The sequence below is a fragment of the Cupressus sempervirens genome, chromosome 11 (genome assembly GCF_028749045.1).
Source record: "Cupressus sempervirens isolate cs-2001-9-10 chromosome 11, ASM2874904v1, whole genome shotgun sequence".
Lineage (NCBI taxonomy): Eukaryota > Viridiplantae > Streptophyta > Pinopsida > Cupressales > Cupressaceae > Cupressus > Cupressus sempervirens.
In genome coordinates this window covers 380,034,592-380,106,680 of record NC_143128.1, presented here as the reverse complement: position 1 = coordinate 380,106,680, position 72,089 = coordinate 380,034,592, and positions in this window count along the sequence as shown.

The following is a 72,089-nucleotide window of genomic DNA, read 5'->3' as shown; positions in this document are numbered from 1 at the left end:
ATAGTTTTCCAATAATATCCCATTCGAAGGAGTTTTTAAACTAGAGATTTTTTGGAAAAATTCCCCCTACATGATTCGGCATGAGCTTCTTGCAAAGCTACAGGGATTTCAGCTTTACTAAGGCATCTAAGGAGAAAAACACCATAAGATCTTTTGTAGAGAACATCAACAATAATGATATAGTGATCCACAAGCTTCTAGATTCTACTCCTAGAATTCCTAGTTGTTGACTTAGGGAATGATCCATCTAAATAAGAGACTGATAAATGTGAGAATACCACTCATCTAAATGTAAATTAAGATATGTTACATTTAATTAGGTATCATGTGAAATCATAGGTTCAGACAGAGTATGAATTATGAAATGAAAATATAACACACCTTCCTCTAGGGTAATAAGGGATATTGTACTAGCCATATCATTAGCATACCAATTATCCTTCCAAGGTAGGTTCAAAATAGAAAATGATACATTTTTTTCAAGCAAGTCAATAGTTGAATCTTGATACCTAGTTAGTTTATCATTCTTAGCTTGATAGGTATCATTAATCTATTGTATGACAAGTTATGAATTGCCAAATATTTAATATGCTTAATGTGTAAGGATAAAGCCACTTTTAAACCAGCGATGAGGGCTTCATACTAAAAAAAAATTGTTAGTACATGAGAAGGTGAGCTTGTAAGACAAAGGAATATATTTTCTAAATGGGGGCTATTGATATAATACCAACTCTGAATCTAGTTCAACATCTAGATCCATCAAAGTATAACTCCCATGTCTCATCTATATCAATAGGTAAGACAAATTTATCAAGTAACTAAATAGATTCCAATGTTGAAGTAGGAGAAGGAGCCTCATCGAAATGATTAGTCAAGGCTTACCCTTTAATAGATTTATGAGAAATAAACTTTAACTCAAACTTTATCAAGAGAATGACCCATTTAGCAAGTTGTCAAGATAAATATGTTTTTGAAAAGAGATTCTTCAAAGGATAAAACTTCATGCAAACATCAACTTCTCCATTAATGGGGGTAATGTTTGAGTTTTTGACAAGCAAAAACTAAAGCAAGACATCATTTCTCAATTATAGTATAGCGTATTTCATAATCAATCAATGTACAACTTATGTAATAAACATGACGTTCCTTACCATCTTTATTATGTTGAGCTAAGACAACACTCAACACTTTAGAAGAGGAAGAAGTGGAAAGAAAGAATAACTTATTAGGTTGAGTCAACCATAAAATAGGAGGATTAGTGGGATAATCCTTAAATTGTGCAAATAGTATCTTACAATCTTCATTCCAAGAGAAAGTAGAATGTTTCTTAAGAAAGGAAGTGAAAGGAATGGTACTATCTACTAGGTCAGAAATAAACCTTTAGATATCTTGTATCTTTCCTTGTAAGCTACAAAGATGCAAGATATTTTGAGGAGACATATTGACAATATAATCAATTTTCTCTCTATCTACCTCAATACCTATGTTATATATAATAAACCCTAGGAGCTTTCCATTATCAACCCTAAAGGCACATTTTCACAGATTCAAATGCATATTATAATTACTTATTTTCTTAAATATCTATCTAAGAGTAGGAATATGTTCATCATGTTTCATAGAATATGATAGAATGTCATCCACATAGTCTTCAAGAATCTAATGCATATAGTCATGAAAAATCAAAGTTATAGCACATTGATAAGTAGCACTCATATTTCTTAATCCAAAAGGCATCATTACCAAATAGAATGTTACCTAAGGAGTAATGAAAGAGATCTTATATTGATCATAAGGAGGAATAAAAATATGATTAGAACCAGAGAATCTATCCATAAAAGATATTAACACATGTCCAACACTTGATTCCACTATCATATCAATGTTAGGTAAAGGAAAGTTCTTTTTCAAAGAAGCCATATTTAAGTTACAAAAGTTAGTATACATCCTTATCTTATTTTCACCCCTAACAACCACAATATTAGAAGTTCAAGGGGAATAAACTATAGGACATATAAAGCTAGTGTCTAAGAGTTTCTCTATCTCATCCTTAACAAGAAGAGTGAGGCTAGGAATTATTTTATGAATTTTCTGCTTGACAATTTTACCAATAAGTGCCAAAACTATGTTGTGAGTGATAATTTTATGATCAATGCCAGACATATCAAAATATTTCTAGGAAAGATATTAGAAAATAATAAAAGAAGCTGGGTAAGATATTTTTGTTCTATTTCATCCAAATATTTTCCAATCTTAATAACCTTTTCAGAATAATCCTAATCAACAAGCACATCTATCATCTCAATGATCAAAAGATTTCTCTTCTGCGCTTCTTGCATTAGAGGAAGAGGATCAATATATAGTTCTAATTCATTTTCTTCTCCAAAATATCCATTAATATCTAAAAACTAAGGTTTTCTCTTATTAAGATGGAAAGGACATAAATCATCATATGCACCTAAAAAGTTAGTTAAAGCATCACTAGAGGAGAAAATATCCAAGGAAGGTGATTGATAAAAAGTAATAAGATGTGGGTTTGATAAATTAATAGACCACTACAAATATGATTCACATTTGGAAATAAGGAAGGGTTTCTTATAAGGATGAAATCCCAAACCTAGATATGCTCACAACCATTATTAGATAAAGGAACTTGTATTCCTTGATCAATTTTTCCACATCCTTGACCATAAAACCCATGCTTAGGAAGAAAATAGTATCTAGGACCATAATGATCAACTATGTCAGAAATAGTTTAGGGAGATTAATAAGAAACTACCTCTTGAAAATCTAGTTTAATAGTTTTAATGGTTTCCTTAGATGAAGCTGCGGTAAAGTTATTACTCAACTCTCTAGAAAGAGGAGTTCGAACTAATTTTTCATCCTTAGATTGTGTTGATCAAATAAATAAGATTGAAAAATGAGTGTCAACACACTTAACCATTTTCACTACACATTCTGAGTAGACCAGAAGATAGTATGTGCCGAGTAAGTTACAGTAGGTGACGGGCATATGAGACCAATATGTGCTGAGTGATTCAGGAATCAACAGGAGATGAGTAATGTAGAAAACTAACAGGTGTTGAGTAACACAATAATTCTATAGGAGCTGAGTAACACAAGAAACACAGTGGATGTCGAGCAATCCAGAATAGATGGTGCTGAGCATCAGTATTATTTCATGTGCCAAGTAATGCATAATCAACATGAAAGTTTGTGCAATTGTAAAAAAATATGTAAAATGATTATGCATGACTCATAGTAGGATAAGAAGATAAGATCAAATCATCTCATCCACCTATGCAATCCTCATGTAGCCAATCAGAAAATTGGAGATTGCATGTAGCCAATGGGTGAATTTCAAGGGTTTGAGTGGGAACATTTTATCCAAGGAGGCATAACGAACCACTAATATTTATAAGGGAGTCTTGATGCCATTGAATGAAGAAGTGAGAAGTGCGAAAAGAAGAAGGAAAAGTAGAGCCTGTTATTGTAGAACATTCGTGTCAAAGATTTAGTGGAAAGGATGAAATTTACACATCTAGTTGATCAGAACAGAGCATGGAACATAATTAGTAGATCAGATCTAGTATAGATTAGAGATAGAAGAGTAGATCAAGAGCCTAAGATCAACATTAGAGAGTGCATTAGATCAGCTTTATTATCTTAATACTCTCTCACAATTGTATTAGGAACTTGGAAATCCTATTGAGTTAGGTAGGTTTAATAGCCTTATGTAAATCCTTTAACAGGGTGACATTCTGAGTTGAATGTTCTTAAGTCCTCTAACAAGGCACACTCCTAATAGGGTGTAGAAATCCTTTAAAAGGGTCACATTTAACAGTGTTTTTTAGCCTTTAATAGGGCAAACCATCATAAATGGTTGAAATCAATTATTGCAGTAATTTTGTGGGTATCATCCCCACCCCAGTTTTACCTTCTTATTCCTGGAGGGTTTTCGGGTCACCAAAATCTCAAGTGTTATGTGGTGATGCATGTTTATTTCTTATGATTGTTTAATGTTTATATGCATACATGTTAATTTCAGTTATATTTTATTAAGGGTATAAAAGTGATTAAAAGGCCAGTACTTCTGATTCACCCTCCCTCAGAAGCACTCTTCCCATTAAGACATTCCAAAAATTGGTATCAGAGCTACGTTCTCTTAAGAAGAAGCCTAACAGCTTGAGGAAAAGATCTGAAGATGGAAGTCTTCAAACTTGGGAAGATCATTGAGAACCAGGTGATAGATGTGCATCTCGCTTTACACAAGGTAGAGGAAGCTAGAGAGGAATTAAGAAAATCCTTAAAAAGAAGGAATGAAATAGCTATAGTCGAAAATGATATTTACTACAAGGAGATTTACACTGCAAAATTATTTTCCAAAGGAGATTTAAAAGAATTTGATGTAGCAATAGCAGAACTGATGGAGAAAAACAGAGTTCAAGCAGAAGAGATAAGAACTCTTAAGATAGAGTATGAATCACAGGGCATGATGCTATGTGAAATCATTGAACAAAAGAAAAGAGAAGTTGAGGATAGAGTCATGATGGAAGATGAAAAAAGAAATCTTGCAAACAGACTTGAAGAAAAATGTACTAAATTAACAAGGATCTCAAACATGCAGATGGATACACTTGCCCAACTGATGAATCTTCATCATGAACTCAATATGAAAGATATTGAGATCTCTACTTTGAGGATGCAGAATGAATTAAAGAGAGAAAAAGAAGTAGTTAAGAATCTCAACAAGTCAAGTGAAGCTATCAAGTACTTTGAACAGTCACTGAAATCCCCAAGATCAGCCCATGATACATCAAGACTTGGATACATCAGCATTGAAGTTGGGGAATCATCAAAGAGTGCTGAGAAAAGAAGTGATAAAGGTAAGGATTCTAAACCCACTTATCATTACTATAATAAAAAGGGGCATACTGCTAATGTTTGTAGGAGTAGAAGGATCAATCAACCAAACACACCCAAAAGCAAGGGTTACTATCACAAGTGTAATAAGCAAGGACACATAACACAAGGCTGTAGGTCTAATGTCACAAGGACACAAAGATTTGATGGACATTGCCACAATTGCAAAAAGTATGGACATAGAGCCTTTGAATGTAGATCAAAGCATATGTGGACACCAAATCAACATGTAAGGAGGGACAACTATGTACACCACTACAATTGGGACTACAATATAAGGCAAAGCTATCACTATTGTCAAGAGTATGGACATATACCCTAGAACTACATAAGAACACACTTCAAGGGGAACTATAAAAGATGGTTGAACCAAACTACTTGCTTTAGTTGCTTGAAAACTGGACATGTTAGCAGGAAGTGTCCAACAAAGGCCAAGGCACCCAAGACTGAAGTAAATAAGGGCAAAGAAAAATTTGATGAGGAGGCACACATCATAACAGACATAAAGAAGACATGGTAGAAAAAGGATGGACCAAGTACATCCAATGGAAGGGTCACTTCATCCAAGAGGTCAAGTGATCATATCTCATCCAACTAATCACAAGATGAGCCTATGGGGCTGATATATATAAGGAAGTATCATAAATCAGCCCTAAACCATGATGAAGCATTGCAAAGTATAAATTTGCATGAGATAAGATGCTAAGACAAAACTTGAATGATGATGCTAAGTTATCTTTGGTTGCTAAGTAAAATTGCTTTGGAAGCCAAGTTAAGTAGTCAAGTGGAAGCTGAGTTATTAGCAAAGTTAGTAGATGCTGAGTGAGAATAGCTATTGAGTGGATGTCGAGTTGGAAAACCTTTGGAAGCTAAGTGACAGGTAAAGGTGCAAAAATGCATTTAATGCAAGGTTTTTAAGTCGCTTAAAGGAAAAAAATAATTCATTTTGAGCCATTCAAATAAAGAGCAATTACCAAGAGCATGACTGAGAAATTTCCAAGCATTCAACCAATGATTTGCAGTGATTCAGCATCTACCCAAGCAATCTAAGCATTTAACAAGGTATTTTCCTTTAGGTGCTGAGTTTTACAATTTTAGAAATTTATTTTAAATCCTAAAACCTTAGTTTAGTTAAAAATGGCATCTAGTTCAAAATTGACCCAAAGGAAAGAGTGCCATGAAATTCAACTTGTCAGCAACGAGGTTAAGCAACCTAAATTTAGGCCAATCCAAAAAGTTGCATATAAAAATGATCCCACTGGTGCCCTATCCGCCATTCCTGAAAAATTTGTTATGGTTCAGGATGTGCGTAAGTGTTATAACTGCAAAATAGGAGCCATAGGAGAGTTGGAAATCTTTAATTCCTTTGAAAAACTTTGTGACAATGGTATATTGAAGGATAAATTTTCAATAATAGAAAAGAAGGGTTTAACCAAAGCCCTAGTTTTTCCAATCATATTCAAAACTAAGTGGATACGCATAATACTTAGTAGAATCCATGATGGATCATTCTGGATAGAGCAAGTACCAATCAAGATTACTAAGAAAATGGTTCATAGGGTTAGAGGTTTTCCAACCCTAGATCAGCCAAAGACATTGAGAAGTGATAAAAAGGAAACAATTGAGAAGAACATAGGAGCAAAGTGGAATAATAGAGGCATGACCATAGATGCCATAACTAATCCCCTTCTAGACTTTTCTATAAGGATCATATCACATAAGTTTTATCAATCTAGTAGGTTGAGCATTGTACCTTGCATACTAGTGGATGTGGCATATAAGCTTGTAAAGAAAGACCACACCTATGACCTTGTAGAACTCATGTTGCAACAGATTAATGAAAATCTTGGAGCTATTAGAAAGTCCAAAGGAGCACAATGTAAATTTGGGTCAGTACTAGTTTTTATGTTCTTCTACGTGATGAAGGAATTTCCTTCATTATGCAAAGTCAATTGGAATCCAAACAAAACAATTGTTGATCAAATAAATGATTTCATTGCATAAATGGGAGATAGTTTTGATGGTCAAATGTCTATCTATTTTGATGATTTCAAGAATGCAATGAAGAAAAGAATGAGGATACCAGTTTCACTAGTAGAAAAGCATGTAAGTGACATATGCTTTCTTGTTGACATTGATTTTACTTATATTCAAGCAATCCTTCCAAGACCAAGATGGCTTAGACCATTGGGATATGAGCTTGATGTTGACCAAGCTTCAGTAGCAATCACAACACTACTTGCAAAAGAAATGGATAAGACTAGCCAGGCATTTTCAACTTATGAAACTGTCAAATCAAGATTTGTTATAGAACTCAAGACAACCACAATAGTAAAGAAGAAGGACAAGCTAGTGAAGAAGATAAAGAAGAAATTTGGTGTTGAAGAAACAAGTGCAGCAAGTGAAGCAAAGGAGATTACTGAAGGAGAAGAAGAAGGTGATGATGAGAAAGAGGAGGATGAGCAAGAACAAAAGCCACTTGAATTGTCACAAGGCCAAGTTGAAGACAAAGATGAGAATGCTGAGGAAGAAGAAGCCAAGGAAGCACCCATCAAAGGCAAAGTCATCAAAAGGAAGGCAAAAGGACCTCCTACTCCTCAGCCTAAACTAAAGAAAGCTACCATGCCAACATCTAAGAAGCCAACAACCAAAGCTACAACAAGGGCCTCCACATAGAAGGCCAAAGAGGAAGCCACAAAGAAGAAGAAAGCCAAGAAGGTACAGGAAGAGCCAAGGAAAAGGAAAAGATATGTGGCTCAACCTGATACTGATGAAGAAGATCAGACTAAAAAGGTAAGACATCCTCCTAAGTCTTCAGTTGATACATTATGTGAAAAGATTAGGAATGGAGACTTAAGTTAAATGAAAAAGATTGATTTCAATAAGTTCACTAAAGAGGAAAAAAACAAAATAGAAGAATCAATCTATGCATTAATGGGACAGTTCAAGTATACACCTCTTGAACTTGATGGACAATTGCCAAAGGAATTGTCTAAAATTGTAGAAGACAGATGGCATTTCTATTTGAAAATGGAGGAGATGAGAGAATCAACCTTAGCAAGCATACTACTTGATTTGACAAGGGAAAAAATAACTAAAGTAGTCAAAAGGCATAACACTAGGTTTACACCTAAGTATAGGGCATTCTCCATTCTCCAAAACAAAATTGAAGAAGTTGTACAGAAAACCACAAGATCATGGAAGAATTTGTATAAGAAAAATGAAGATGTCCTTGAAGAGTAATACAAAGAAGAAGCTACTGCTAAACCTAAAGAGAGAAGAAAGAGGAGAGAAGAGAAAATAGTAGAGAAAAATATTGAAGAGGAGGAAGGAAAAGATGAAGACAGGGGTATTGATAAGTAGCAAAGTGTGCAAGACACACAACTTCCACCTCCTGGCCCTCCTCACTCTACTATCACACTTGCAGAAATCATAAAGATTAAGGATGTTGTTGACACCTCATGTCAAAACATCAATCCACTAATTGCAGAGGATCTCACTAAGATCCTTGACCAAAAAACTCTTTAAGCACAGTTGTGTACAAGTCCCATATTGGTCAGTGTAGACGATCTCCAAAAGTCTGTAGATAAACTCAAAAAAGCCAAGGTGCCACCACAAGAAACACCTCAAATCACTCAAACTAATGGACTTCCATTTATACCACCTCCATCACCACAAAGAATTGCCATGCAAGCTCATCAAGAGTCAAGTGCAACAATAGGGGTAGATAAAAGTATAACAATATAGATAATGAGTATACCCTCGGCCATAATGATACAAGAAGAAGAAGATAAGAAAGAAGAAGAGGATAAAGAAGAAACACATGATAAGGAGTAGTCTGCAATACAAACTTTGGTTGAATTTTAAAAATAGGAACTCCTACCAAACCTATTCAGCAGTCAAGTACTAACAAGTTGACCTTAAAAGTTAGTACACCAAGCTCAATTTCTACTAAGGTAGCTAGGAAAATTCATTATGGCATTCTTGAGCTTGATGAAGAAATCCAAATACCCTATTATGATTCAAGAAATTTAATTGAAGAAAATATGAATGAAATACAGAGTGCATTGGATAAGAGAAGGAGGCAAGAGGCATTGAGGAAAGACTACAACTACAAGTAGGCAATGAATGAGATCAAAGATGTATTCATGGATGCATTCAACCTACAACCTCCACTTTCAAGCAGGCCAATCCTTCAGCAACTACTTGATATAGTTGATCAAGTGAATAATGAAGACCATGATACAAATGTAAAACTCATGGAATGGTCAGAAAAGAAGTTTGTAGGCAAGGTCAACCAAAAGATAGCCAATAACATAATTTTAGGATAGGTTGACCTACCTAAGAAATTGGATAGTGTAAAGATTGTGTTAGGGAACATCTTTTCCCTTTATAGCAAATTGTGTGATTTTTCCAGGTTCACACAATAAATAAATCCAAAATTTTTGAACCTTGAGAGCAAATTAAAGCTCTCCAGCATGCAACTACCCTCAAATCCTGCACACAGTGAGAAGCATTTTGCTCAAACGCTTCACACTCAGAGGGAATTAGCTACATTATTAGTAGAAGAGGCCACTATTAAAGAAAAGCTAATACAAATACAAGCCTCTATCACTCCCTATTTGGAGATATTACATAAGGAGGAAATGTATGCAGAAACAATTCTGAAGAAGGATCCAAATATTTCTACACATGAAGGACTTGTTGATCTAGTAGCAGAGCTTGCAATCCAACACAAGTCATTAGATATTACATTGAATAAGTGGGATGTAGCTCTCAAAATACTCTTTGAGGTAAATAAAACATTTTTGGCCAAGCATGGCATTACCATTTAGGACCCTTTGACATAAGTTTCAAAAAGGGGGAGATAATATTCTAAGGGCGAGATATATTAAAGATAGGAGAAGATATATTAAAGAAGGAGAAATGCATAGAGTAAAATAAGGAGATAATAGGATCAGAAGGCAAGAATAGGTCAGAAACAAGACAAAGAATAAATGGCACAAGACATCAAAATTTATGACATAATCAACTTAGGGGAAGTTGTAAGGTATACTGTTGTTCACAATATCTTTTTTGAAATTTTGCAAGAAAAGAATGTACATATAATGGTTGGATCATGAATAATCAGTTAAGTGTTTTTGACACTCATGTCAAAGGGGGAGATTGTTGATCAAATAAATAAGATTGACAAATGAGAGTCAACACACTTAACCATTTTCATTACACATACTGAGTTATAGATAGTGCCGAGTAGACCAGAAGATAGTATGTGTCGAGCAAGTTACAATAGGTGCCGAGTAGATGAGACCAATATGTGCCGAGTGATTTAGGAATCAGCAAGAGCTGAGAAATGTAGAAAACTAATAGGTGCCGAGTAACACAGTAATTCTATAGGAGCTAAGTAATGTAGGAAACACAATGGATGTTGAGCAATCTGGAATAGATGGTGCCGAGCATCAATATTACTTCATGTCTGAGCAATGCAGAATCAACATGAAAGTTTGTGCAATTGCAAAAAAAGATGTAAAATGGTTATGCATGAATCATAGTAGGATAAGAAGATAAGATCAAATCCTCTCATCCACCTATGTGATCCTCATGCAACCAATCAAAAAATTGGAGATTGCATGCAACCAATGGGTGAATTTCAAGGGTTTGAGCGGGAACATTTTATCCAAGGATGCATAACAAACCACTAATCTTTATAAGGGAGTCTTGACACCATTGAACGAAGAAGTGAGAAGTGCGAAAAGAAGAAGGAAAAGCAAAGCCTATTATTGTAGAACATTGGTGTCAAAGATTTAGTGAAAAGGATGACATTTACACATCTAGTTGATTAGAATAGAACATGGAACATAATCAGTAGATTAGATCTAGCAGAGATCAGAGATAGAAGAGTAGATCAAGAGCCTAAGATCAACATTAGAGAGTGCATTAGATCAGGTGTATTATCTTAATACTCTCTCACAATTGTATTAGGAACTTGGAAATCCTATTGAGTTAGGTAGGTTTAACAACTTTATGTAAATCCTTTAACACGGTGACATTCTGAGTTGAATGTTCTTAAGTCCTCTAACAAGGCACACTCCTAATAGGGTGTAGAAATCCTTTAATAGGGTCACATTTAATAGTGTGTTTTAGCCTTTAATAGGACAAACCATTAGAAGTGGTTGAAATCAATTGCTATAGTAATTTTGTGGGTATCATCCCCACCCTAGTTTTACCTTCTTATTCCTGGAGGGTTTCTAGGTCACCAAAATCTCAAGTGTTATGTGGTGATGCATGTTTATTTCTTATGATTTTTTAATGTTTATATGCATGCATGTTAATTTTAGTTATATTTTATTAAGGGTATAAAAGTGGTTAAAAGGCCAATACTTCTGATTCACCCCCCCTCTCAGAAGCACTCTTCCCATTAAGACATTCCAATAGATTGTTTAGATGTTTTCATCAAAGATAGATAAGAGAATTAGTATTCTCTAATGAATGTTGGATTAAAGTCTAAAGTACCATAGTTATCTTTAGATAAAGAAGAGGAAGGTTCTTCACTTGGTTAATTTTTTTCTTCAATATTTTCATTTACTTTTTATTCCTTAGATCCCAACACCTTCGAATATTCAACATTTTAGCAACTCTTAGGTCAATCATCTACACAAAGAGTATAAATCACATTGATATAGATAAAATTAATGTTATGACAAAGAGTAGAGGAAATATCATGAATTTTATGTAACCATGGTCTTCCCAAAAGAATGTTATAGTTGAGAAGTCTAGGCATTACATGAGTGAGAATATCTAATACTACAAGACCGACCTTAACATGAAGGGTTATAAATCCAAAAAAATTCTTAGAAAGGTTATCAAATCCAAAAATAGGGAGACTATCCATCTTTATAGTGTACCTATATACATTGATATATTTCAACATATCTAAACTACAAACATTCAATCCTGATCCATTATCAATTAAATTTTTCTGGATAAGATCTCTATTGATAAGATTTCAACCATAAGAGTATTCTATTGATACTGAACTTCATTAGGTAGAAAATCATCTTCAATGAACACAATTTGAAGAGGAGTAGGCATAACATGCATACACTCTAGAAGAAATAATTAATGCTATAATGATTAGGTGGAGGTTCATGAAGAGTAGACAAAAGTTTTTGTAAAGCTTCATGATAAGTAGGAGATGTTTGAAGAAGTTTCCATAAAGAGATCTTAGTGGGAGTAACACTTAACTACTCAAACAAATCATACTTCTTTCTAAAGGAATTAGGTAAATGAGATGCTTGAGGAATCACTGGTTGAAAAGGTGGTAAAGGTGTAGGATCCATCGAAATATTTGGCTGAGGATCATTTCATGTTTGATAAGTGTTAGCAATTGAAGTGTAATTAGGTTTCCCTTTAAGGACTATAAGAGACTTATCATCTTGAGGAATATCCTTAAGAGTTATAATGAGTTGTTGAGGTGGACATCCTTTAAGAGTGATAAGAGGTTGTAAAAATTTCATAAGTTCAATATTACACATAGTATCACACATAGGAAGCCATAATATAACACTATTGTAAAGCTTCATGGTAAAAGATGTAGATGAAGTTATAGGAGGAATGGATTCAATGAAGATCTCATTATTTTGATTGGAACCCTTACTATTAGACACCTTTAAAATTTTACCAATAGACACATCATCAAAATACTCATGAAAGAAATCATACATTTTGAAGCAAAGAAACATCACTTAAGAGCATAAAAATGTAAAATACAAAGCAATCCTAACAATGCAATATATTTTTGTATTTTTGAATTTATCAGTGCAATGCATAAAAGAAAGATCTAAATACCAAGATCAAACAAAAGGAGGGTTCACGTTGGGTTCACCAAAATGTTCAAGGGGAAAATGACACCAATAATAACAATGCAAATAAAACTAGGCAAGTTAAACACTTTCTCCTTGAGCCATTCAATAAAAGAGAAATAGGGGCTTCCAAGAATAACTATTGTTAAGTCCTACATTTGATTAGCAAAAACCCAAAGAGGATGAAGAGATTCCAATACAAAATATAGAAACTCATTAAGGAAATATGCTAGAAAGTTCTTGTTCATGCAATACAAACAAGGGATATTAAAAATATAGATCTGAAATACACACAAATAGACCAATAGAGATCTTAAAGTAAATATATGTTAAGAGAGAAAATAAGAGGTAAAGTACTCACCTTGAAATGTGTTGAGGGAGATGTATTTTTTCTCTAAAACTCATAGATTTGAAGTATTCCTAAACTTTCAATCATGGATCTCAGAATAAAATAATGAAAGGAACTTTTCGTGATTTTTCCTTCCTACCAAAATTGCCATATTTGAATTCAAATGTAGTAACCTTCACATGTTTGAAAATTCAAATAAATGGGGCACAAAAAATACTTTATATTAAAACCTTATGTTATATTGTTTTGCTGCACTTTTTATATCTTATGGGCCCATATTTTACCTGCTATTAGATCTTCCCAGATCAGTGATTGGCGCTTCCCCGCATTCTAAGAATTGTCAGAATATTGTACAATTTAGGAAAGCAACTTTTTGCCAATTGTGGTTTTTATTCCATCATGTGGGCTGAAATTTGACAAGGTGATGAGTTGGACTAAGTTGACTTATGGTGGGCATTTGATTGGTTGAGTCTTTGGCATGGTTAGTTAGTTAGGCAACATGTTCCTAGCTTCTACCTTCACTATTAGATCATAGAGGATCTACAACTGTCACTTTATAATTTTATGAAGTTGCAAGGTTTTTATGGAATGTGACAAAGTGACATTGTGAAATGTGGACTTTGTGATGTCATTCCCCTTGGTGGGATGCAAAAGAAAAACTTGTTAGAACAATGTGAATATATTAGAGTAACATGGTTGGTCGACATGCTTTTATTGGTCAAGAGTCTATGTGTTTGATGAGGTGGATGTTTAATGTCTAATGGGCCTAAAAACTTAAAAGAATAGTGCAGCAATAAGAAGGGTCTCTCACAGTCATCAATCATTTGGTGATCAACGATCACTACTTTCTAGAATTATGGACTTTCTCAATATTTAGACAATGTGAGAAAGTGACAAATGACCGCATGTCTTGGTGGGCCCAATTTGAAAGGTGGGAAGAGTTAAGTTGACATCACAGTTAAGGTTAACAGTATTGTAAGCTATCACAATTAAGTTGAAAGGGTGGCATGATTAGTTGGTTAAAGTAGTCAAACACGTGAAGACTCTATGAGTTGGTGAAATGAAATAACATGGTTGGTTCACATGGCTTTTTCCAATTGCATAACCAGGTTGACCTATTGACTCTATTGATTTATGGACCAAGAATGAAGAAAGATGGGGTTTTCTAGCATGATTTGATCTTCTGATTGATCCCAACTACCACAAATTTAATACTAGGTTATCAACGATGAAATGTCCCTTTCTCTGATTTTTTATGATATTTCCAACCTCTAATCAGATCTTTAAAATCAAATAGCTAATATCCCAAAGATCCACCAAATTCCTCAAGAAACCCCAAATCGGGTATGCTGAAAATAGTGATAAAAGCTTCACAACTTCACAAATTATTAATAAATCTGAAAATGGAAATTTTTACAGAACTTTCAGCAAAATAACAGCCTACAAATTGACATTTCCAGATCCATATAGCCTTTACACAACAGCTCGAAAATGTAGGACCAAAACTATGCTCATCGGGCTCCCGAAATAGCACAAAATATGCCCGGAAACACCACAAAAACACTAATAATCTATCTCAGAAGTTTAATCACGTCCCAATATATATATTATGCTCTATTTTAACATTTAAAAGTCTGATATACAGCAGCAACCCAAACTGATATGAAATGCTCAACTATAAACACCAAACTCATACAAAAACACACCCGGAAACTCACAAATCTGCACTGTTCAGCACAAAGGCAAACTCTGTATGAGCATGCACATGGAATGGATTCAAACTCCCATCCTTAGCCTTCTTGGAAAACTGAAAACTCCCATTCTTGGGTCTCCCTGGAAACCTGCAAACTCCCGTTCTTGGGTCTCCTTCTCCACAGGTTTGGCAGCCTCTGAAGAATAACAAAGAATGAGCCAAATCAAGTTCTGGAATGAGCCCAAAATGCCTCCAAACCCCTTAAAAGAGAGCATAACTGTAACTCACGTCCAAGAGAGGTTAATGAAACTTATTTTAATAATAATTTTCATTTATTAGTCCAACAGTTTCCAAAGATTAACCCCCTTTTTCTGAAACTTCACTTTCTTGGGCCTGCCTGCCTTAGCAAAGATTTTCTTTTTTAATTATTTGAAAAGGGGACATGACAAGTCCTCCCCTCCCAATCATTGCTTGTCCTCAAGCAATGGCTGAACAATAAACCAATCAATCCACCTGGATCCCAAATGTAGTCATGAACTATACTACTACCAATTAACACAGGCTCCTGCAATATCCTCTGCAATATGACTAAGAGGAATCCATAATCAAATTAACAATTATAGCTCAACAAAACTCTGAAATCACCACTACCACAATCAAAAAACCATGAGGCATAAACTCTTAGAACATCAGAACCCAAGTAAAGTGGACAAATCAAACTACCAACACAGTAAATACCATCAACGCATCCCACTGGCCTATATGGAATGTACAATCCAACTCTGCAACAATGGTGAACCCTCTCGAATGAAACTGTACCAAGTATGGAGAATCCACACACTGTACAACTCTTGTAGTCAACACAACTCTGCAAATCATCGGCCACTATCTCATAACCATAACTCCCATACATTGCTGATGGTGAAAAGACATCACAAGATAAAGAGTAAGAAATGGAATCCAAACCAAATTTGTCTGCCATCAACTCCTCAGCACAAGGATCAAATGCTAACTGATTTACATACCCTGCAATATAATGTTGATAAAAAAAACCAACCTCAGTCAACAACTCACCATGAAGAAGTGATACAACCCATTGTGACTGATCACCAGCTAAGTCAAGAGATGTCATAGCCAAAGGAGTAGAATCAATAACAACACCTGCTAAAGCATCACTCCAAAACTCCTTCTCTAAGTCATGTATTATCAACCTCACAGTGTAATGCTGATAGAATGCACCAATCTCAGTCAGTGGCTTAGATTGCAATCCAGATGTAACTAACTGCAATCGATCAATAACCAAGTTGGAACTGACTACTACCTCTGAAGACATTGCGAAGGGAGTAGTATTACTAGTAGGAACCATGCCAACTATCAGCTCACCAACATCACACATGGTCTTTGATACAACATCTCTAGTCTTTGTGCCATTAGTACTGGAGGTCACCACCATGTCAGGCACACCACAAAAATCTGCTACAGCACCCAACTCAATTGAACCTGACTCTAGTGGGATTGAACCTAATATGCCCATGTCAGTATCAAGGATGGATGCATCCCCATCTCCACTGTCTCTAACAATCTTGACCATGGACATCCTCGGATCACCAAACACCACAGCTTGTGACTGTATAGAATCAGGTAAAGACTGTAGTCGCTCTAACTCCATGGTCACCTTAGCCAAATGAAACTGTGACTCCTTGAGAGCCAACTGCGTACTCTCAAGAATCTCAGAAGTCACCTCAAGCTGCTCAGTAAGCTCACTCACCTCATCTTCCTTGGACAACAATGCATCATATGCTGTACTGCCCCACTCCATAAGATAATCTCTGTCGGCTACCAACTGCATATAATTTTGTCTCAAAATCCGAATAGCCTCCCATAAAGAGTGGATCTCTGTCAAGGAAAGATAACTTCCTCCCTGCTCATCACTAGTAGGAGAACCCCATCCATAAACTGCTAACAACTGACGAGCAGCATCGAAATGTTGGCAAGTGATAGCAATGTCTTGGTCACTAACTCTCAACTGATTAGACACATGATGGCACTGGCTTGACTGTCTCCTACAAACCTCCTCTGATGCACTGTCTGAAGGAGTGTCCTCAAAGTTACTAGTCTCTAGAGTATTACCATCCATATCCTGTGAATCAAATCTAAAGCTCATATCAACATACGGAGTATCAAAAACATTAGCATTGCTGTCCAACTCCTCTGTACCCAAGGAAACTAAGTCTTCAAAACTACCCACTGCATCCTCCTGGATGTCATCAATGCCAATATGATCCTGGGACTCATCTATACACATTGCCAAATATGAAATATCATCAACACATTCCAGCAAGTATGGTCGACTGGATATATGAACAAAGCCCAACATTGGTGTATAAAAACTAATACCAACATCAGACAAGATACTGGCACAAGAAAAGACAACACCGTGTAATCTGCTAATCAAATCCATGATAGCACCCAAACAAACACTGCTACCAAAAAGTGTTAAAGATCTCCAGTCAATTGAATCCCAAATGCCAATATAACAATCTCGAGTCCATATCCGTAAACTAGAATCAACTGGTAACTCAAGCAAACTCCTCACTTGAGTAATATGACCAATACCAACTAACTCCACATACCTGTCATGATGAGATAATGAAGTCACACTACTATCTTTGTTCACCTTCAGCTGGCTGGACAAATCATGTGAAGTACTACCAGCCTCAACCTCATGTGATGAAGCATCTAACTGTGTCTGGTACTCTTTCTCAGCAAAGTCATGAATGCTCAATGTCTGCTCATCTCTACCAGGTATCTCACCATCCTGCACAACAACATCCTCATAATCATCATCTGAACCCACTACACTGTAGTCACTGCCTGTTGTAACTATACCATCCTGAATACCTGTGGCATCACTCTTTGACGACCTGTAAACAATTGTCTCAATTTGAGTATCAAGTTGACTGTTACTATCAATCTGTGTAATATCCCTTCCCACCACCTCTTGTGGCAGAGTAGAATCTGAGACCTCTACCTGGCTATCAGCTAGTTTCTCAAACTCCTCATGCAAGTTCTTGGGAATTGTGTCATCTGTCTTGTGAGAAAATGTGCGAAATAGAAATCCAGTCAACTTATCCACCTTAGCTGGGTCAGATAACATGTCATTCATTATACGGTGGTGCTCAACCAACTGTTTAGACATGTCATGGCTTATTTTCATAAGTTTATCTTGAATGTCTAAATAACCATCCTTTCTACTATTTTGACTCTGGCTATCAATTGTCCAAGATTGTTCCCTCTGAGACTTTGTACTATACCTGTCCATTCTGGATAAAGTAGAGTGTAACCCCAATAGGATATAACTTCTTCAAACACCAAGAACTAACATGAAAATGATTAGAAGTAGCATGCAACCATAGATTTGGGTATGCAACTAATTAGAAGCAACATGCAACCACCAAATTATGACATGCAAGATCTGGGTAGTTGTCAAAACTGACATGCAAGATCTGGGTAGTTGTCAAAACCGACATGCAAACTTCTACAACCACCAAATTCACCAAGAACTAACATGCAAATGATTAGAAGTAGCATGAAACCATAGATTTGGACATGCAACTGATTAGAAGCATGCAACCACCAAATTATGACATGCAAGATCTGGGTAGTTGTCAAAACTGATATGCAAGATCTGGGTACTTGTCAAAACTGAAATGCAAACTTCTACAACCACCAAATTCACCAAGAACTAACATGAAAATTATTAGAATTAGCATGCAACCATAAATTTTGACATGCAGCTGATTAGAAGCAACATGCAATCATAAATTATGACATGCAAGATTTGGGTAGTTCTCAAAACTGAAATGCAAGATCTGGGTAGTTGTCAAAACTGACCTGCAAACTTCTACAAACCCTCAGGCTGGCAAGATCATGGCTCTGATACCACTGAAATGTCCCTTTCTCTGATTTTTTATGATATTTCCAACCTCTAATCAGATCTTTAAAATCAAATAGCTAATATCCCAAAGATCCACCAAATTCCTCAAGAAACCCCAAATCGGGTATGCTGAAAATAGTGATAAAAGCTTCACAACTTCACAAATTATTAATAAATCTGAAAATGGAAATTTTTACAGAACTTTCAGAAACATAACAGCCTACAAATTGACATTTCCAGATCCGTATAGCCTTTACACAATAGCTCGAAAATGTAAGACCAAAACTATGCTCATCGGGCTCCCGAAATAGCACAAAATATGCCCGGAAACACCACAAAAACACTAATAATCTATCTCAGAAGTTTAATCACGTCCCAATATATATATTACACTCTATTTTAACATTTAAAAGTCTGATATACAGCAGCAACCCAAACTGATATGAAATGCTCAACTGTAAACACCAAACTCATACAAAAACAGACCCGAAAACTCACAAATCTGCACTGTTCAGCACAAAGGCAAACTCTGTATGAGCATGCACATGGAATGGCTTCAAACTCCCATCCTTAGCCTTCCTGGAAACCTGCAAACTCCCGTTCTTGGGTCTCCCTGGAAACCTGCAAACTCCCGTTCTTGGGTCTCCTTCTCCACAGGTTTGGCAGCCTCTGAAGAATAACAAAGAATGAGCCAAATCAAGTTCTGGAATGAGCCCAAAATGCCTCCAAACCCCTTAAAAGAGGGCATAACTGTAACTCACGTCCAAGAGAGGTTAATGAAACTTATTTTAATAATAATTTTCATTTATTAGTCCAACAGTTTCCAAAGATTAACCCCCTTTTTCTGAAACTTCACTTTCTTGGGCCTGCCTGCCTTAGCAAAGATTTTCTTTTTTAATTATTTGAAAAGGGGACATGAAAAATGATGCAGAGACATCCCTTCCATCATCTGATCATCCATTTTGGGGAGTTTTGCATTGATTGGCATCTTTATATCATTTCCAAGGTCCTTCCAGCTAGGGTTTTAATGATTATGATGCATTTGGGATTGTTCCATGATCAAATTTCTTTCAGATTTGTAGTAATCTTTGAGTTGTAGTGGTTGAGTTTAGCTTCTAGGGAAAGATATATCAGTTATGCATGAGCTATAAAGGTATTTTTTGTAAATTTTTTTAAGGTTGGACCCCCTCTATTTCTTTGGCATTGCTCTAGCATGCTACTATAAATCTCCTTTGCCTTAGGATTGTATGACACCCCGTCTTATCATTTTCAGCCATTAATGTATTGTGCAAGACGTATTTACCTCTCATTGGTGTATTGTGGATATCTTCAATCTCACATGACTGTATCCCTTTGACCTATGAATGATATATAAGTGAATCTCATTTTCCTTATGTCATTTATTTTGTTTTTTTGATATGTATGTGATTGTTTGGTTAAAGAAAATCTAGATTTGTATATCTTTGGTGTCATGATGGTTCAGAAGTGCATGTATGGGAAAATATTGGTTTGAACACTCTATTTTGGTGCATCACCCCTTAGGTTAGAGTAGGTAGATTTTCTTTCATGCATTCCTTCTCCCTTTTCCTTCTCAAGAGTAGCTAAGTGCATCCTGATAGTAAAGGAAGCCAACCTTCTTTAGAGACTCAAGCTCATAGTTCAAGTACTACAACTTAGAGGTTGTTTCCATGTTTCACAAGGTTGTCCTTAATTAAAAAATTTGGACAAGGGTGAAATTTTTTATGACAATAGCTTTTGGCATGCTTGGTGGGACTAATCATTTCAGCTACATAAGTCTACTAGTTAGCCAATTGATCTTGATATATTGAAAATTTGGGCATTATGCTTAGTGAAATTAGCCTTTGGAGGCATTCAATCAAACAACATGACAATTCTAGTGCATATCTTCTGGTTTCATACAGACATGGTGCTAGTATGTAAAGATCATCTTTGATCTTTTATGTTTTTTCAAAGTTTTATATGAAATTATAGTTTTTATGAACCTTTATTCATGAGTCCCTTTCATAGAAACAATTATTATCCCACCATATCATGAAGAGATTATTCCTCCTTCCTCCCATTCCCTATGTCAATCACAACCTAGTTATGAAAAACCCACTCAATTGCCCACCAATCCTTATAACATTCCTGAGGCCATGATGGAGGAGCTCTACAACTACATAGAAAGCCTTTCCTTTTCCTATTCCAACTTGGGAAGAAATTTTGAAAAAGTCCTTCACCCTTATGAGGATTAATATGGTGGAAACCTTTCCTACTTCATGCTCCTCATAAAATCTTGGGATGATGCAATGCATAGAGACAGGGAGACATGGTTTCATGACTCTTATACCAGTGAGGTGGTAAGTGTGACTACAACAATTTTTAGAAGGGCTAGGGAAGCTCTCTCCCATTTTTAGTGGGAGGAGGAGCAAAGGTAGATAAGGATCATCAACAAAAGAGAAGAACAAATGAGGGAGTTGGAGAAGGTAAAGCTTAGGCTTTCCCAAGAACAAAAGGCTGAAGTGCAGGAGTCTCCAAGGAGGAAGTTTGCCAATTCCAGATAAAGTAGCCCTCCCCAACTCCCTATTTCAAGCTGCCCTAAACTTCAATTTGAAATTCAAATATCTCTATATGAAAAGGAGGTAGATGCCCCTCCTTCCCTGAAATATCTCATTCCAAGCTTCAAGAAGCCCCCTCCATTACAAGAGCCTACTATTGTAAACCCTCCACCCCCTATAAGAGGAAGTTGGGTTAGTCATGAACCCCTTGAACCTATCATTATTTCCCTATATCAAGGTGGACCAATTGTATGGACTCCTAATGGTCCAAATATAAAGTTTTGGGGGAATGATACAAAGCACACAGAACCACAAAGGGAGGAGTTGTAGTTCACTGAGGAGCACAAAGAGGTAGCTATTGAGAAGAAGGAAAGGGATCCAATCCTCTTATTTGAAAATCTCCCCTTCTTTATTGAGGAAGAAAAAGAAGAAAAGGTTGTTCCTTCTCTTAAAGAATAGATTGTGGCTTTTGAGCCCTTATCAAAAAATGAGGATCTGCTACAAGTTGAGTGAAATAAGAACCATTTTTTGCAATAGATAGTTTTCCATGATGTGGAAGATGGAAAAGAGAACCTCAAGGATAGTTTTGTCCTTGAGGAGGAGCATGTTGACATGTAGGAGGTTATCCCTCAACCTATGCATATTACTGCAATAGACAAAGAAGATTCTATTGAGACATTTTGGGATGAGATGGAGATGTTTTGTTCATCCTTGGACATGAAACAATCCACTGCATCACATGATCAAGAGTTATTGCAGCAATAGGAGGAGGTTCACGAATAATATGGAGACAAGGTGGAGATATTTTCTTCATAGGAAGAGGAGCCCCTCCCAATCTAGTTGGAGACTACCATTGTAGAGCACAATCAAGTGGTCAAGGATGATTCCTCTAGCCCTACACCACCAAGAGGATTCCGCATAAGGCATTCATCTCTGCAGCAAATTAGCAAGTTTCCCCAAATCATGCTCATTCTAGAGTATGAGGAGGAATTCTATAAGGAAGAGCAAGCATGTTTTAATCCAAAAGGTAATGCCCCAGTGATGGAATGCTTCATTGTTTTCAACATTGGGAGGAAGGTATTTTATACAATCGTGTGTTTATCACACTTACGATTACTTTCAATTGCCTTTATGTATGAAAAAAGAAATTAATTGGTGAGAAAAGGGAGCTACTTTAACAAGAAAATCAATGGCTTTGTTTAATTTTTGTATTGTGAATAAATGTACATAGTTAGATAGTTTTCTTTCTATTCTTGTTGTTTTCCAAGAAGTGTTGAGCGCGTGTTTTTTTGCAGAGTTGTAGAGAGTTTTGGTTCCTAGTTTTAGTTGTAGAGAGGCAATTTTGAGGTTGTTGGGCATGTTTTATATGATTTTAGGGTTTTTCTAGGTAGATCTTCACGATTTCTATAACTCTATTGCCTAATGGATGCATAGGATATTGGTCTGGGCATAGCTGGCTTGTATTCTCCCTGAATCACCAGATTTGTTGGTCATTTTTGCCTTCCTGAAAAAATTGCCATATTTGAATTCAAACATAGTAACATTCACATATTTGAAAATTCAAATAAATGGGGCACATAAATACTTTATATTAAAACCTTATGTTATATTTTTTAGCCGTGCTTTTTATATATTATAGGCCCATATTTTATACACTGTCAGATCTTCCTAGATCAACAACTGGTACTTCCCTACATTCTAAGAATTGTTAGAATATGTATGATGTAGGAAAGTGACTTTTTTCCATGTGGAAATTATGGGTCTCTTTCCCTCATGTGGGCCACAATGTGACAAGGTGATGAGTTAGACTGAGTTAGTGTACAATGGGTATTTCATTGGCTAAGTCTCTAACATGGTCAGTTGGGTGGGCCACATGTTCCTAGTTTTTGTGTTCACTGTTAGATCAAAGAGGATCTATGGTTGTTGGTTTGTCACTTTATGAAGTTGCAAGGTTTTTATGGAATGCGACAAAGAGACATCATAACATGTGGACTTTTTGACATCATTCCCCTTGGTGGGATGTAAAAGTAAAACTTATTAGAACAACATGGATATGTCAAAGTAGCATAGCCTATTGGTGGGCTTTGATTAGTCTGGAGTCTACGTGTTTGATGAGGTGGATGATGAAAGTCTAGTGGGTCCAAAAACTTAAAGGCAAAGTGTTAAAATAATAAGGTTCTCTCATAGTCATTGATCATTTGGTGATCAATGATCGTCACTTTCTTGCATTATGGACTTGCTCAATCTTTAGACAATGTGAGAAAGTGAAAAATGACTACATGTCCAAGTGGGACCAATTTGAAAGGTAGGCATAGATAAGTTGACATCATGATTAAGGTTGACAGTATTGTAAGCCATTGTAGTTAAGTTGAAAGGGTTACATGGTTAGTTGGTTAAAGTAGTCAAACACGTGAAGACTCTAAGAGTTGGCAAAATTAAATAACATGGTTGGTCCACATGGCATTTTCCAATTGTGTGATGGGGTTGACCTACTGACTTTGATGATTCATGAACCAAGAATAATGAAAGATGGGGTTTTCTTGCACGATCTTATCTTCTAATTGATCCCAACTACTATAGAGTTAATGCTGGTATAATTATGATGCAAACACATCCCTTCCACCATCTGATCATCCATTTTAAGGAGTTTTATATTGATTAAGATCATTTATGTCATTTCCAATGTCCTTCTACCTAGGGTTTTAATGATTATGCTACATCTGGGATTGTTCCATGATCATATTTCTTCTAGATCTATAGTAATTGCTGAGTTTGGCTTCTAGGGAAACATATCTCAATTATGCTTGAGCTATAAAGGTAGATTTTGTAAATTTTGTTAAGGTCAAACCCCCTCTATTTATTTGGCATTGCTCTGGCATGCTACTATAAATCCCATTTACCTTAGGACTGTATGACACTCTATCTTATCATTTTCAACCATTAATGTATTGTACATGACCTATTTTCCTTTCATTGGTGTATTGTGGGTATTTTAATCTCGCATGACTATATCCCTTTGACCTATAAATGATATATAAGTGAATCTCATTTTCCTTGTGTCATTTATTTTGTTTTTCTAATCTGCATGTGATTGTTTGGTTAAAAAAAGTTTGGATTTATATATCATTGGTGTCATGATGGTTCAAAAGTGCATGTATGGGTAGAGATTGGTTTGAACACTCTATTTTGGTGCATCACCCCCTTAGGTTAGAGTAGGTAGATTTTCTTTCATACATTCCTTCTCCCTTTTTTTTTTCAAGAGTAGCTAGGTGCATCCTGATAGTAAAGTAAGTCAGCCTTCTCTGGAGACTCAACCTCATAGTTCAAGTCCCATAGCTTGGAGGTTGTTTCCATGCTTCACAAGGTTGTCCTTAGGTAAAAACTTTTAACAAGGGTGCAAACTTTTGTGAAAATATGAACAAAACCTAGGAATTTCCAAAAAATGAGCACTGAAGGTCTAGACCAACTTCAAAAGGTGCCCTTCCACTATGTTGACATTGTCTGATGATCTAAACCAACTTCTCCAAAAATCTCTCAAAGAGTAGATTTCAAATCTATAAGCCTCCCACTAATATCTTGCAAATCTGTAGCATGTTTTGGGTGTATGGGTGCCTATATAGGGGTTTTCCTTAGTCAACCCCTAATTTTGATGATTTCTACCTCCACAAATAATTGTTAAGAGAAATGTAATGTGTATATGTGTATCCTAGATGTGTAGATATATAATGCAAATATGCTAAAATGCTAAGAATGTATTTTGTGAGTGAAACCCTAGTATGTAAGTGAGCATGTAAGTAAATATATGAAGGTGGAAAGAATTAGATCTGAAGTATGATGTAGAAATCATACGAAGGCCCTAATTCTATAGTAATCTAACCATATTTGAGATCCCTTTACAAATCCATGTTTGCTATATTTTCCTTTGAGTTCTTGATGAAGAATAATGACCTCATTTTGCAAAGAAGAATAAGAAATCAACCCTTTCTTTCACCTTGTAATTGTCCTAGGTTAGATTGGGGTGTTCATATGTGTTCAATCCTTTCTCTTCTTATGTACAAATGAGGGATTAAATGTATTTTTATAGTATATTTTTAGAATAGAGGCAAATTTATTTAGCAAGTGATGACTGCACATGCTATATTTTATCTGAGTTAAACATCACCAAGCTCATAATCGCCAGAAAAGATTTAGGACTAGGTCAACTTGGGTAAACCTAGTTTGGCCTAGGCTAACCTAGTCTAGAGGAGGTCAACCTTTGCCAACCTAGTCCATAAGGTCAACCTTCAAGGTCTTCTTGTTCTATATTCTAGATTAGCAAGGGTTAGAGGTGAAATAAAGGTCTCAAATTGCCAACTAGAGATCCAATCTATGATTTTGGGGTCCTAAGAAGAGAGGATTGTTGGAATTACAATAGTAAAGGTAAACTCTGAGAGGGGGGGGGGGTTGTGAATTACTGCTTTAAACTTTAACCCATAAAAACATTCACCTTACATCCATCTAATATATTCAATAACTAAACTAAATACCATGTAAAGCATATGCATCTAAAGTATGTAAACAAGTAAGCATTCACACATATATGACACAAGATATGATTACCTAGAAAATCCTTCAATGAGAAGGTAAGATTGGGGTGGGGTTGACACCCAAAGATCTTCACCACTATAGTAATAAAGTGTATCCAATGAAGGTTACAATGTTTGATCATGAAACATGATCTACCTTGTAAAAGGTTTTCCCTATTAAAAGCTTACAAAGACTATTAGGTCTTATCCTGTTAAAGGATTTCAACACCCTATTAGAAGTGTGCCTAGTTAAAGGACTTCAAATCACAATTAAGTAAGCATCTTTTTAGAGGATTTCAATACATCCTATTAGGACTACTCTATTAAGAGATTTAATTGACTCACCTATTAGAATGCCTCAACATTGATCTTTTGATTAGCACTTTGTTGCTTAATGTTAGATCACCTCTATACTAATGTGTACTCGATCCTTCATGATTAGATGTCTCTTTTTCTATTCACTGTTTCCTTCTTCTGTTCTCCTTTAACTAATTCTGTAATGTAATTTAGATCATAATACTTTAGTCACCATGAATGTCCTATTTGTGCATACAAACTCTCCTTTTCTCTCTCTGAACATCATGAAAAGTTTAGGGTTTATCCCCTTTAAGAAGACTTACGTGACTTAGGCTTAGGTATGAATTAATGACTGTGATTCATCCATATTTCCACCTAAACCTTCCCTTTTCCTAATTGGATGCATGTAATACATAGGGATTCCCACTTAGGATTCATCCTTATCAACAAAATATTGTAATTCAATCATTAAGTCAGCCAAAAAATGGTTTAAATAGTAGTTTGTGCCAATACAAACAACTATGACAAAATTGTGTTACTTGGCATCTGAAGTCCCTGGTGCTCAACACTAACTAAGACTTCAATGCTGTCACTCAGAAATTGAATGACTTATCATGCACTGCTTGCTCAACTCCTAAATCACTTGACTCATACTAACTTCTTGAAACTTGATTGACTCGGCACATGAGTGACTCAACACTCACTATTTACTCGGCATGCTTTTACTTATATGTTGTGCTCAACATATGTTACTTTGTTTAACATGAACTAATTAAATGACTTAAGTGTATATACACTCACTTGTCAAAACCAATCTGTGATTAGCAATCTCCCCCTTTGACATAAGTATCAAAAAAACTTAGTCATACATTAATACTCTTATTCTTATGAGCATAACATGGATGTCTATTTGGCTTCTATACAAAATGTCAAAATGTTAAAATTTTGAAATGCATGACTTATACCTTAAATTTCATAACCCCCCCTAAGTTGTTTGATCTATTTTGTACTATACTCTAAATCAAAATCTTTCTCCTACTGAGTAGATTTGCATCAACTAATACTCTTTCTCTATTCTTACTCCCTCTTGGATAGATATCTCTTTTCTTTTCTTGCTCCCCAATGACTCTCATTCCCATTGCTTTTACTCCCCCCTTTTGACACTGATGTCAATGGGTTATACACTAATAGTGCATTTATCCAAAAATGAATTATGGACCTCAAGTATAATTTTAAGAGTTGCATCCCAACTATAAAAAGCTACCTCCAAAGATTTAATTTGGATGACCAACTTGGCATTAAGGTGTCTCATATAGAAAGATTGGGGTCTTTCTTCATAAGTGTTTCTGCATAGCCTAGTTCCTTGTGTAGAATCTCCATATGAGGAGTCAATATCGCTTGGATGCTAATGAATTTAGCCCTTGTGTTGGCTTCATCTACTTGTAATTATGCTAACTAACTTTTGGATTGCAATAGGGTCCTAAAGTGTTTCTTAGTTTGACTTGGAGACTTGGGCAATGTTGCACCAGATGACTACATTAGGCTCTCCAAACTTATGATGTGATTCCATATTTCTTGTGTAAAGAGTGTAGGATTACATAGTTTGGTGTATAGAGAAAAATATTCTTTAGTACCTTCTTCACACCATCTATCTTAGTTGCCAAAGCAACCTATGTTAGTACAATATCACTAGCTATCATCTCATTCACCTTATTTTGAAACTTCTTTTCAGACCAGTCTAGTAGTTTGACATTAGTATCTAGGTCTGTGTCACTTTTTCTTTCCACTATATTGGTCAATTGTTCAATGATAGGCTTTGTTTCATTTGAACTAGGCAGACTAAATGCATCTAAGAAAATTTCTTTGATATCAATCAAATCTTGCTTCTGCCTATGCTCCCTTTTGAGTATTTCTTTATGTTTATTCCTTGCTAGGGTCTCTTGTAGTATACCCATCTACTCAATTTTTATTGATGCATAATCAAATTTTGGCAATACAATCTCTTGGTCTAGGCTAATATCTCCATAAGTAATTACCTCTTGTGCTGTAGATGAGCTAAGACTTAGCACTGAAAATTGTAATGGTGTAGCATCTATGTTTAGTTTCTAAAGAGTTTGAATGGAAGGAGTACCAAATTATGGTAATATCACCAATGCTTGGATTGCTACTAACTCCTTTAGCTTTGGTGTCAAACTTGTCTCTTCAAACTCATCCTTTTCTACCTCTATGATTTTAGTTGCATCTTGATCTTGTGATGGAGGTGCAAGTGTATCTACTTGAACTATTTGGCTTTGTGTCCCATCATTTACTGGTATTTCCACCTTGTCTTCTCATACTGTCTCAACCTTGTATTTTTTAGGTTCTTGTACATTTTTTGAGACCAAAGTGCCTTCAATGAGCACACTAACAATGCAAACTATTGTCTCCTTCCTTTGATATACAACAATGGGTTGTGAAGGTTGTACACTTGTGAATTTAGGAGAAATTATAGGTGTTTCTTATGTTTTCACTTTCTCCCCTATAGTTATAGTCTTTGACTTCTGAATTTCATCTACACTCACTAGTATAGGGTTGTCACATAATTTTTCCTAGAGAGTGCACTAGACAAGTATCTTTTTCAAATCTTCCTTTGTAAGGTGATTGATGTTCTAATTAATAGTATTAGGAACATCCTTTACTATGATAGTTTTAGTGTTTATACCTATTACCTATGGAGGGTTGGCACTCAAAGTTTGTGTATCTTGTACACTCTGTTCTATTTGTTGCTCTTGCTCAGCTGGTACCTAATCATCAATATTCATAGTGCCTCCCTTAACTATGCCTTGTTCATTATCATATTTTTCATCTTCTCTTACCTAAATAGGTGTATGGTCATCTTCTTTTGATGTTGTTAGTCCATATGTTAACTTCCATATTTGTTTGGACTTATTTACAATATCCTCTATATTGTTCTATAATATTCTAAATGTACTTAGGTACAAATCTTGCAACATATTTCTTTATGGCTTTAGACATTTCAGCCTTACTAAGGGATGTCTCCCTAATTTGTCTTTCAATGTTCAAACAATAATGCCATTTTTGATCAACTCTATCATATAAGCTTTTAGGTATCAAGTTGGCAAGTTCTAGAGGAGTCTTTTTAAATGTAGCCATCATGGCATATACTACCTCCTCTACTTGGTTCTTCTCAATGTTTTCAAGATTAACAAACTCAATGTGAGAGAAACTTCACAAATCAGCATTGTTTCTAACATATCCACATAAATTATCTAGGTTTGAGGAGGGACTGTGACTCACCACCTAGAATTGGCTGTTGTCATTAGATTCAGTCTTCTCCTCATTAGATTCAAGTTGAGCAACATACTTTCTTCTTGGTCTCTTCAGTGCTCCACCTTCCTTCTCTTTAGGCTTGGTTACCTCTTTATCCTTCTGTATAGTGACTCTTGTACTAGCCCTTATGGTAGGTGCTATTGGTTTAGGATGATTAGGTTTTGCAACTTTTTTTTTTCCTCACTACTTGAGTCTTTCTCTTTCTTTTCTTCTTTTTAGTAGTAATAGGTGCTTCACTTGCTTCTTCTTCCTCAAAACCTTCTGTAGTATCTACTTCCTTCTCTTTCTAATCCTCTACCTAACCTTGTGTTAGTGCCAATGGTGCTTAAGCCTATGTGTCCTCTTCTTCTTCATCATCTTCCTCTTCTTCTTCCTCAGTTACTTCACCCAATTTTTCTTTTAATTTCTTAAGCAATTTGTTCTTCTTTTTCATCATTGAAGTAGTCTTCAAATTTATAGTGATCTTTGATTTGGACAAGTCATAATTACAAAATGCTTTGGCTTCCTTGTCCACTTCTTGTGCAAGTAATGTTGTGATTATTGCAAAGGCCTCATCAACATTGATCTCATAACCTAATGGCCTTAGCCATCTCACCCTAGGAATTACTACTTGAACACATGTATGATCAGTATCAACTAGGAAGAAAACATCATCATAATGTTTCTCCACTAGTGAGATTGGTATCCTTAGTCTTATCTTCATGGTTTGCTTAAAATCATCAAAATAACTAGTCATCACTGACTCGAAGTTATCACCTAATTGCTCAATAAATTCTCCTATTTGAACTATGATTAATCTATACATCTTCCAAGAAACCTTGAAAAGTGTAGGAAATGTATTCCACACAGAAGAAAACACATACCATAATAGATCCAAATTTACACTCAATACTAATGGTTCTCCTTATGATCCCAAATTCTCAATCAATTGTTGCAACTGTAACTACAACTCGGCAAGATCATAGGTATGATCCTTCTTCACAATTTTGTAGCCCATATCTACTACAATGCAAGGTACACTGTTTAATCTACTGGATTGATAAAACTTGTGTGGTATTACCCTTATTGCAAAAGCTATCAGGGGATTTGTGATATTGTCAGTGGTGTTAGTGCAAATAATTATTATTTACACTTTACTTAAGTTTACTTAGGAAAATGCATTATTTTATTATTTATTAGGTTAGACACCTAGGAAATTGTGCACTCATATGATTTGTCATGTTGACAACATAGGAGTAAGCAATTCTATTTTAGCACATGGTGTCTACAACACAAGAGTTAGCATCTAATTCAATCACATGGTGTCTACAACATCTCTACACGAGATACATCTTGCCATACTTATCCTCTCATTTATGCACAATGGAGGATAATCCACTTCTGGTGGACATGTGCTTAGTTTTCATGCTCATCTCCTAGCTCATTCTAGAGTCATTCTAGATGTATCTTACAAGCCTTTATATATAGGCACCTCTAGTGCATAATCAATATCAATTGCATATCAATTGAATATCATATCATTCATTTATCATATCAATATTTTGGTCATACTCTATTGGTCTATTTTGAACATGTGGTTTGACTCAACCACCTTTTGTAATCACTTCTGAAGTGTGTTCTAATATAGTTCTCAGGAACATGTCCATACTCTTGAAAATAGTGACAACTATACGTTGTATTATAATGCCAATTATAAGAGTTGCCATTTTTTTAACCTTTTTTTTCGTGTTTGATGACCACTTGGGTTTGGATCTGCACTCAAAAGCTCTATGTGTATACTTCTAATAGTTATAATATTATTCTTCAAATCTTTAAGTGTGCATGGTATTGATTCTACATTCATGTTTTTGATGACCTTGCTTGTTGCACTTGTGGTAGTGATCCATGTTCTTCTACTTAAAATTTTGACTTATAGTCTTGCCCTTGTACACATTAGCAGTATGTCCTTTCTTACCACAATTACAAAAAGTAGATTTGGAGTTCTTACCTTTGTTACTTGTTTCTCCAACATTTTTGGATGATTCTCTTTCTTCAATACTAGTGTATCCAAGTCCATATATATCATTTTTAGATCTAGGGGATCTCAACAATTATTCAAAGTACTTGATGGCTTCACTAGGTTTATTGAAACTTTCAACAAACTCCTCTTCCCTTTTTAGATCATTGCTCAACTATTTATTCTATAACTTTAGTGTTGTGATTTCAATGTCCTTGACATTTAGTTCATGATTTTTAATCATCATTTAACCCAAAGTTTCTAATTGCATGTTAGCAATCCTATTTACCTTTGATGATCTCTCTTCTAGTTTGTTGGTCAAAATTCTTTTGTCATCTTTAATCATGAATTTTTCTTCTATAGATTTCTTTTTCTATTCAGTCACCTCATATAGTAATATGGCTTGTGGTTCTTGCTCTTTCTTAAGATTTTTGATCTCTTTAGTTAGGGTTCTATTCTTTTCCATTAGATCTGCAACTGCTTAGGTATGAATCAATGGATGTGATTCATCCATATTGCCACTTAAAGCTTCCCTTTTCCTAATTGGATGCATGTAATACATAGGATTGCCACTTAGGATTCATCCTTATCAACAAAATATCATAATTCAATCCTTAAGTTGGCCCAAAAATGGTTTACATAGTAGTTTGTGTTAATACAAATAACTATGAAAAATTGTGGTTACTCAACATCTGAAGTCCCCAATACTCGACACTAACTAAGACTTCAATGTTGTCACTGGGAAATTGAATGAATCAACATACCTTGCTTGCTCGACTCTTGAATCACTCATCACATATTGACTACTTGACACTTGAGTGAATCAACACATGAGTGACTTGACACTCACTATTTACATGGTATGCTCTTACTTATATGTTGTGCTCAACATATGTTACTTTGTTCGACATGAACTAAGTAAATGACTTAAGTGTATACATACTCATCAAAACCAATCTAAGATTAACAAGGATACTCATACATTAAGTCCTAATGTAGTGAATGTGTAAAGAAAAAGGGAAATTGAGGAGGATTAGTTAGGTTCTACCTTAATTTCACCTAGGAGAAAGAGGAGAAAAGAAGTAAGGTGTGTTCTTAAGGTGCAAATATGAAATGCAGACACACTAAAGAGGAGCTAAAGGGTCTAAAATAAAAGTGCATCCAATTAAGATGGTACAAAAGGTTACTATCTATGATGCAAGGTTGGATAATAACACCTTGTTGGATTGGATCCTTGAGATGGAAAAATTATTTGAGTTTGAGGGTACCCCTGATAATAGAAAGGTAAAGATAGCAGTCACCAAGTTGAAGGACTATGCTTCACTTTGGTGGGATCATTTGTAAAGTGATATATAGAGGAAAGAGAGAGAATATCATAACATGGTTAAAGGTGGTAAATAAATTAAAGAAGATGTCCCTCCCTATTGATTACTAAGTCAATTTGTTGAGGAAGATGCAAAATTTGAGGCAAAAGGGTATCCGTGTAAAGGATTATATTGAGGAATTTTATAGTCAGTATCACCCATCGTAGATCAAGTAACATCATAAAAAGATAATCAAAAAAGAAAAAAATAGTCACATGGTTGAAATTTTCTTCTAAACATGATAAAATTCTCAAAATATATCTGTGTGATACTTCTTATAACATCTAAGCAATATATTTTGTTGATATAGTATCATACGATACTTTTTATAATATGTGTGCGTTACTTCTTGTTGGGGTGATATTTCACACATTATCGTGTAAGATTTGGGTGCCTTCCATGCAATACACCCTATAAGGCTCATGTGATACTTTTTGGTCATCATAAGTATTTCATGATACTTCTCAAAGAAGGCGTGTGATACTTTTTAAGTATCACACAATATTTATCCCAAAAGACATAAAAAACACAAAAACATGCTAAAAGGAATTCAATGACCTAAAAATGTGATTTTTTTGAGAACTTATCAGGGCCTCATACTCATGTGGATGGTTGTGCAATTGGCTACACTCAAAATGGTGTATATGACTAGAATACCTACTAAAGCCATCTCTCTCTCTCTCTCTCTCTCTCTCAGATCACTCAAAATCTCTCAAATTCACAAAAGACAAAATGAGTTGAAAATGACCCTTGGGCCCTTTAAATAGTCCTTCAACCTAATTTTGACCAATTTTTCAAACTCCTCAGAATTCCACAAAAATTGCAACTTGGATAATTTTGACATCCAAGATCCATTTTTGGGATCAAAATCAATTTTTTTTTTCCTTTTGATAGCCAAAGTCGCATTTTAAAATTCTATCTTCTTTTATGCAGTTAGCTAACCTTTGAGGCCTAATCTTTGAATATTCATTAGGGCATCTTCATATCTTCATCATTTCTACACTTCTTACCCACCTCAGTTCACATATTTCACTTCTAAACCATCTTTCTACTTGATTTGACCTAAATTTTCATGTTTTATCCTTCTTGGTCAACTCTAGTCAAACTAGGGAATTCTATCACTTCCTTATGGCCATTCTTTGGTTTTAATCACTTATATATCATTATGGACCTTCTTATATCTTTATTTTATCATATCTTGCTCATTTATACATTCTTTTTACCTCATTTCAATTTCAATCTTGAGGGGGCATAAATATTCTATCATTACTTGTTATAGGTATCTATTTCTTAAGGAGCATATGCTTGACTTTTCCATTTTCTCTTGATCTATCTTCTTTTCTTGATATTGGTATTCATCTTGAATTATGATATCACCTCTCTCTCCTAGTGTTCAATACCATTTCTATCACATCATACATTGAAGACTTTCTATCTTAGTTTGCATTTTCATTCTTGAAAATAAGATCTCTCTACCTATTGCTGCCTACTTGGCTTCTTTAGTCTTTGATGTAATGTGTTCCTAGATTGACCACACATAAGTCAAAGAGGGAAAAATGAATTCACCTAAAAATGGTCATCTAGACTATTATCCCACTTCTCAACATTTTGTCTAATTTATTTACTCATTTACCTAGGCCGAATTTCTAAAAATCAATTTCTTTGAGTTTATCCTATAGTTTGACTATAATATCCTTAATCTATATTTAATTAAAAATAACATGTCTCCTTTTAATTAAATAAAAAACCCCATTCTTCTAAACCACTCAATGTGCACACATAAAATCTTTTTTCTATTTCAAAAATTAAAAGAAAATATTTTGTCCCACATGAGAAGTCAACTCTCTCATTGGTTGACATGATATTTCACATGGATCATGTCAAAATTCAACTCCCACCCTTCAACACTCATTTCTTGATCTTGATCTGAACTATCTGCACACCTTTAAAAGAGAGAGCTCTTTCCCTCTCTAAGGATTTCAATTTTGAGCTAATGTTATGATGTAGGTTTACTTATAAGTTCTTGGAGAATTTGTGGAGAACTTATTTATTCTTGTCTCATTCTTTTCATATTTATGCTATTATAGTTCATTTGCAAGTAGATTAGTTTCCTTTTTAATAACATAGATCACTTAGCTTAATTAGCATGGTTTGTAATACTTTCATATGCTTAGCTTAGTTGTATTCTTACATGCCATCCTAGAATTTTTCATCCTTGCATTACATACTCAAGAGTTTCTTTGACACTAGAACTCTTTATATTTTCTAAAGAAACCTCCCATTTCATGGTTTAATAGCATAGGTTGCATCTCTAAGGCTCAACTATGAGCTCTTTCTATGCTTATGCACACACCTTTGCACTCCATGACAAGGGAGCTCTAAGTTGTCATTCAAGCTTCAAAATCATGGAAAACCTTGGATAAAAGGGTTTAGGGAGGTGAAAAATTCTAGTGTAAAAGTGATTAACCTAAAATTTCTTAGTGTACATGTGATATTTTCAATAGTTCAAAGATTGTGATCTAAACATTGGTACATTGTAGTTGTTCAAGAAAACTATAACTAGTTGTATGAGATGAAGACACTATTTTTAAGTCTTATTTTTAGTATTTGGGTTATCCTTGATAATTTGGTGAAGGTTAAACTCCCTTAAGAGTAATCTTGGCTTATGAACTAGTTATAAAGTTTGTTGGTTCAGATTCTATATCTTTCTTCTTCACAATAATTATGTTGCAATAGTCAGTTTCAACCAATTCTATCATGTTGATCATTTTATCATTATTGGAGTACATGTAGTTTACTTTATCATTATTATTGGATTTAAACCCTTCCCCCTTTTCATACTTGGGAAATGATTTGAAAGATTTCTGATCAACATTTGCATTGCATTTGTCTACAGCAATGTTTCTAGAATTTATGAAATTTATTTTCTTATGACTTTTTTTCGAATGGAAATCATAATAGTTGCTATCATTCCACCACTTTGTCTTACTCCTTGTTCACATGTCTTTTAATTTTTCGGTAAGGTGATGATTTCATTTTGCAATAGAGTATTAAAAACTATTTTAAGGGGTTCTCCCAAGGGTATAAATTCACATTTAGGTCTTGGTACCCAAGGTTTGCCTTTGAATATGTTTCCAGTTGTTTTGGATGTGGATGCATTCTAATCAATAGTCTTAATTTATTGCATGTTACTTGCCAAATTAAAAATAGTTTTAGTTGTCTTAGAAGTCACATTGTCTACCACTCAATCATTTATAACATCATGGTTATTATTCCAATACTTGATCTTGTTTTTTTCTCAAATTAGATCCCTATTTAATATCTTTGTACAAGGATATCTCTCCTATCATGACATCCTCTATCCTAATAAAAATCTTGACCATGTCATTAAATAAAGATGGTCCTTGTAGTTGGAGATTATAATTCAATTTAGGAATGAGGTTGTTTATGAAGACATTGTTTTCAATTTGGCTAGGTAGATAGTATGGAGTTTTCATTTATGGAAACATATATTCAATATTAAGTGAGAAAAGTATGAAGATGAAGTTTTGGTAGAAAGAATTTGAAAATTATCTAAATACTATGGAGTTTATCTATTAGCACATTTATAGATTTTTCTTGAAAAGTTGATAGAGGACATTTGAGCATGTGTGCAGTTAAGGGAAGCTACTGCAGTGTGTTAGGATATTGTACCTAAGTGTGTGAGTCATTTGGGTTGGTACAAATAGAGTTATTATGGATTTACCAGTTGTAGTACTAAACATACAAGATATGATAATGTTAAGGAGTTGGATATTTTATGTTAAGGAACTATTCTATTAAGAAAAAAATTACTTGAATAGTTAAGGACAACATCCTAGATGTTAATACTAAGTGGAAAAAGTATAATTTTGCATTTTGGGACATGTGTGAAGACATAAAGGTTGGCAATATAGAATAATATTTAAAAATAATAGTTTTATAAATGCAAAGTATTGTAATACAGTGTGCAAATATTGTGAATGTGATGCTATTATTTTCTAATCCAAACTTTAATGTTGAAAGTAGTGAAAGACAATACATGTGAATGTTGTATAGTAGGCTATAAAGATCAAATCAAATATTGAAGATATCAACAATTGTAAGAGGATTATGTATCTATTCCTTTTTTATTAAGAATATCATTGTGTATTATATGTTTTGGTATTGGGCTCATCTTGCATATATTTTGTAATTATAATAATAACTCTTAACATGGTTGGTGCTTCTAACAAGGCCTAGCCCTCTAATAAGAACCAAGACACTATACAGATGTAATAGACTCCTAGTTAGGTCAATATATTTCACAAGATACTTTTGATTAGAGGATAATTTTGTGGGTACCATCCCCACTGGGGTTTTCTCTTGGCTAGGGTTTCCTTTGTTAACAAATAATGGTGGTATGTGTTGCATTAATTTATGGTTGTGTTTACCATTCGACTTCATTAGTTTAATTTCTTATGCAAGCTATAGGATTGTTAATGATATCCTAGTTGGGAATTATTTTTTGGAATACTTATTCACACCCCCTCTCAGTATTTCCTATTTCTAACAATTGGTATCAGAGCACAGTTACTCAGAAGAGTCCTAACAACTTGAGTAAGATCTCTATGGATATGGATTAGTTATAGAAGAACCTAGATGAAGCTCTTGAGCAATTTGATGTACTCACAAAAGAAAGAGATACTTTGAAGGACGAGTATGAAAATATGAAGGACTACATTAAGAACCTAAAAGATAAGATAGAATACATCAAATCTAAGAAGGAGACTAAAGATCAGAGAAATGTTAGTGATGAAGTCTCTAAGATTAAGAAAGAAAATGAGATAATGAAGCACAAGCTAGAGATTACAAATCTAAAATTGAGCTTGAAGGATGATGATAAGAGTATTGAATCAAATTTGAGATCGAAGAATGCAAGTCTAAAACCAAAACTTACAAAGGTAACATCTAAGATTGAATAAAAAAAGGCTCAATGGCAAGCGCAAGTGGAGGTTTTCAAAATTTGAATTCTAAAAAGGGCAGGATTCCTTTGGACTTTTAGAATCAGATCCTTGGTTTGGAGCATGGGCCACAGAAGGGGGATGATCAGGGGTCGTATATAGAGGATTAGTAAAAGAATATTGATGGGGACCCAGATGCTTCCCTCCAAGGAAGTGGTCAAGATTTCTTTGGTTCCTAATGGGGGTTAGGCTACCAAATGGTCTTCTCTTTTTGGTATTAAGCCCTCAGGTAAGTCTTCTTTCTCACTTGTTAAGATTCTTCCCAAGTTAGAGAAAGGTTCTTGTACCATTGCCATTCCAAACAAAATTGTGGATCATAGTATTTGATCCATGGCTTCTACCCTAATTGGAAAATTCTTGGGGCCTAGATCAAATATAAATGATGTGAGGTCTTTTATAAAGAAGAAATGGGCTCTTAAAGGTTAAGTTTTAGTCACAACCATGGCAAAGGGCTTTCTATCTTTTTACTTCACTTGCATGGAAGACCTTTCCTCCATTCTTAGTGAAGGTCAATGGGCTATTGGTCATTCCACTTTGGTCTTCTAGAAGTAGTCTTCCAAGCTAAATCTAAATTTTGGAATGAAGATGTTTTTTTGGGGCTAGCTAGGTCTTTTAGAGAACTTTTGTCTATTGATCCGATCACTACCTCTAAAAGATGACTCAACTATGCTTGCATTTTCATAGGGGTTAAAGAAGGCATAAACATGCCAGTTTCTATTGTTTTTCACTCAAAACTTGGAGTACATGTTCAAAAATTGATCTATGAAATAATGCCTTTTGCCTGTTTCCTTTGTTTGAAGGCTAGGCATAAGGAAAATCAATGCCCAAGGGCTATGAAGCATAAAAGTTAGAAAAGTTAGGCTCCCAAAAACTCGACCAAAGCAAAGAAGAAATCCAAGCCCACAAGAACCTCAGTTAAGGGAATGAAGAAACTGATCTAGAGATGCAAACCTACTAAGCAGCCCAAGCTCTAGGATGGTAAGTAGGCAAAGAATAATGCCACCAGGTAGGATGGAGTCCAAGGTGAAAAAAGTTGCAATGGTTCACCCCACTTTGACTCCAATATATAGGATGAAGCCCATAGCAGTGATCCAAAGGAGTATATGGTGGATGGCCCAACTATTGTGGCCATATCAATAGTATAAGGCAATGTAATGCTTGTAAAAGAGTAGAATGTAGGATGGCAAGAGACCCCTTGGGTAGAGATTTCAAGGGTCTCTGACTTAGACCTCCTGAATAATGGTGTTGATGATTCCTCGAGGGTGGTGGAGCACAATCCATGTGACAAAGATGCCGGTGATGGGTTTGGTGAGGTGGAAAGTCTTGCTTCTTTGATGAACTTGCCAGCATCCAAAGGTTTGGGGACCAAGCTCATAGAGCTTATTATTAACTCTTCTCCAGATTAGATCTCTCACTGGGAAGACTGGATTGATAGCTACTCTCAAGATAGTATTAATGGCTGGAGTTTGGTTAAAAAAAGAAGAAGAACTGTGACCACCCTCCTCTATCACCAGTGGCAACCAGAAGCAGGGTTAAGGCTGATGTCAGGGGTAAGCCCAAGACTCCAGGAAGGAAAAATATGAACTAGTTATTGTAGGAAGAGACCAGAAAGAACTTGGTAGATGAAAGCTAGAGAACCATTAAGGAATAATCTGGAAGTAAGAAATGAAGATCATATCTTGGAATATAAGGGGCCTAAATGGGGCTCACAAACATGAGTTAGTTAGGAATATGATAAGAGACCAAAGACCATATTTTTTATTGATTCAAGAAATCAAAATGAGAAAAGATGTGGTAGGCAAGCTCTCTTTCTACAAGAACATGAGTAGCGAGGCCATAAACTTAGAGGGAGTTGTAGGAGGGGTGTTGATTCTCCATAATAACAAGGTTTATTAGATATCTACTATCTATAATGTAGGTAATGCCCTCCTATGTAAGGTGTCCCATATTCATAGTGATGATTCCTGGTTTATTTTAAATTTTTATGCTCCCAATTTGAAAAGAGAGATACAGGTCTTTTGGGCTAAGTTGCTAGAGGTAATTAACCTCAAAAACATTAACAAAGGGATTATAATGGGGGATTTCAACTCCCCCCTCTCTGATGATGAAAAAAGTGGAGGGCTTTCCCTAGATCAGAAGAGTAAGCTAGACCTTTCAAACTTCATTAACAACTTGGATTTTGTGGATGTTGATCTCCTAGGGGCAGATTCACTTGGTCTAAGAAGAGAGTTGGGGGGATTGTATCCAAGTCCATCTTGACAGAGCCCTTATTTCCCCTATTTGGTTGCAAACCCACTCCTGCAAGCTTTCCCTTCTCCCTAGAATGGGATCAAACCACTCCCCCATATCTCTCTCTGTTTGTCCTCTTATGTTCAAAAGGTCTTTCCCTTTCCATTTTGAGAAAATGTGGATTTCCCACCCAGCTTTGGAAACCAAGATTTCTTTATGGTGGAACATTGAGGTGGAGGGTACTGCATATTCAAGGTGGCCCAAAAATTGAAGAATGTGAAAATAAATATTAAAATCTAGAACAAATTGAACTTTGGGCACATTTTCTAGGAAAAGGATGAGATGACTAATCAGCTTCACAAAATCCAGGAAGAGACTCAACAAGAAGGATATAATGATCAAAATTGGTTGGAGGAAAGGTCTATCCTCTTTGACCTCCATAACATCATTTCTAGGGAAGAACACTTTTGGAAACATAGATCAAGAGTTAACTGGCTTAAAGAAGGGGACCAAAACACCAAGTTCTTCCACTTATCTACCTTAAAACATCAGGCCAATAACAAGATTTCTAGTATCAAGAAAGGATAGACTTTTTTATCTAAAGATAATGAGATAGCGGATGAAGCAGCGCAATTTTTCTCTTTTCTTCTCACTAAGGATCATTCTCTCTTAGTGTATGATCAAGAGAATATTTTTTCTGCTATTCCTTCTCTACTACAAGCTCATCACAACTCTATGTTGAAAGCTATCCCAACCTGAGAGGAAATTTTTCAAGCTCTCAATTCCCTTCTAGGTGACAAGGCCCCTGGCCCAGATAGTTTCCCAACTTTATTTTTCTAGGTCTATTGGGAGGTGGTCAAAGGGGATGTTGTGAAGGCTATGCAAGAATTCTTTAGGGCCAAAAACCTTTTAAAAGAACTCAATGCTACCTTTCTAGTTCTCGTACCAAAAATCCCAGGGGTAGATTCAATGGATAAGTTTAGACCCATTAGTCTTTGCAACTCTTTCTTAAAAATCATATCCAAAGTCCTCACTACTAGGATCCTTAGAGTTCTTCATCTAATTATATCCCCTTAGCAAATAGCCTTTGTCCCTGGGAGGTAGATCCTAGACTCTATTATCATGGTGCATGAGGTGATTCACTCTCTTGAAGCTAGAAAAAGGGAAGGGTTCCTACTAAAGCTTGATATGTCTAAAGCTTGTGATAGGATGGATTGAAACTTCCTAATGGTGTTCCTCCAAGCTTTTGGCTTTGATTCCTAGGTGTGTAAACTAATCTTTCAGCTTTTCCCTTCCCCTTCTTTGTCTATTCTAGTAAATGGTTCCCCATAAAATTTCTTTTTCCCTTCAAGAGGGCTGAGATAGGGTGATCCCCTTTCCCTTGTTCTCTTCATCATTTTGGCTAATTTCTTGGGAAGACTAATTTCAAGAAAAAGATAGGAATAGAGTCTACAAGGTCTGAAGCCTTCATCTAGTCATCATTCTTTCACCCATCAACAATTTGTGGATGATATTATTCTGGGGGGAGAGGCTACAGTCTAGGAGGCTAGAGTGTTTAAGGGTTTGCTGAATACTTATACTAGGGGTTCTGGCCAGGCTATTAAATGGGATAAGAGTTTAGTCTACTTCATCAATACTCTTTTGGAGAGACAGAGGAAAATTGCTCATATCCTAGGAAGTGGCATTGGAACTCTTCTTGCTAGTTATCTTGGAATGCCTTTGGGGTCCAAAGCACCATAATATTTTTGGAACAACATCATTGACAGATTCAACAAGAAATTAGCCAGTTGGAAAGGTGCTACCCTCAACCAGGCTGGCAAATGCACTTTGGTGAAATCTATTTTCCAAAATCTCCCCTCTTATGCCTTAAGCCTCTTTGGGATCCTGTCTAAAAAAGCTGATAGAATGGAGAAGATTTAGAGGAACTTTCACTAGACAAGGGTTTAAGAGCACAAAAGATATCATCTTATTTATTGGGACCTTGTTTGCCTTCCTAAATGTAATGGGGGCCTTGGTATTCAAAAAGCCAGACATCTCAATAATGCCCTTTTAGCTAAAGAGATCTGGCACATTTTTCAGAGTACCAAAAAATGGAGGGAAATTATGATTGAGAAATACTTGAGAAGGCAGTCTCTCAATTTTTTGCTTCATGAGACTGAGATTCCTCAAGGATCTTACATATGGAATGGGATCCTAAAGGAAAAAGTCCTTGCTAAGTCCAAGGTTAAATGGAAAATTGGTAAAGGTGAGAATATCTTATTTTGGCAAGAGGATTGGATGAGTCAAGGACCCCTTATTGATCACCCAAATTATGGTAAATGGGTAGAGATCATGCATAAGAAGATATGGTCTGAATGCTAGTGATTAGAGAACAAGTAATGGATGGCATGACCTGTCTATGATATCCCTAGACCTTAAAACTTTGACAATTGGCTTGAATGCTATTTCCATAAATAATAAGAGGGATGAAGTCATCTGGGATAATAACTTGAATTGGCAATACTCTATTGTCTCTAGGTATTTTTCAATGTGGGATAGAATGGAGAAACTCATTTGGGTTAAGGCATGGACTCCTAGCCTTACCCTAAAAATCAACATCTTCTTCTAGCTTTTACTCCAAGACAAAATCCTTACTTTGGATAATTTAGTCAAGAGAGGTTAGATTATCCCCAATAAGTGCAGTCTATGTAAGCATGACTTGGAGATGGTCAATCACTTATTTATTCATTGCTCCTTTTCCTCCAAAGTTTGGAACCTCCTAACCAGGGACTTTGGGGTCAACTAGTGTCCCTCGACCAATATTCAAGAATTATTTAGCCAATGGAAGAGTTCACACTCAGGTTTGATCACTCAACTAATTTACTCTTGGTCCCTCCTGCACTTCTGCTAGGGTATTTGGAAAGAGTAGAATAATAAAAATTTTTAGAGACAAGGAATCCCTCGAGTTTGTTATTGTTGAAAAAATTGAAGGATTAATGAAGGAGAATTTTTCCACCACAAAGGAAGGAAATATTGAAGAAGGTTGGAACAAAAAACAAAGGAAAAAGGATAGGGATAGGAAAATACAGGAGGCCAGGTGGTTTTTTCCCCCTAAAAATGGGTACAAAGCTAATTTTGATAGGGCTGCTAAAGGGAACCCCAGCCCTGTGGGCAGTGGAGACATCATCAGAAACAACTATGGTGGAGGAATTATGGCCTTTTCTAACCCACTTGGACATCAGAAAACTCACTTCGTAGAAGATAGTGCTACTAGTCACATTGTTAAACTGGCCTTGGCTTCTAAGATTAAGAACCTTTGGCTGGAGGGGATTCATTAAATATCATAAATTGTCTCAATGGTAACTCTACACCTTCTTGGACCATTGTGAATGTAATTAAGGAGTTAAAGTATGACTTGGGTAAGTTCAACAAGACCTATATCAGCCACATGTATAGGGAGGCCAATTTAGCTACCAACTGGCTTGCCAACAAAGTGGTCACCAAAAATTTGGAGATGATGTGGCATGTTGGCGACAACTTTTTGGTGGTAGTGAATTATTTAATTCTGCAAGATCGCATCTAGGGAAGTACAAAAGAAATCCAAAATTAATGATGGGAAGATTTGTAAGATTGCACATTAGAGTGGGAGTTAATGAAAATCATGTGAAACTCTTTTGAAAACATGATAGTGTGTATGTACAAAACGCTTCAAGGGTTGTCTTGAATACAACCATTAAAACTGGTAAATTCAAAAATGTTTTTGAGTTTTGTAGCTTGAAGGAGGCTGAGGTCTATAAGAAAATTGAAAGTAGGTGGGGGCTTATTGAATAAGAGGAAACCATGGTAGGGGAGAGAAGTCAGAGGGAACCATCGAGGGAGGTAGAGAAATGGAAGGAGAAATTGAAGGTTTGGCATAAGTTGGAAAAGGGTGGAATCACTAGATTCCTAGAGAAGCTCCATGGATTCGATGTGGGGATCACCAAGATTATGGTGGATTCTTGGAAAAATGGGAGAGTCAAAATTGATGGGGTCACCCACCATGTCAATGCAGATCTGATAGCTTGGGTTGTAGAGATCCCTCTAGAAGAGAGTAACTTCTTCAGAGACAAGAAAATGTTGATAAACACTATCAAAGTTTTTGCGAAAGATGAAAAGGAGATGAATAAACTCATCAAGGTAAAGACATATTACGAGATGGAGTATATTAAAAAGCTATGGAGGTATGTCCTTACGATTATCATTGAATATATTTCCTTGGACCCTAGATTTGATAGGATCAGAATGCATCATTTTGTATTGCTTAACCACTTTAGGCATGGAATCAAAATATATTTTCCTTTTTATCTTTTCACCTCCATGAGCAAGGGTATTGAGGTTTTTAAGAGGAAACCTACTGCTAACCAAACCCTTCATGAAGGATTACTTCTCCTGGTCTATGAGTATCTGAAGAATCAAACTAGGGGAAAATCTCTTGGTGATACTAGGTGTGCATCTAAGGAAACTGGGAGTTTGGATTCTAAGGATGTGCATATCATAAAATTAGAATAAGAGGACAATTTTTCTTCTAAAGGTAAAGCCCCCAAGGAAGAAAAGAAATCCTTTTCTTGCATTCCCTACAGAAAGAGCCCCAGAGGTTTACCCCCCATTCCCCCAAGCCTGAGCCTCAGGAGGAGGAGGAGGATAATGATGATGATGAGGACACAGACTTAGAGGAAGAGAAAAAGGGGGAGGATGATGAGAAGGAGGAGGAGAAGGGAAGGGAAAGTGAAAAGGAGGAGGAGGATTCTGCTGACGTGTCGAGGAATCCCAAGAAAAGGAAAGCATATGAGGCTTTTGAAACCAATGCCCAAATCCCTGAGATTCTAGGCCTTGGCCCCACTACCTCTCCATCTATTGATATTTAGGGTAAAGAGAATGGGGAGGTGATAACAAAAGATAGGAGGAGGTCTTGGAGGAATTTTAATTTGAATACAGCTAAATTAGGGATTGTCAAGGAGCCATTGAATATCCAAATGATGGAGGACATTGATGGCAAAGCCCACTATGATGAACTCATTGACCCTGCTTTGGTCATTATCTCTAATAATGCAAGGAAAACTAGACCTAACCTTTTCAACAATACTAAGAACAACATGATAGATAATTTTTGGTCTATCAAATGGTTATTCCATGAAATTGAAGACCTTAAGGGGAAAAGAAGCTAGGAATGAAGCCAAAAAATTGGTAGTGACCATGGACACAATGAAGAGGAGAGAAGATAGGATGGAAGCCAATGACACTTCAATGTTGAGGAACACAAGGCTGACCAGGAGGAAAAAATCATCGAGGTTGAACAAAGAGTCCAAAGGATGGAGTTCTCCCATCAGAACTTGGCCAACTTAGTGATTGCCACTTTGAATGCCCTGAATGAGAACATTAACAGTCTGGGTGAATCATTGATTAGTGCTATATTTGGTAGGGAAAAGGTGGAGAATACCAAATTGGACATTGGGTAGGCTGAGGATGATCTGAAAGAAACTAGGGACCAAGTGGATGCTTAGAACTAGGACTAGGAGGATGTGAATGATAGGAAGACCAATGAAGCTGCAGAGACATTGTAGGTTCTTGATAGCAAGAACTAATAGTTAGTGCTAGTTTGTTGTCTCATTTTTTCCTTGAGTAGCTAGTTCTTTCTTGGTCTAGTGTAGCTGGTTTTTTGTTTCCTAGCCATGAGCATGTTGTTTATGGTTGGCTTTTGTTAAGCAGTTTCTCTGTAGCTGGAATTTTCTTATTATTTATATTTTAGATATGTTGTAAAAATTTTTGGCTTTTAGGATCCCTATAAAACATATTTTACTTAATCAAAAACATCTAAACTTGAATCTTCAAAGTTACAATATGTAGAAATTGAGAAGTGCAATGTGATTGTGAAAGGAGAGCTTATATAGTCTAAGTAACATCATGAGAAGTTGTATTCAAGTAGTGAAAAGCTTGATGAGAATTTTTTTAAATAGAGACCTTATGATAAGACTCATCTTGGGTACCTTGAAGGAGAATCATCCAAGATAGCTGAAGTTACAAAGGAACCAAATCTTGCAATCCAACAACTGGAAGAACAACATGACGACATAAACAAGATTGATTCTAATCAATATGAAGATGTATCTAAGCAATCTGAACAATCTAAAGAAGTAAGGATGGAATTTACTGGAAGATGTTATGCATGCAATGAAATTGGTCACATAAAAAAGGACTACAAAGCTAATATACTAACTCTATTTATACTTATTTTTATAATTGTTATGCTTTTGGACATAGAGCTAGTGAGTGCAAAAACCTAGATTTAATAATAATATGTAGGATGAATAATGTAAGAATTCCAAATAACATGAGGAACAACATGAGAACATTACAATTTATAAGGAATGTGAACAATGTTAGAACGAATTAAAAAAATTAGTAACAATAAAAATAAAAATGTGAAATAACATGTAGAGAATCTCAATGAGATATTTGTTAAGGCTAAGACTCCAACAAGCTCACAATATTGTATAGGAAAGAAATTAAGTGAAACACGTAAAAACAAGTTGAAGTCAGTAATTGTTTCTAACCAATCCTTATCTATTTGAGCAACCTATTTTAGCATCAATAAATTATTTGTACCCTTAGAGAAAGAATTAAGGTTTGAAAAAATAAAAGGAGCTAGATATAGATGTAAGGAAGCTATGGTAAGTGTGCATAATATTTTGAGTTCATATATGCGTGCACAAAGAGAAAGAAGTTCTTTGGTTAATAGAACCAATTTTTTGATGTTTGCATACTTGTGTAATCAACAAATAAGTTAATTTGAAAGCATTTAAAGGATGAAATTGAATTTATGTTTATCATTTGATTGTTTTAAAAGTTAAGGAACAACCAAAAGGAAAATTTGAGAGAAAATATAAGTGATTTAAAGAAAATTTGAAAGCAAATTTTTCAAGCTCTACTTCGATGATTCTAAACATATTTACTATCTTGTGAAGTTAATTTGTGAAGAAGTATTGAGTATTTTATCAATTAAGATGGAAGAATCAACAATTCACAATATTATACATATCCCTAGACCTAAGATTAAGTTAAACCCTATTCCACCATTAGAGGATGACCTTGCAACCATATTTTCACAAAACCCAAATGAGATATTGTATTTGGATGCTATTGGTAGTCAAACATGATGAAAATTTGAAAAAATAGGCGAAGGAAATATTTAAGATGAATTTGACAAAATTTACAAATAATCCATGTCATTTAAGGATTGTTATGAATGTCTAGGTCACAATGATGTTGCAAAGTATATATTTTACTATGAATTTGACAAAGAAGACTGGAAAAAGATAATCCTTAGTAGAATCCATGATGAGAAGTTTTGGATGAAAGACAATGTAGTTAAAATCAAAAAAACCTAATTCATGAAGTAACTATTTTGAGTAATGAAGGATATGTCCCACTAAATAAGAAAAGTTTCAAGAAACTTGTAATTGAGAATACACAATCAACATATAATGGAAAAGGCATAGTCATAAGAAAAATAAAACAAGATGATGTAGGATTTGTGAGTAAGATTATTGCATCCAAATTATGTTCAATTTCTAGAGAGAATGATATAGCCACTAGATTTGTACATGCTGCATACAAAATGTATGTTGAAAGAACCAAATTGAAACTATGGGAGATTCTAGGAATTTAATTGATTGGAAATCTTAAGAGGATAAAGAAAGAAAGGAATGGATGATTTAGTTTTCAATCTTTGATCACTTACATATTTTTCCACCTTTTGAGAAGATTTCCTTTCATACCCCTTTTTGATTGGAACTGTGACAAGTGTTCCATGGAAAAGATCACAAACTTATGTAGAAGACACCCAATTGAAAAAACTGAGAGCAATACAAAACTTATTGTGAAGACATTTTAAACTAAAATGAAATAGACATTTACAATTCCACCCACAGTTGTAAATAAGTATAAGGAAGAAATGTGTTTTATGGTTGATAGAAATTTGACATACATTGAGATAGTTGTACCTAGAATGCTATATGTTGACCTAGTTGGTTATGAGATAACTAAAGAATAAGTTGAAGGGTATGTGCAAGTAATTCTTAAATCAAAATCAATCATTGAATTTGATAGGTTTGGAAAATATGGGGAGAATATGTAGCTTGGTTATCAAGATAAGTGTTGAGTATCATAATTTGCACCTAGTATCAAACTGAAAAAGTTTAGCAATTTTGACCTAACAAGGAATCACTTCACTACATGGGACATGCAAATGAAGTGAGACCTATGAGTTCTAGGCTGGCTCCTATAAAATATTTAGTGAAATCTCCATGAAGTTAATTTAAAATTGCAAGGAAAAAGGAGAGAGATTATTGGAAATAAACCTAAAACCTTTAGTTAAACTAACAAATGGGTGATACACCAAAAGAGATATGAAAGTTTAAACACAACTGATAGAGAAGGATTATTCAACTATTTGAAGTACAAACAAAACACTTCTTTCTATAAAGACTTGCATAAGTAATTTGTAATAAGGTTTGAGGAATGAATTAGCAAAAGGAGGAATATAGATGCCTCTCTCTTACCAATTTCACCTTTTAAAAGCACATATTACAACATGCAAATAGACTTACTTTTCTACAACTAGGTGCTGAAATGAAACAAACTAATGAGGAACAAGAATAGTTCACAAATTATTTTATCAAAATCACTCTGTCACTACACATAGAATTGTAGAAAGAAAGAAGGTTCAAAAATTGACACAAATAACATAATCTTAATGGCTGTCACTTGTATTAAGCCTCCAAAATGAATGACAAACTCTGTAAAATAAGGTTAAGGACTCAGAAAGTAGTCACATAAACTTCTCTGCATAATCAAAACTCTCTTCAAATGAGTTAAAAAGCTCACTAAATACCATGCCTAGCTCTTTGGGTTGAATGCAGAAAGAAAGCATAGAAATGAGGGCTGAGAAACTTCTAAAAATAAAGTCTCATTACTCATTAGACTTTACTAACCCATAACTACCCTTATGACTCATTAGAAACCACCCCAAAACACTCCAACTGGTCATAAAGACATTTAAACTACCAAGATGAAGTCAAATTTGACCCCAAAATCCTATATTCTCTCCATATGTTTCCAACTAATTTCTCCCTTAAAGACCATGACACATGAATATAATTACTCACCTCTTTTTGCATTAAAAACAACAAAACATCAAATGATTTATAAGTATATCATTTAAATATTTTTCTTTTACAATGATATGCTTATACAAAAATAATTAAACAATTTACACATAGATCTTAAACAAGGAACCCCCCCCCCCCCCACACACACACAATACAAATATAAATATTTTAAAAAAGGGATTAAAATCCCAAGCATAATCTGTAGACTTCAAAATGAATTAAAAATGAAAAAGGTTGTGTGTTAGAAGTTGTAATCTTTCCTTGGTGTGTTTATAAACCAAGGTTAGACCTCCTTTCTTTATTGTTATAATATATTAGGATATAAGCCAAGGTATCCTAATATATTTCTTTTTAATCCTTTTTCCACTACATCTTATTTTGTCCTCTAGTGGAATATGTGAGGACAAATATTTATTGTAATTTGTAATTTAGATTATTCCTCCTTAAGAGGAATCCCACACTTTGCCTCACACACTTATGAATGGTGGCATTCATAGACATGGGAGTTACATTCTAAATCCTCCCTCTCATCTCTATTTAAGAGATGACCCTCCTCTCTCATTTCTCATGAGGTTTCTTCCTCTTCTCAATTATTATATGAGCGATTGCTCTCTCTCTCTCTAGGCTTTTCATGCCTCATTCATAATGTCACAAGGGGTTTTCTTTGCTTTCCCCTTTTCAAATATCTTGTCTCATGGTGTTGCATCTTGAAGCTTTCTCTCTCCTATCTTATGGTAATATCTTTTCATGCATTAACTCGCTTAATTTCTTTCCTGGTATTGCTTATTTACATATTTCTTTTTCTATTTCTAACATGGTATTAGAGAGGTTTAATCTTTTTTTTTGAGTGTTTGCATGAAGGTATGATTTGAACGAGACTCTTGAGAGAGATTTCACTAATTTCTTTTTTAATCTTCTTAAATTGAAAAAATTAATTTTTTTTGGGGTTTGGCTAGTTTACTACCAAACCCGATTAACTTTTGGTTTCATTTTGTACTTTTGGTTTCATTTTGTGTAGGTTTGAGACAGTTTATTGTTTTTTACTAATCTGGTTAAGAGGAAAATTTCAATTTTTTTTGTTTTGGCTACTTTACTACCAAACCTGATCTATCGATTGGATTCATTTTTTCTAGTTGTGCTCCGTTCTCTATCTATTTTTTTTGAAAAGTTGATATTCAAAGTTCATAGCCTTATTGCTGTTGACTATTTTGTTCCCTTGTGCTTCTTTGCCTATTGTTTGGATTAATGGTTTTTGGTTAACAATGTTTGATTAAAATAGAAGATCTTGAAAAATTTAGGAAATATACTTGTTCCCTCAAAGATTCAAGAAAGCTTGATTAAACTATAATTTAAAGGGAGAAAGATCAAACTCCCTGCCATTTTTTTTGTTTTTTGTTGTGAGATTAAACATTGCCTGAACTTCAAACAAAACCCTGTTATAGCTCTATATGTAACTTCTCCTCATTGCCTTAATATTTTTTTTATAATGCTTCCTGTTACTTCCCCTCCCTCTTCATTTTGTTTCATTTTATTCATATCACTGCATTCCTTTTAACATTTGTTTTTGGTTTGTTTAAACCAAAATATTTCTTAAAGTAGAAATCATTTTACTTAATAACATTTTTTGTATCAAATTCAATTTACATCAAATTCGTCCAGCATAATCATTTTCAACACCTCTTTTTTAATTCATCGACAGGTATACTGAAGAATTTGGTAATGGCATAAGGTTTTCATAACCGTTTAACCCCTTGCAGCAGAACATAATGTTATTATAAATTTATTTTCAGTACTAATGTTAATAGTTATACTAACGTTTCCTTTGATCATTGTAAATACTTTTTTTATCATTCTTAATCATTGCATAAACGTTATTATAAACTATTAAGTTACACGTTATTAATCCAAGGTTTGACTATTAGTAAATAGTTTCTTTTTATCAAGTTACTTTGTCTATTTATTAAGTTTCATATTAGTAAAAATATATATTCATAAAAGAAATGAAATTCATTTTATAAAATAGACAACTTTCAGATTAGTAGAAAATAGATTCATTTTTTGAAAAGTAATGTTTTTATTAATGCGATCAAGTTTCCACAATCCATCATAGATGGTAAAAATTGTCACACAATCTAATCCAGAAACTGATGCACAAAAGTAATGTTTTTGACATTAGTGCAGTGACTTCTTTCAAATTATTCTATTTGATGTGCTATTGGTAATTTTTCTTTCATTTGATGGTAGTGGTAGTGATTGTAAATTGGTATATTGACTTAGTTTAATTGAAGGCAATTGTTTTAGAAATTTCTGCTTTCATTGAACTTTTCTTGAAGACCTTTATTATGCTCTTTTTTATTATATTTCTAGTGATTTGGTGTAATTTGTTTGCTTATAGGTTTGAATTCCCAGTTCCTTTTGATTTCAAAGTATCTTTCTTGTTTCAACTTTTTTTTATAGTTAAATGTTCCTTTTCTTTCATTTGAAAGTTGTGGCCTTTCAATTTCACGTTGTAAAACTTATCAGTGTTTTCCTTCCCTTGACATGTTTTCTTGTTTTATCTTCTTTTAAATGGTTCTTAGAATACATCCACCTCCCTTTCTTCCTGTGACCATTTCCTTGGTCTCTTATCTTGCGGATTTGCTTGTGAGTTACCTTATCGAGTTTGTTCTTGCCTCAAATTCATGGCCTAAAGCTGCTATTCTTTTATCTCCTCTTCCATCTTCGTGTTTAGTTTTGCGTGGGTAGCTTGTTGTTTTCTCAGCCCTTTTCGTGTTGGTGTCTTTCGTTGGTCATACTTTGTTGGAGAATATCTACAGCGTATCAATAGATTAAATTTTGTTTTGGTTTGTATCTATTCTTTAAATGATGAATTAACATTTCTTTAAGTATCGGTTAAATATTTGTACCTAGTCTCTTCATTCATTTCTAATCATAATAGCGATGTTTGGTTACAGTCTCATTGTTCGTAGTGTTCCTTGTTTGCTTGCCTTTGTGGCTAGAAAAGAGTCTCGTATAACTAATTATAACTTGTTAATAGTTTTAGTCTTTGGTTCACTTTTGGTTCTATAGTTAGTTGTTTATTTGGTTAACCATTTTGTTTATAACATTATCAGTTCTTTTGGTCCTCGTTTAATACTTATCACTTCTATAATAGCATTTTTAGTTCTTTTAGTTTTAGTTTTATTTGTCACCTCTTAGTCCAAGGAAACTCATGTTTGACCGTGTATTAAAAATTTCATAATCTCTACCTTTTTAAGTTTTTTAGTGTACATTTTTCAATTTAGTTTTTAACTTTAGTTTAAAACTTAAAACTTTAATAGTTATTCTTAGTTTTATAAGTTAAGTTTTCTTAAAACAAATAAAAATAATTAACGTTTCTAAATTTTATTTAATTTTTTTATTTAGTTTGAAATTTTAATTCTTAAGTATTTAAATTTATTTTAATAAATTTATAAAAATTATAAATATAAATATATTATTATTATTATTATAAAAATTCTATCCTTATTTTGAAAACCTTTAATTATCATTAAGTTTTCAATAAATTTTTGGATTTCAAATTTAATATCTTGAATAGTTTTAATGGAAAGGCCTTTAGTTTATTTTTTTATATTACTTTTAAATATTTGTAATTATCATTAATTTAGAACTTTAATAGTTATTTTTTAAATTAAAATTAGAAGGGTGTTTTATTACAAAAAAATTATTTTTTGATAATTCTTTTAAACAAAGGGAGTATTTTTTTTGTTAATGACTGATCAAAAGAAATCAAAGTCATTGTTTTTACTAAATTATAATTGTTCAAACAAAATTGTCTTTATGAGTATTATGAAAAGTTTAGGTGACTCCTTGGTATAAGTTCAATATAGCTAGATCATAGCTTTGTCTTATAAATTTGCAAGTGTATTTCAATGTGGTTTAAACCACATATAAGTTATAAATGAATAGTGTTTATTGATTCAAAACTCAGTATGATTCCACATATATTTATCTTTGAACCACGTATCCTTGAACTATGCGGTTTCAAATCTTTTATAAGCTTCTTGCTTAATCATTGTTTAACATTCTATTAAACTAACTTGCTCGTTAAATTGATTTGCAATTTAAACTAACTTCACTATTTCTAATTGATTTCTCGATCCTTTCTTTGTTCATATCTCTCTAACCATTTTCTTCATTTATTCAATTTCTTTTCTAGATACTTGTTTTTGTTCTTTCATATATTTTCCTTGGTGGGCCCATCCTTTCTGTATCCACACTTATGTTCACCTTGCATGGAGATTTTAACTGATATCTAATAATTTATGCTTATTGCTCTTCCAAATACTTCTTATTTATCTCAAATTATTCAAGTTTATGAGTTATCTTACACTATTGGCTTCATTATTTAATGATTTGATTTAATTTTACTATGTTCTATTGATCTATTTGCACATGGTTGTAGTTTTATGCTTTTATAGCATCTCTTTATGCTCATGGTAGTAGTTTATGGTTTTATACCATTGGTTTATATGATTTTTATTTGATCTTGTGTAAGTTGCATCAGGAGCCAATTTTTTCAAGGTTAACTATGGTGCACCCAACAGTTTTAACTGACTCATAGTTGCCTTATCTGGCCCGTGGAGTATCCCTCCAACCTATAATTGGTGTGAACTTACTTCAATGGAGTTTCCCTCCATTTGTTCCACTATGTTCCTCAATGCGAGGATGATATTTTATGGGGATTTCCCATTCCAAACTCCTTGTCTCCTTGGTGTATGCTCCTAGTTGTGATTTATTCATGGTATGACTTCCTACACTTTGCTCATTTTTTAGTGTATAGGTGACAAGGCTACCATATCTTGGAGCACTCCAATATTGGAGACTCTATTTGAGAAAGTTGTTTTGACCCATGTTGATCTTTTTCCTCGTGGTAATGATGTTGCTTGTCCATGATGGATTTCTTATTTGAAGGCAATATGTTGTTACTCCTCATAGACCCTTCCTTTGGTCCACATCGGCAATCATTATTGGAAAAACTGTAACTTGAATTATTTGGTACTTGAGGCACATGTTCTACTTATTTATTATTGTCTCTCTTATATTTCTTTGATAAATATACAATGTGATAATGTTCTGTATACTTTATTGCCTAGGTGATGGAGTCATGACCCATTCACTTGTAGTGGGATGACTCATTAGTGGACTGTCTATATCCACATGATTGATGCAATGTTGATGCAAGTTTCATTAGTTGGCCTTGTCTGTGGTCATTTGTGCATTAGTATGTTCCTTTCATGAGAGATTTATTGCATCTATTATGATCATTTTGAGCTTATGACTTATTTTAGATATCATGTTAACTCCATTGCATGTTGGTGAACACATTCATTTATCCTCATCTCTCTTAGTTCCTCCTTGATTAAATTATTATAACTTCATTTTTCTACTAACTTGACCATTCAATGTAACTCTACTTGTGGATAGTTGTCTTGTTTTTTGTTCTCTGCCTTTTTTTTTTCCAGGTGATCCATCAAGGAACCTTCTCAATTTTTCACATATGAAGATGTGTCTATGCTTCCACTCGATCACATTCAAAGGAATCATGTACTTCTCTTGGATCTACAAATTCACCATATGGCTTAAAGATAGTAAAATTACTTCATATTGAAGATTAAGTTGGAGATTGTTGCAAATTATGGGTTTAATACCCCTTGATATAATTACCCTAAGTAAAGATTAAAGGGGGGTGTTAGAAGTTGTAATCTTTCCTTGGTGTGTTTATAAATCAAGGTTAGACCTCCTTTCTTTATTGTTATAATATATTAGGATATAAGCCAAGGTATCCTAATATATTTCTTTTTTGTCCTTTTTCCACTACATCTTATTTTGTCCTATAGTGGAATATGTGAGGACAAATATTTATTGTAATTTGTAATTTAGATTATTCCTCCTTAAGAGGAATCTCACACTTGGCCTCACACACTTATGAATGGTGGCATTCATAGACATGGGAGTTACATTCTAAATCCTCCCTCTCATCTCTATTTAAGAGATGACCCTCCTCTCTCATTTCTCATGAGGTTTCTTCCTCTTCTCAATTACTATATGAGCGATTGCACTCTCTCTCTCTCTCTCTCTCTCTCTCTCTTCTTAGGCTTTTCATGCCTCATTCATAATGTCACACGGGGTTTTCTTTGCTTTCCCCTTGTCAAATATCTTGTCTCATGATGTTGGATCTTGAAGCTTTCTCTCTCCTATCTTATGGTAATATCTTTTCATGCATTAACTCGCTTAGATTCTTTCCTAATATTACTTATTTACATATTTCTTTTTCCATTTCTAATAGTGTGACATATTGTTCAACCTTAAAATAGTCTTCATTTTTGGCATTTTGCATTTGGAAAGAATTGGAAAGGTAGGGAGGAAGAATGAGGGTTTTTTGGTTTGTAATGACTACCACTATGAATCTTGCTAGTTTTTACACCATTAGAATATGTTGGAGCTTCAAATTTCAAGGGTTTCTCTGATATTTTGGAGCTACCATGAATACTTCTTTAAGATATTTTGAAATATTTTTCATTTACTATTCCGAGTTTCTTGTTATTTGCCATTGCTAAAGGAATTTTTGCTGTTTTGGTTTTGTTCTGCCTTCGCACAAGTAAAAGCTACTGCTTTGGTTTTTGTTTTTTTAACTTCACTTGTGACATGTGAATCATTCAACAAGTTGTTCTTTTCTAATGCCTAAAAATGCATCAAATGAAGCTTATCTAACCATTCCTTTGGGTTAGAAACTTTAACATTATATATTTCTAGTATTATTTCTTCTAGAAACAAATATTCAACCAAAGATGATGTCAGTGGAATATTCACCACCACTGGATTTTTTCCATGCGTATACATTAGGTGCAAAAACATAGGAAGTAATGCCAATGTTAACCAACATACTACACAACACACAACATATGCTAAACTCCAAAACTATATATGCAGAGCAATCAAGATCTTGAAAAAATCTCTAGCCTATCATAGTTGATAGCAACAAAGGCTCCAGGAAACAAGATTTGCCAAAAATATGACAATGTACTCAACATGAACACCTTTACTGCTTACTTTTCAAGATTAGACCTTGCAATTGCAAGTGCATGACCAAACTCATGAAATCCAACAAATAGTACAATCCCAATGCACAAGTAGTCAATGTCTCCTACAAGAGCACTTAATCTAGGTACCATAGGAAGAGCTGCATATATGACTTCTTTAATTTCTCCATTAAGGAGTTTCCTTCTTCCTAAGAAACCCAAAATCACCTTGAATCCCATATAAGAATCAAAATAACCCCAAACTTTGCCAAAAAACTAACTCCAATGCCCATTGTGAACTAGAGTTGTAGAAACTTTGAGTGCTGGCACCCCATAGAATACAATCTTTCATTGAAAATTGTAGTCTTGAAATCACAGTACCTTATGTTTGGAAATGTAGTTTTAATTTAAGAATTCTATTTGTGATCTGATCCAAAAATCTTTAGAACTTCCTTCACTTGGGCATCCCAGAGTGCCACACAGATCACAAAGTATACTAGTGCCCAACATCCAATGTTTTGAATAAGCTATCTGGATGAACGCTTCAACATATTGCAGATACAAATGCTTGGGATCTAGAGTGCTCAAGATTCCCCTGCTACTATAAATAGCTTTGAAATTTCCATTATCATCTTAAGATTGAGTGGAATTATGTGCACAAAGAATGTATGGCTTGCATTTTTTTTTGTTTTATGCTGATAGAAAATTTCTGCAACAATCATAAATAGATCCATTTATTTGTGTATTTTTCCAGCCTTCATGTGCATGGACAAGTGCCATATTATCACTATTTGAAAGGAACTTTTCTTTTGTTGCATTTGAAAGCCAACTCTTTTGTTATAAAACTGAAAACTCATTGTTGATCTTTACTGTTCTTGCTCAAATAAGATCATGACTAAATAACATAAGTGCAGAGGTATGTTGTTATTGGAAATCAGCCATTGCTTAGATCATAAAGATCTAACTTGTTTCCTTTTCTTGATTTTGTGTAGGTCATGGAAATCTTGGAGGCACATTTGACATATGCAAGCAAAGAGGAAAAATATCTACACCAACCATTCAAGACTAGGCAATGGCTGGATTCCTTTCCCTTCGTACATATGCATTTCTATTATTACTTTCCTATTCTATTTTTGCATAGGAATAGTAAAGATCATTCTCACAGTCTTGTGCGGGAGAAAATTTACATTCAGCCTTTCATTTCATTAAAACTTTGTAAATACTAGTTTAATATCAAATATTTCAATGTGTAATACAAAGAACATTTATGCTTTTGTTCTGAATGAAATATATTTTTGGCAATAAACATGTGTTGAATATAAGTAATATGTTCCTTATTTCCACTTGTTCAATGTTTAGAACTGAATTTTTGACATGAGTAAAAAATTAGTAACAATAAGCTTGAGAAGTATTCTAAAAGGAAAGTGGAGAAGATGATAAAAAGGATTATGAAAGACATTGACATTACCCCAAAAAAGTTTACATTAGTAAAATAAACTAAATATGGAATTAAGAAAAATGGAGAAGAGAACATCTTGTTTATTCCACCACTGGTAGTAGCAACCCTACACCATTGGAATCAACACCATTAACTATGGGAGCCATAGCTACAGAACCATTAGCAAAAGCATCTTCTACACCCTATGTAGTAGTTGCATCTATACAACCACTGTTCATTCCACCTCCACAATTTATTCCAACCATGAAGAAGAAGAAGATTAAAATATAGTAGAAGTTAAAATCATCTACATTTGAAGGAACAAAGAAATCTTTAAGGTTAGTAAAAATGAAATAGGAAGCAATAGAGGCTCTTCAACGGAACTGACATTATTGTTGGTATACTTTAGAATAACTAAGAGGGGGATGAATCAGTTATCCAAGTTCCAAATGTACAAATAAATTTTTTTAGTACTGCAACTTATCCTTATTAATGCGTTGACCATTCAATGTATTAAACATATACATATTGTTGTCCTATGTCAAAATAACTTTGCAATAATATAAACATGCAAAACCATAAAATCAATCACACATTTTGACACAAGGATTTTATGTGGAAACCTAATTTGGGAAAAACCTCCAGTAACATTTTACCAATTTTCACTCTTCTGAAGTGAGCTCTATGAGGAACCAACCTATTAAAGGTTACAATAAACACTATTAAATGTGACCTAGTTAAAATATTTCAATCAACCTATTAGGAGTGAGCCCTTTTAGAGGACTTTAGAACATTCTATTAGAATGTCAAGCTGTTAAAGGATTTACAAATGACTGTTAGGTGAACCTTAATCCAAAGGATTTATCCAAAATGATACAATGATTAGAAAGTAGTAGTAGTAGGACTTAATTTGATAATAAAACACAACTCACTTGCATATTACAAATCTCTAGTTCAATCCTCCATTCATCTTGGAATTCATACCCTTCATCTCTGATTGCTTGTTCACTCTTCAAGCCTTCTACCTCTTAAGCCTTTTTGGTTTGCATGCTAATTGCAAACTCTTCTATTCGGCCACCATATGAAGCAACACCCTAGACTTCTTGTCTTCCTTATAGTATAGACCATAGTCTTCTATTCCTTTCAAGCATAAGCCATAGTTATTTTTCTTATAGTATAGACCATAGTCTTATGTTCCTTTCAAGTATCTCATGATCCTTTTAAAAACTATTAAATGATTCTCCTTAGAATTTGTAGAAAACCTTGCAACAACCCAAACAACTAATGCAATGTCAAGTCTGTTATAAATCATATATTACAATTTTCCAATCATAGACCTATAAAATGTTTGATTTAATTTAGTATAATCATTAGTTTTGGATAGTTTGTGTCCTATCACCGTAGGAGTACTAATAGATTTTGAATCCTCCATACCAAAAGTCTTTAATATTTCCTTCACATACTTGGACTAAGTGATGTAAATACCATATTTCATCTTATATACTTGCAATCCAACAAAGAATTTTATCTCTTTGAGCATAGACATCTCAAACTCTTTCTTCATTTCTTTTGCAAATGTCTTATACAATGCATTTTTTCCTCCAAATATGATATCATCAACAAATATTTCAGCTAGTAAAATCCCTTTACCTCCTTCTATCTTCAAGTATAGATTGTTTGTATCACTAGGCTTCTCAAAATCAATCTTTACAAGATAGTTGTGAAGCTTCTCATACCATACTCTTGGATCTTTCTTCAAACCATATAAATCTTTATACAATCTACATACCATGTTCTTATTGTTTGGATCAAAAAATCCTTCTGGTTGTTCTATGTAAACTATGATAGGTAACATACCTTTGTATGTTCCTTTGCCTCTATGAAACTTCCTAGCAAAAAATGCTTCTAGTTCTTCTAGCTCTTCATCATTTGTATGACTATCACTAGAAGAAAGTTTGGCCTTTAAAAATAAATAAATCTTTAGGCTCTTTTAGTGTCAAGTTATCTTTAAAGAAAAATTCAACATTTTCAAATTTGAAAATTTATCAAAAATTGAAAGTTCAAAAGAAACAAGTCTGCTGACTAGTCCTTCAAGGATCAGATTGCTACTAGGGGTACAACTCAGTTCTTGTATAGAAAAGACTCTAATAGAATAGATAGGAAACATGGTTCTCAATACTTTGCTAATCATAGTCTCATCTTCAATCTTTCCATAAGATCCTCAAATAACATTAACAATGTCTTTGATCCTTGCACAATACTTGATTATAGTCTCACCCTCCTGCATTCTCATTTCATCAAATTCTTCTCTAAGGATTTCAACTTTGGCTCTTAACACATTATTTTCTCCTCCATAGATCACCTATAGGGCATCCCACATCTTCTTAGCAATATCACATCCTTTGATCTCATCAAACTTTTAGTAGCTTAGGGCAGATGCAATCTCTAACATTGCTTGATTGTGTTATTTCTTCTATTTCAATTGATCAATAGTTTGGGCTCTAGCTAGAGGAACATGATCAGTGGTGATAGTTGACTGTGCATAATCTCCAAGACCTCTTAGATGCAACTTCATCAAGCTTTTCCATGCAGGAAAGTTTTCCTTGTTTAACTTGGGCACCTCCGTTCTATACATCTTGATCTTTAGCTTTAAGTGTTAGAGAAAAAGGTTAATTTAATTTAATTTATTAAATTACCTTTTCTCCCTTCTTAAGATTTCACGTTATGCATTTTTTCTTTCTCTATTTTATAACTAATTAGTAATTATTAAATAGATTTTACCTTTAGTTTACCCTTTGTAACTTTTAGGATACCTTTTTTGGGTTTTGATCTCCTTTTATAAGGATTGATCTCTATATATATTAATATCTCTTCTTCATATGAATATACAATTTGTGTGTTTTTAGTGCAAACCCTTACCTCTTATTATCTTTTTCTTCTTTGTGATAGGTTTTCTACATGCAAGTATTCGAGGGCTTCATGGATTTGATTTGCATATTTGCTCAAATCCTTCATGGTATTAGAGCCAGGTTTGCTGTAACTTGTTCAATATGTGGAGGGAAAGAAAGAACAAGGGTTTGATAGATTAGGTCTAGAGTTTTTTAGGTATTTTATGAGAAAATAGGGGGTCACTAGTTTTTAGAGCAGTTTGAGGCCAAACGAACTTCACGAATGGATTAAGAAGGCGTCAAAACACCTATTTCCATATAAAGTTTGTCTATTTTGGACAACATTGATTTGGGAGGCAATTCTTTTACCCAATAGGGCTGTATGACCTCTACACACACTTTGAGATAGTAATTTTTATAAAAATTGCAAAAAATTGAAGTTTTGTGGGTTTTTTACTCGTGGCAATTAACTAACTATAGTGGAGCCGTTGGCAGTTACCGCTTAGCGGCACCGCAGCAACTTTACCATAGCCCTGCTCCACGGTGGCCTACCACCCAACCCTCCACTTGGCCATCGCTCCACCAGCGGTGCACGGGTTATGTTTAAATTTTTTTCAAAAAAAAATTATTTAATTTTTTTTTAATGCATTTCTCGTTGCCTTCTCAATTTTTTCTCCGTAACCTTAGCATACAGACATATTTTTTCAATCCAAAAGATGCATCAGAAAGCTGGTTCCAAGATGGAGACATTGGTCTAGGATTTTTTTTGTTTTTGATGCAGTTTTTTTGCCTATTTTGGTAGTCAAAGTCAGATATTCTATTTTTCACTCCGGAGGGCATATCTTGAGTGTCTCATCTTCGTTTTTCAAAAATGTTATATTTTTGGAAAGATAGTTCTGTCTTCTTTTTAGAAATGCTATAATTTATTTTAGATTCTTCTCCATGCTATTTCTATCATGTTTCTTCTTTATTGCTCTATGGTGGATATCTTGGGTGTTTCAGGTCTGGGGATCACTTTCATGGCATGGGATCTCTTCTTTTGGGTTGTACTATCTATTGTATCAGCTCTTTGCCCTTTCTAATCATTGGTGATATCATTTGTAATCATTTTTATGGAAATGCACTGAGATAAAGTTCCATACTACATCTATATTTTCATTTTAGTTTTTTTCCTTGTTTTAGCTTCTATTTCGAGTAGTGTCATCTAAGGAAACTCGTACCAATTATTGTATTCTTGGGATTCACTATGTCTTTTGCCTTATTGTACATGCACTACTTTGATAAAGTGCCATGAGGGGTTGATGTTTTCTTTTTTTTTTCCATCTTCCTTTGTCCAGTGAGTGTCCCTTCCATGACATTAGCCTCATGATGTGTCTGAGATTGATCATCTCAGTACACACATATGTACTCTTTTGTGCATCTTGATCATGGTTTCTTTTTGGCCCACTTTTTCAATTTCCTATCACCTCACTCATGTCTACATTAGGGGGGGTTCCTTTTGTTCCTCATGCTTCCTTGGTTTGATTGATCAACTCTTTAGGCTTTGATGTTTCATGCCATCTATATTTTTGAGTTTAGTGATTAGCCTTTATTTGCCTCCTAATTCAATGTACATTATAGTCTTCTCTACCTATTCAAGTTCTATTTGAGTGGAGGTTCTTTAGATCAACAATTACTTTTGATAGAGTTTGTGACTTCTTCATGCTTTAGTGGTTTTCTTCATGATCACTCTTTATTCCTATTTTCTAGAACATTCCTCTAGTTGGAGGCTTCTCCAGTCCTTCACTAGATTTTCAATTATCTCTTTTTGGAGTAGAGTTTTTCCCACTGATTTTTCTCTATTTCTCCATTTCATATAGATTTTGTTGTGATTAGGTACCTCATCATGCCTTATTGTAAGGACCGAAGTTTTCTTTCAACATTGCATTGTAGTTTTCTTGCTCTTTCTACATTGTTTGTAACTACATTGTTGCTCATCTTAAGGGGGGGTTTTAGAGAAAAAGGTTAATTTAATTTCATTATTAAATTACCTTTCTCCCTTCCTAAGATTTTTCTTTATACATTTTTTTCTTTCTCTATTTAATAATTTATTAGTAATTATTAAATAGCTTTTACCTTTAAGTTACCCATTTCGGGTTTCAATCTCCTTTTATAAGGATTGATTTCTTTGTAATTTATTATTTCTTCTTCATTTGAATATACAATTTGGGTGTTTTTAGAGCAAACCCTTGCCTCTTCTTATCTTTTTCTTCTTTGTGATAGGTTTTCTACATGCAAGTATTTGAGGGCTTCATGGATTTGATTTGCATATTTTCTCAAATCCTTCATTAAGTACCTTCAAACTTTCTATTCACAAGAACTTGGTGCTCTAATACCAATTGTTTGAATACTTTATCATAGCTGGGGGGGTGAATTAGTTATCCAAGGTCCAAATGTACGAATAAAACTTTTGAGTACTGCAACTTATCCTTATGAATGCATTGACCATTCAATATATTAAACATATACATATTGTTGTCCTATGTCAAAATAACTTTGCAAAAATACAATCATGAAAAACCAAAAAATCAATCATACATTTTAACACATGGATTTCATGTTGAAACCCAATTTTGGAGAAACCACCAGTAACATGCTACCAATTTGCACTCTTCTAAAGTGAGCTCTATGAGGAGCTAATGCTTTTAAAGTTTACAATACATACTGTTAAATGTGACCTGGTTAAAGGATTTCAATCACCTTATTAGGAGTGAGCCTTGTTAGAGGACTTTAGAACATTCTATTAGAATGTCACATTGTTAAAGGACTTACAAATGACTAATAGGTCAACATTAATCCAAAGGATTTAAACAAACTGATACAATGATTAGAAAGTAGCAGTAGGACTTGATCTAATAATAAAACACAACTCACCTGTAGATTACAGATCTCTGGTTTAGTCCTCCATTTTTCTTGGCATTCATACCCTTCATTTCTAATTAGTTATTCACCATTCAAGCCTTCTTGCTTTGCATACCAATTGTAGGCTCTTCTATTCAACCACCATATGAAGAAACACCCTAGAATTCTTGTCTTCCTTCAGTTTTCGCACATGAAAACTATTGCTTCTAGCCTTCTATCTCTATAAATAGAGAATTTAGGTATTTTTTGCTTAACCATAATCATCCATTCTAGGGTTAGGTAAGATTTAATGAGTCTACCCACTTTTACATTTTAGTCCCTTTTAGAAACTTCTTCTACAATCCTCTTTGAATTCACCTCAAAATGGTTTATCTTGAATTTTGTACCACCAACTTATCACAGAAATGTTCCACATACTTCACAAAATTCAAGAAATCAACTTTGTTGGCTCAGATTCATTAAATCTTTGATCTAACACATTTTACTAGCACTCAACAATAACACTTTGTTTGCATGGTAAACATTGTGTTCTGATGCTTGACCAACACTGAGTTGCTCAACATCTAGTGGGTCTTTTACTGGTGCTCAAAACATACTAATTGTCTTCACTTATCACCAACTATAATTCTCTTGCTCGACTCATACTTAACTTTGTTGCTCAACTTCAACTATTTTTTGCTTAGCCTACACTAACTTTTCTCAGCTTGCACTATTTTTTCGGTTAGGCTTGGCAGACACTTTTCTTTACTTAGCCTCCTTCTAGTCTTTTCTCAGATATACTTTCATTATAGAATTAATTAGATAAAAAATACACTATATCATAAATTTCTTGCTTGGTCTTAGTACGCCTTTTATACACCAAATAACTCAACCTTTCTCTAGTTTCTCTTGTTATCCTTTTTAACTAAATCCTCTTCATCAATACAAAAATGATAGAATTTAGACCAAAGTAAGCAATTGTCTCACCAACAAGTAGTAGGTTTGACATTAGTGACAAAATAATGATTGTTTCATGATAGTTTCATCAATCTTATTCACTTCAACAATCTCATTTCAACAAGCATGACCTAGAAAAAGGCAAAAAGTGCTTGTTTCCTATGAAGGCAAGAAAAAGGTGAGAGGTCAAGTGGTAACCCCTTAAGCTCCACAACAAAGACAAGAAGAAAAATAAATATACAAATTTGAAGGGAGAAAGAAGTGGAAGCCCAAGATTGAGAAGTTAAACTGTATGATCACTGATGATGGGAATTTTACATAGTTGAAAAATGTATCATCATTTATATGATAACTTTGTGAAATTTACATTGGAAAATGTAGTTATTAGAAATTTGATCTTGATTAATAAAAGGTTCACATACATTCGAAGATAGGCACCCAAGGATTTATATGAAAGGTTAGAAAATATAAAGAAGGGAGTAGCAGAAGAGTAGAAGGCAATAAGGGAAAGAGTGATAAGAAAGCCTTTTGAAATTATAAATGAGAAGTACTTTGAGAAAATGATGAAGAGTATAGAGCCATTTCTAAGGAATGAGACAAAAATAATATTGATCATGGGAGACAATTATGAAGAGGTAAAAAAGGAAACAGGAGATGCAGTCATTAAGGTTATGACAAAATTTAAGGATACTGAAGTGCACAAGACTTTATAAGAAAAAATAATGTCAACCATTTATGAACCTAGAAAAGAGGAAAAGAGAATAGTGTTAGGGGGAGAAGACCCTATTCTAACTACAATAGTAGTAGTAAAAAAGGACATAGAGATGAAAGAAGTAGAAGACAAAAAAGTAACATAAGCACAAACATTAGAAACCTCAAAGATTGTAATTGGTTTAGATACAATGAATGTTGATAGCACAAACATCACAATTGAAACTTTAGAATATCATTTTTAGGATTATGGACCTATTGTTAACAATTTGGTAAGGAACACTAGTAATAAGAATGTACAGGAAGACCAAGAAGAGAGAGGAAAAGAAGAAAGAAAGATGGAGAAGTTGAAAAGAAGAAAGGAGAAGAAAAGAAGAAGGATGAAGATTAATTTAAGAGAATTGATTAGAATTTAAAAAATAACTAGAAGCTAATCACTCATGAGATTTCTCACCTCAAGCCATAGTTGACACATAGAAAGAAGAAGCTCATATATAGCCAGAGGAAAAGGGAAAAGAAAAAGAAAAAGAAAAAGAGAAATCAATGATAAAAGGAACTAAAAAAGGAAGAGAAGACAATCAGAGTATGCAAATTTAGATGGTCACACCAACAAAGACACCTAGTTATGAGATTCCTAGCACTAGTACTCCAAAGAATTCAATGGAGTTATTATTGGAAAACTTGATAGGAAGCACATCCTTGACACCTATTGGAGATTCATAGATAGACACATCCAATTAGATTACAGATCTTGCAACTAATAGAATAATGGAGAATGGAGAAGACTAAAAGTATAAAAAGAACCCAAATTTTTTGGAAAGAGTGACAAGCAAACTATAGGACACCATTCAATTAAAGGTCATAAAATCTGATCTAGAGAAGAGGGTAAAGGAAGTAATTAGAATCTTTGATAGCCAATTTTAGTACACTAGAGGAAATTGTATCTACAAAGTCATAGGTGAAGAATGATGCATAGTTGTTTGAGACCATATGTAAGAATTTCATAAATTATCTTAAGTGTCTTGACTCTTTTATTAAAGAGTTAAGAATATGTTTAGTTGAAAGGAAGACTTTGTATGGATAGTGCATTTTGTCATCCAATTTCATTAATGATATTACTGAAGATGTGTAAATAAAACAAGAAGAGTTAAAAGGCATAATCAATGAATTAAAATCACCAAATGTGTATATTGAAGATTTGGAAAGCATAATTGATAAGGTCATTGATGAGATAAGCCTGATAGAGTTAAAAAGAGAGAGGGTAGTCAAGAGGTTTTTATTGCTGATAGAACATATAACTTTGAAAATCAATCATATTTAGAAGTAGCTAGATGAATTCCTTAAGGCCAAGACATCTTATAAAAAATTGTGTATTCAAATTTGAACGCAATAGAAACTGTATCTTATGGACTATGTGCCCTTATCAACATATCATAAGCAGTCCAAGACACATGGGATAAGGAGTTCAATAATTTGAAGGTTAACTTTTTAAATTTCATTTCATGCATATCAAACCATTCAACATGAAGGAATAAGATTTAGACCTACAATTTTGATTTTTGACTCACCTTTGTCATTGATGTCAAAGGGGGAGTAGAGTATGGAAAATTGTATATGTAATATGTAAAGGGAGATATAAGCTAGAGTATAGTCAAAGGGGGAGTAATATGAATATTGTAATTAGGAGATATAATGATGTAAATATGGTATAAATAGAAAATCATCCACATTTTGAAATTTTGTATGGTCATGTGAAGAAATTCACAAATTTTGAGATTTTGATTTTTGGGACTTAGCCAATTTTCCTATATGCTACCATCAATGCCAAAGGGGAATATTGTTGGAAATTTGGCTAGGTATATAATATGGAGTTTCATTTATGGAAATATATATTTAATATTAAGTGAACAAAGTATGAAGATGAAGTTTTCGTAGAAGGACTTAGAAAATTGTCTAAGTATTATGGAGTTTATCTGCTAGCATAGTTATAGTTTTGGCTTGTGAATTTGATAAACACTATTTGAGCATGTGTACAGTTGACAAAAGCTAGGAAATTTTTTCAATATGCCTTACTTGAGTGCGTGATTCATTTGGATCAGTACAAATGGAGTTATTATAGATTTACCTTTTTCAATACTGAACAGACAAGACATGACAATGTTAAGGAACTATTTTGTTCACCAAAACAATTAATTGACTAATTAGGGATGACATCATAGATGTTAAATATAAGTGGGAAAAGTGTATTTTTTCTTTTTGGGATAGATGTGAAGACATGAAGGCTAACAATATAGAAAATATGATATGAAGAATAGTTTTAGAAATACAAAGTAATATAGTAAAATGTGCAAGCATTGTGAATGTGTTGTTATTATTTTGTGATACAAACTTTGATGTTGAGAGCACTGAAAGGAAGCACATGTGAATATTGTGCAATGATCTATAAAGATCAAATTAGATATTGAATATATTAGCATTTATAAGAGGTTTATGTATCTATTCCTTTTGTGTACAGAATATCATTGTACATTGCATGTTTGGGTAGTGGGCTCATCTTGCATACATTTTTTACTTGTAGCAATAAGTCCTAATAGGGTTGAGGCTTTAACAAGGCCTAGTACTCTAATAAGGATCAAGACACTGTACAGATGTAATAGAGTCCTAACAGGGTCAATATCTTTCACAAGATACTTTTGATTATTGGTACATTTTTTGGGTACCATCTGCATGAGGGTTTTCCTTGGCAGGGTTTTCCCTAGTTAAAAAATAATGGTGTTATGTATTGCATTACTTTATGGCTTTGTTTACTATTCAACTTAATCAGTTTGATTTCTTATGCAAGTTATAAGATTATTAATGATATCCATAGTTGGGAAATTTTTGTGGAATACTGATTCACCCCCCTCTCTTAATATTTCCTATTTTGAATAATTAGTATTAGAGCATAGTTACTCAAAATATGTTTAACAACTTGAGTAAGATCTCTATGGATGTGGATCAGTTACATAATAACCTAAATGAAGCTCTTGAGAGATACTTTAAAGGACAAGTATAAAAATGTGAAGGACTACATTGAGAAGATAAAATATAAGATAGAATACATCAATTCCAAGAAGGAAAATAAAGATCAAATAAAGGATAGTGATGAAGTTTCTAGGCTTAAGAAAGAAAATGAGATCCTAAAGCATGACCTAGAGATTACAAGCCTAAAATTGAGCTTGAAGGATTATGACAAGAATATTGAATCAAATTTGATATCTGAGAATGTCAATCTAAGATGAAAACTTATAGAGGCAACATCTGAACTTGAATCTTCAAAGTTATAATATGCAAAACTTGAGAAGTATAGTGTCATTATGAAAGGAGAGCTTACATAGTCTAAGAAACATCTTGAGAAGTTGTATTCAAGTAGTGAAAAGCTTGATGAGTAATTTTGGCATGGAGACCTTCTTATGCTAAGATTGGTCTTGGATACCTTGAAGGAAAATCATCTAAGAGAGCTAAATTTACAAAGGAACCAAATCTTTATGACCCAACAAATGAAAGCATAGCATGAAGATATCAAAAAGATTTATTCTAATAATTCTAAAGATGTACCTAATAAATATAAACCATCTAAAGAAGTAAGGAGACACTTTACTAGAATATTTTATGCATGCAATATAATTGGTGACAAAAAGAAAGATTGCACAGATAGGTATACTAACCTTTATTTTTTTGTTGTTTTTATTATTGTTATACTTTTGGACATAGAGATAGTGAGAGTTAAGAACCTAGATTTAATAATAATATGTATCAATGTACTAATCCTGCAACTAGTAGACCTATTAAAGAAACCAATGTTATAAGAAATGGTATAATATGTTATAAGTGAAACACTTTGGACATATTACTAGAGCTTGCAGATTACAAATAAATCATTGAAGACCTCGATATGAAAAAATGTGATAACTTGTCATATTTGAAATAATATGGGACATACAACAAGATTTTTAGGATTAATAATGTAAGAATTCCAAACAACATGAGGAACAACATGCAAATACTAAACTTTAGAAGGAATGCAATCAATGTCAAAAGGAATAAGAATTTTAGTAACACTCAAAAGAAAAATGTGAAAGAAAATTTAGAGAATCTCAATGAGACATTTTTTCAATATAAGACTCCAACAAGTTCACAAGATTGTGTAGAAAATGAATCAAGTGAAACACCTAAAAAGAAGTTAAGGTCAGTAATTGTTGCTAATGAACTCCTATCTATTTGAGCAACTTATTTTAGCATTGGAAAATTATTTGAAACCTTAAAGAAAGAATTGAGGTTTGTGAAATTAATAGGAGGTAGATATGGAGGTAATGAAACTATAGTTAAGTGCACATAATATTTTGAGTTTATATGTGACTGCACAAAGAGAACAAAGTTCTCTAGTTAATGGAAATAAGTTTTTGATCTCTTCGTAATTGCACAAGATGTAAAAGTTATTTTGAAAGGATTTACAACATGAAATCAGATTTATGTGTACCATTTGATCATGCAATAATTTAGGGAGCACCCAAAAGTCAAATGTAAGATAAAATTAAAGTGAGTTAAAACTAATTTGAAAGCAAAGTCAACAAGCCCTAATTTTATGATTCTAAAGGTATTTACGATCTTGAGAAGTTAATTTGTGAAGTAGTATTGAGTATTTTATCAAGTAAGATGGAAGAATCAATGGTTCACAGTATTGAAGACATCCCTAGACCTAATATTTAGTTAAACCCTATTTCACCATTAGAGGATGACCCTACAACCACATTTTCACAAACCCCATATGAATTATTGTATTTGGAGGATAATGGTAGTTACAAGCGATACAAATTTGAAGGAGTAAGTGAAGGAAATATTTTAGATGAAATTGAATTTTTTTAATAAAAAACACATGTTATTTAAGGATTATTATGGACACCTAGTTTAGAATGATGTTGTAAAGTATATTTTTTACTATGAATTCAACAAAGAAGAGTGGATAGAGAAAATCCTTTGTAGAATTCATAATGGGGAGTTTTAGATGAGAGACAATGTAGTTGAAATCACAATAGGCCTAATTCATGAAGTAACTAGTTTGAGAAATGAAGGCTATGTCCCACTAAATAAGAAAAATATCAAGCAACTTGTAATTGAGAATACATAATCAACCTAAAATGGAAGAGACATAGTCATAAGAAAAATCAAACAAGATGATGTAAGAATTATGTGTAATATTACTGCAACCCAATTATATTCAATTTCTAGAGAGGATGATATAGAAACTGAATTTGTACATGTTGCATATAAGATGTGTGTCAAAATAACCAAAGAGAATCTATGTGATATTATGAGAACTCAATTGGCTAAAAATCCTGAGAAAATAAAGAAAGTAAGGAATGAATAGTCTAGGTTTCAATCTTTGATCACTTACATGTTTTTCCACCTTTTGAGAACATTTCATTTCATGCCCCTTTTTGATGGGAACAATAGTGACAAGTGTTCCATAGAAAAGATCACAGACTTATGTAGAAGACAACTAATTGATAAAAGTGAGAGAAGTGCAAAACTCATTGTGAAAACATTTCAGACTGAAATGAAGCAGAGATCCAAAATTCTACCCAAAGTTGTAAATAAGTATAAGGAAGAAATGTGTTTTATTGTTAACATAGATTCAACGTAAATTGAGACATTTGTACCTAAAATTCTATATATTGACACACTTGATTATGAGACAACTAAAAAATAAGTTGAAGTGTATGTGCATGAAATTCTTAAATTAGAATCCATTGCTAAATTTTATAGATTTGGAACTTATGAGGAGAATATGTAGTTGTCTTAAGCTTGAGAAGTCTTCTAAAAGGAAAGTGGAGAGTACAGTAAAAAGGATTATGAAAGACACTAACATGACCCCACAAGAGTTTACAACAATAAAATAGACTATATATGAAATGAAGTAAAATGGACAGGAGTGTTGGACCACTAAAAGTTTGAAAAAATTTAGTGTTCCCTATCAAATTCATGAAGTAAATTCTCTCCATTCAATCATATAATCTGATAGATTCAATCCTAGATGCATGTGTTATATGGTCAATCTCAGGTATGTATATATGCAACTATAAGGTTTTCCCAAGTGCGTATCTTTGAGCACAATATTTTTACATTTGGATATTTCCATTCATATTTCTCAAAATATTTTTTTGATCGTAAATTGAAATCAACTCTTCTTAAAGGAAATTGGAGAGTATAGTAAAAAGGATTATGACATGACCCCACAAGAGTTTATAACAATAAAATAGACTACATATAAAATTAAATAAAGTGGACAAGAGTTTTGGACAACTAAAACTTTGAAAAAATTTAGTGTTCCCTATCAAATCCCTAAAGTAAATTCTCTCTATTCAATCATATATTCTCATAGATTCAATCCTAGATGCATGTGTTATATGGTCAATCTTAGGTATGTATATATGCAAATATAAGGTTTTCCCAGGTGCATACCTTTGAGTGCAATATTTTTACATTTGGATATTTCCATTCATATTTCTCAAAATATTTTTTTGATTGTAAATTGAAATCAACTATTGCAATAGTTTTAGTTTTGAAATGATTATTGATGTATCTTTTCTACTAATCCTATATGCCTACACCAAATAAGACCTGTCCAAATCTTCAAAATTACATGATTTCACTCTATAAGTATCTCAATCACAAACATGTTTTGAAATTATATTATATTGATCCACTCCAAACAAATGGAAATGATGATAAAATACATATTGTGTTATTTAGTTTTGAAATAAATACTTTTCGTTGAATACAAAAAGAGATGGGTTTTATAAAGG